This window comes from Nicotiana tomentosiformis, chromosome 2 (assembly GCF_000390325.3).
Source record: "Nicotiana tomentosiformis chromosome 2, ASM39032v3, whole genome shotgun sequence".
Taxonomy (NCBI): domain Eukaryota; kingdom Viridiplantae; phylum Streptophyta; class Magnoliopsida; order Solanales; family Solanaceae; genus Nicotiana; species Nicotiana tomentosiformis.
The window spans coordinates 134,995,073-135,067,161 of NC_090813.1; the positions used below are offsets into that span (position 1 = coordinate 134,995,073).

General features: G+C 39.7%; 2 protein-coding genes across 2 annotated transcripts; both read left to right on the plus strand.

The window, feature by feature from the left end:
- Positions 1–11,352: 11,352 nt before the first annotated feature.
- Positions 11,353–11,703, plus strand: LOC138905649 (uncharacterized mitochondrial protein AtMg00240-like). The gene has a single exon (XM_070194172.1). The coding sequence runs from the start codon at positions 11,353–11,355 to the stop codon at positions 11,701–11,703; it is 351 nt and encodes a 116-aa protein (XP_070050273.1).
- A 6,571-nt stretch (positions 11,704–18,274) lies between these two features.
- On the plus strand, positions 18,275–31,695 carry LOC104100771 (GTPase activating protein 1-like). Its single transcript, XM_009608085.4, has 3 exons — positions 18,275–18,569; positions 18,953–19,048; positions 31,254–31,695. Exons 1-3 carry the CDS (start codon positions 18,459–18,461, stop codon positions 31,545–31,547), a joined length of 501 nt encoding a protein of 166 aa, XP_009606380.1. The 5' UTR covers positions 18,275–18,458; the 3' UTR covers positions 31,548–31,695.
- The last annotated feature ends 40,394 nt before the right edge of the window (positions 31,696–72,089 follow it).

Genomic DNA, 72,089 nt, shown 5'->3' on the forward strand with positions numbered 1-72,089 from the left:
GACCTCTTTGGTCCAACTAGAACTGCTAGCATTGGTGGTAGAAAATATGATTTTGTTATAGTAAATGATTTTTCTCGATTCACCGGGGTTATTTTTCTGAGCCATAAAGTGAAGCATTCAAGAATTTTGAAGTCTACTGTAAGAAGGTACAACGTGAAAAGGGATATTGCATCTCTTCCATAAGGAGTGACCATGGAGGAGAACTTGAAAGCAGAGCCTTTGAAAACTTCTACAGTGATCAAGGAATTTCTCACAACTTCTCTTCCCCAAGATCACCTCAACAAAATTGCCATGACCCAAGTCTCAATATAGGTCGTGATGACGCCTAACATCACCATTAGGCAAGACACCGGTGAACTACCAACTTAATTATTTATTTAATTATTTTTGAAATCATGAATCTTGTTAGATAGAGAGATCAATGCATTAAAAATAATCGTAGATACGTACAATTTAAAAAATATATTGTAATAGTGTGTAAATGTAAAATAAACCATAAACAAATTCTAGAACACCCCAAAACCCGGTGTCACAAGTGCATGAGCATCTACTAGGAAGTACAATAACAATACAACATCTGTTTGGAATACAAGATAGACAACATAAAGTAAATAATTATGATGGAAACTCTATGTGCTGTGAATCATAGCATGGAATGTAACTCACCATAAAGTCCCTTTAGCAGAAGCGCCTACGCGCCCAAATGACCACCAAATGAACCTGTCAGATCCTGCACATTTAGTGCAGAAGTGCAATATGAGTACGTAAATAAACACGTACCTAGTAAGTATCTAGCCTACACTCGAAGAGGTAGTGATGAAAGGTCAATATTGACATTTACTAGTGGTCCAGTAAATCAAATATAACAAAGTAAATAAGTATGATACATGGTAAGTACACAATGAGTACAGATATAGGCATATAATATGGTCTATAGCTGTACAATGAACACAAAAGTCCTCAATTATCGGATACTTCCACAAATAGAATACGTAATTGTCAATACCAAATCAACGGTCACATCTCAAGTAAGGAAAATCATGAGTACGCGAACTCCTTATCAAGTATTTTTCACGATTCTGCCGAGGCGAGCGGCCCGATCCCTTAAGAGTGTTTCATAGAACTGCCGAGACGAACGACCCGATCCCATAAGAGTGTGTTACAATATCCTTCCGAGGCGAATGACCCGATCCCACAAGTGTGTGTTACAATATGCCGTCGAGGCGAACGACCCGACCCCATAAGAGTGTATTACAATATCCTTCCGAGGCGAACGACCCGATCCCAAAAGAGTGTGAAGCTTTTATGAGTCTATGACCCTACTCACGAATATACGTGTGAGTTATGGAATTCAAGAGATACTCTACGATGAATATGCACAACGCGGAAGAAATTCGAAAGAGAAGTACAATTCTTACAGCTAATCAAGTAGCTCGTCAAATATCTAAAATAGCGAGTCTAGTCGCAGGTCATAATGCGAATTAAAGTAATTAAACATATAAGAATAACTCAATTAGTATAATTAAAGCATGGCGTGAATCTAAGTCTACCCGGACATAATCACGAACTCTAGCATACACACGGACACATGTCACCTCATACATGCGTAGCTCCCATAATATGTAGCATGTAATAAGTATACCACCTACTTGGTAAATTCCTCCTCACAAGGTTAGACATGAGACTTACCTCGCTCTGAAGTTCCATAACTGGCTCCAACGCCTCTCTAACACACCAAACCGATGCCAATCGATTCGAAACTTATGATATATGGCGAAAATGATCTTCCAAAACCACCCCAAATCGCCCCCACATTAGCTCCAAGATCATAAAAATGAAGAAATGAGCTCAAAATCCCAAAATTAGATGTTTAATACACCTACCAGACCTCCTTCTTTGCGATTGCATTTAACAAATGTTCCAGTATCATTTCCTTCATCGCGATCGCGACCAAAATATCGCAATCGCGATATACAAATTATGTTTTATACAAATGAGAAAAGGTTTAATTTTCTGAAAACTAGATTCAAAGATCTATAACATTCATTTTTGGATCATTCCTAAATTCCTTATAGATTGCAAGATATAAGCTCTTGAAGTCAGACTACTAATAGTAGAAAATTGTTCTACGCGATCGCGACCTTCCCTCCGCGATCACGATTCACAAAGGACTGGAATGCACTTTGCTCTTCGCGATCGTGTCTCAGACCTCCGTGATAGCGAATAACACCCCTAGCATCAGATAATAGCAGTTCAGAATTGTCTAAAAGTGGTCCAAAATCACTCCAAAACTAACCCAAGGTCCCAGGAACCCGGCCCAATGATTCTAACAAGTTTATATATCCTATGTAAATTTGTTCAAAGGCTCGGAACATAAATTACAAAATCAAAACCAAGAATTAAAGATCAAACCCAATTTCTTAAACTCTCTTAACTTTCAAACCTTCATCCTTCACCGAACGCGTCTGAATCACACTTAAACATTTCGGAATGACACCAAATTTTGTGCAAGTCACAAATCACAATACGAACCAATTTCAATGCTCAGAATCCCAAACGGACATCAATAACACCTAAGTCCACTTCAACTCGAACTTAGAAAATTCTAAAACCTTCAAAATGCTAGCTTTCCACAAAAAGAGCTGAAATACTCTTGGACCATCCGATATTAAACCTGAACATTCACCCAAGTCCAAAATAATCATACGAATGTATTGGAACATTAAATCTTGATTCTTAGGTCATTTACTAAAAAGTCAAACCTTGGTCAACTTTTTCAACTTAAAGCTTCCGGATTGAGAATTTTCCTTCCAAATCAACTCCGAACTTCCCAAGAATCGAAACCGACTCCACGTACAAGTCATATACATTAAGTGGAGCTACTCAAGGCCTCAAACCACCAAACGATGCGCTAGAGCTCAAAATGACCGGTCAGGTCGTTACATTCTCCCCTACTTAAACATACGTTCATCCTCGAACGTGCCAAGAATCATTTCGGAGTTCACTATTTAACACATCGTTTACCTACCCATGCCACCACAACCCCTGTGGGCACAGTAGCTCGAGCCAGACTGAAGATCCTTCATGCTACCTTAGCCCACCTGCCTTAGAACAAAATTCCAACAATTGGAATTCTCTATGAGACCTGATTCTAGCATACGAACACCGTATCAATCTCAACCCGTTGTACCAAATATGATCATGCGCCCATGCTGAAACCACACAATGCACCACATAATTCATATGCCTATAATAACATCCTCCAACCGTAGAAGCAGCAAACCCACTAACATGATGCCCTTAGCACACCTCATAACCCATATAAGTTGTGTTATAACCCTCACAATACTGCGACGATGCAAGAGACGTGTAGAATCTCATAACCACCCGTCAAGTCAAAAATCCATGGAGTTTATCCGCTCAACGAGAGCCCTTGCCCTTCTGAACTGAATAGTAACATTTTCCCTCTAATATACCTTATATAAATGTGATTGCACTAACTTCGGGTCCAACCACCTCGTCACACCCAGTACAAGCTTCTCGACCGACAAGCCACATAAAAAACCACCCACAATCTCCTACGATGAAATCAATGCGACAATAAAATACAACTCGAATATGACTTATAAGGAAGAATGAACTCTGGCAAAGAACTACCCAGCCTGCATAACAAATAAAACGGCCAAATAGATGCTATGAGCCTATCTCAGAGATGCGATACGAGGCACACAAAATAGGTATAAGGAACCGTACTTAACATCTCACTGTTGTGGCATGAAACTCGATCCATACATGATACCTATGGCGACGTGCCACCCAATTCACACAACCATCAGTAGGGAGATACCCATCAAGCCATAATACTCAAACTCACGAAATGCCCGAATATCGACCACGAGCACGCTAAGTGCATAAATACAACCTTGTGGAGACGGATAGTGCCATGCGCTACAAAACTCGAGCTTGACTAAGGTGCAATAAATGACAAGCTACATAGTATCACAACACACGTGTGAATAATCAATTCGTATCACAACCCATGTGGCATAAAAGAGTAGCACTTGAAATAGACGATGCCAGGAATACCATCCACTACTCCCGAAGACCCGTCCATAAGCGATGCTATGCCGAATAAGCATATTTGATCTGGTATAAAATATACATTCATATTAGGCCTACCAACGGACCGCAACCCGATTCCGATCATCTCCATATTGGTCTATAACCTCCCAAAGATCCACAATGACCATATCCATGATACATACAATCAACCGTCAAATTAGGAATAAACTTCCACAGTACGCAACTAGAGAAATAGAGCGTCTCTCACACATAAACTCTCTCTTAAGTGACATTACTAGAATCTCCATACCTGATTTCAACCTCCACCACATAAATGGCTGACAAGTCACCCTTATACAATCATCCAGCGGAAGTTACTCCACGACCTCCCACACCAGCTAGAAAGGTCAGCACATCCATACCACCAACCATATAAATGTTGTAATGCAAATCAAGAATTTGCAAATCAATTCACCATGCCTCTTACACAGAACACCGTTCTCAGGCGACATTAAGATAGCGCCATCATACTTTGAACATCTGAAATATCTCTCTCCTCCCTGCTCTTCCGACCTCGTGACATTCTTATCAAAACTAAACCGCAACCCTGATCCTCAACGTTCAATATCCATATTGCTCACTGCACATATCATGCTTTACTCTAGAGCACAAGAATTTCATCATAATCTCCTGAACCATCAGTAGAGTTAACACTTCATCGACTCAAAACCTTTCATTTAACTTATCTCAGAAGAAGAATCGCCACCCATAACCAACTTCCCATAACCACAGAAAATGCAAACCTCAAGTCGCGGTCTAAACCGTCATAACTCTTTCGGGATCCATTCACACATAACCAAGCCATCAGAATGAAATACTTCCAAATCAATCGAACCACGACAGTTGTCAAGACCGCACATACAACCACAAACCACTGGTATATCCTTACCACACTGAAGAAACTGATCATTTCCACAACTCTGCTGATTTAAACCATTACTAACTAACTACTTCTCCTAACTAATAGTTCTATTCAAACACATAACGGTCCCCAAACTACACTCATCCCCAAATCTCAATACCACATCATCTCAATACCCATAATCCAGCTTATACCATCCTCATGCACTCAATAATATCTCCCGATGATACTCTCGTCTGGAATCCCTCCTGTGAATCCGAAGTTGTTTCTCCTATTTCTCTAACATTGCATCGTAGACTCGATGATAACATAGAAATTTCCCAAGTATTCTTCACACTCTGCTGCAAAACCCAGTCCTCAGCCACATAACGAACCCAAAATTCTTAAACACTGCACTTTAATTCTTGAACCCACTAGAACCATTGTTGAGAGTCACCCATTCTGACCTAGTCCCGAATATATAACCAAACTCTAGTGCTCTGCTAGCACATGAACACTTCCAAAGAAGCAACCGGATGAATCATTTTCCTTGCATCACATCCACAAGAAACATAAATTCTAAGTCATCTCCAACATCTGCACATGAATCAATAAGGTGAAATGTAGCACATATACGTCAAATTCCTTGCCCAAAATACCCTTGATGTTTTTTCTTCTCTTGGTCATAAATAATCCACCAATGAACTGATGATCAGAAACTACACATGCACACAACCATGTGACCCAATCATAGATGGTGGGCTCCCCCATTTAGCTTCACGCTACAATCACATAGATCCAGACCCCACAACGACTTCTTCTTCCCAATTACCATGATCGTGCACCGTAACTCGGCCAACTTCTCGCAAGATCTTATTGCAACAATCATAACACATCCAGAATTATCATCCACCATCGCACGCTCAACCTCCTAGGGGTCATACCATATTCTTCAAGCGACCCAAGCTTGCATCACAATACATGCATCCCATGTTGGACAGAAAGTAGAACTCTTCGTAGGAACCTTCCCAAACCACGTAACCGCTAACCTGCTCGCAGGAGATAGACCACCTACCTAACCTCATATAGACCTCCTCCAACATCAATGATATAGTTACCTTCATCATGCAATCAATTAATCTCCTTGGGTCCACACTGATCCACTAGCCGTAATAATCCCTTCATTCATTAAGACCACCCGAAGGTCCAACAACATGTTTGAAACTTGAAGTCGTATTACATCCAAAAGAATAATTGAATACTTATATTTTCCTACACTCCAATCAAACCCTTCTCGTCATATTCAAAATTCCTAAGCACAGAGACCACCTTAAGGATCATCTCCCTTGAACCATCAACACTAAAAATGCTGATTCGATCCTGAAGTCTCAACACACAACCATATCTGATAACTTCCTCATAGGTTCTAGCTCACAACACCATGCCCAAAGGCAAACAAATGAAGGCCAACATGCCGATGAGCCTCAATGCATTCAATTAAGGACCGCAACACCGCAATATTAACAAGAATTCCACTGAATTAGGAAATATCAAATCTTGACCGTAAGAAACTCCAACACTGGGATGAAATGACTGAACACTCCTCCACAAGGCGACGATAATGGTCCACCTACAGTCACATAGAAATGCATCCCGCACCGTATCTGTAGCATCTTCACAACTCGTCGTTGCTCAAGTGATAACAAATAGGAAGGAACCGAAGGCACAAGCTTCAACGAAATCAAATCGCACGATGAGGAATCAAGGAAGGGAAGTTCTCTTAACAGCCATGTAGCCTCTCAAAGATAAGTATAGACGTGTTCGTACTGATTCACAAGACTCTACTAGACTTGCTCAGGACTCATGAGGCCTAAGTAAACTCATCAATGCTCAACTGATAACAAATAGGAAGGAACCGAAAGCACAAGGTTCAACGAAATAAAATCGCACAATGAGTAATCAAGGAAGAGAAGTTCTCCCAACATCCATGTAGCCTCTCGAAGATAAGTATAAATGTCTTCGTATTGATTCGGAAGAATCTACTAGACTTTCTCATGACTCGTGAGGCCTAAGTGAACCTAGTGCTCTGATGCCAAGTTGTCACGACCCAAATCTCAATATAGGTCGTGATGCGACCTACGTCGCCTTCAGGCAAGCCAACAATGAACTACCAACTTAATTATTCATTTTATTATTTCTGAAAATCATGAATCTTATTATATAGAGAGATCAATGCATTGAAAAAATCATAAATACGTAAAATTTTATTATAATATAAAGTAATAGTGTGTCAATATAAAGCAAACCATAAACAAATTCTAGAACATCCCAATATCTGGTGTAATAGTTGCATGAACATCTACTAGGAAGTACAATAACAATACAACATCTATCTGGAATACAAGATAGACAAGATAAATTAAATAATTATGATGGAAACTCTATGTGTTCTCAATCATAGCATGGAATGTAGCTCACCATAATGTCGCTTTAGCAGAAGCGCCTACGCGCCCAAATGACCACCAAATGAACCTGTCAGATCCTGCATATTTAGTGTAAAAATGCAGCATGAGTACATAAATCAACGCATACCCAGTAAGTATCTAGCCTAACATCGAAGAGGTAGTGAAGAGGGGTCGATATTGACACTTATTAGTGGTCCAGTAAATCAAATATAACAAAGTAGACAAGTATGAAACATGGTAAGTAAACAATGAGTATAAATATAGGTAAATAATACGGTCTACAGCTGAACAATGAACACAAAAGTTCTCAATTATCGGATACCTCCTCAAATGGAATAAGTAATGGTCAATACCAAATCAACGGTCACATCTCAAGTCAGTAAACTCATGAGTACGCGGACTCCTCATCAAGTGCTTCGCATGATTCTACCTATGTGAGTGGCCTGATCCCATAAAAGTGTTTCATAGAACTGTCAAGGCGAACGGCCCAATCCCATATGAGTGTGATACATAATTATGCCGAGGCGAATGGCCCGATCCCATAAGAATACGATACTTGATAATGCCGAGGCTAACAAACCGATCCCATAAGAGTGTTATAATATCCTACCGAGGCAAATGATCCGACCCCATAAGAGTGTTATAATATTCTGCCGAGGAGAACGACCTGATCTCATAAGAGTGTGTTACAATATCCTGTTGAGGCAAACGACCCGATCCCATAAGAGTGTGAAGATTTGATGGGTCTATGACTCCCTCACGAATATACGTGTGAGTTATGGAATTCAAGAGAAACTCTCTGATGAATATGCACAACGCGGGAGAAATCCGAAAGAGAAGTACAATTCTTACGACTAATCAAGTAGCTCGTCAAATATCTAAATAGAGAGTCTAGTCTTAGGTCATAATATGAATTAAAGTAATTAAACATGAAAGAATGATCTAATTAGTACAATAAAAGCATGGCATGAATCTAAATCTACCCGGACATAATCAGGAACTCTAGCATACGCACAAACACTCGTCACCTCATACGTGCGTAGTTCCTATAACATGTAGCATGTATTAAATATAATACCTACGGGGTAGATTCCCCCTCACAAGGATTGTCAGGAGACTTACCTCGCTCCGAAGTTCCATAACTGATTCTAATGCCTCTCTAACACCCCAAACTGATGCCCATCAATCCGAAACTTATGATACATTGCGAAAATGAGCTCCAAGAACTTAAAAGTGAAGAAATGAGCTCACACTGCCGAAATTAGATGTTTAATACACCCGCCGGGCCTTTTTCTTTGCGACCGGGGTCATTATACATGCAATCATGGTTAACCAAAGTTCCAACATCGTTTTCTTCATCGCGATCGCGGCCATAATACCGCGATCGCAATGTATAAATTATGTTTTCTTCTTCACAGATACCCTTCAGTATAATGGTCACAACATTTTATAAAAAAATCCAAATGACAAACGATTTGATTTTCGAAAATCAAGATTCAAAGGGCTACAACTTTCTTTTTTGAGATCATTCCCAAATTCCTTATAGATTACAAGATATACGCTCGCGAATTCAGACTACTGACAGCAGAAAATCCTTCTACGCGATCGCGACCTTCCCTCCGCGATCGTGATTCACAAAGTCCTAGAATGCACTTTGCTCTTTGCGATCGTGTCCCAGACCTTCGCGATCACGAAGAGCACCCCGGTATCAGATAACAACAATTCAAAATGGTCTAAAAGTGGTCCGAAACCACTCCAAAACTCACCCGAGGTCCGAGGAACCCCGTCCAATCATTCTAACAAGTTTATATATCCTAAGTAAACTTGTTCAAAAGCTAGAAACATAAATTACAACATCTAAACCAATAATTAAAGATCAAACTCAATTTCTTAAACTCTCTAAACTTTCAAAACCTTCATCCTTCGTCGAACGCGTCCGAATCACACTTAAATATTTCAGAATGATGCCAAATTTTGCGTACAAGTCACAAATCACAATACAAACTTATTAAAAGGCTCACAATCCTAAACAGACATCAATAATACCAAAGTCCACTTCAACTCGAACTTAGAAAATTCTAAAACCTTCAAAATGCCAACTTTCCGCAATAAGCGTCGAATTGCTCCTCGACTATCCGATACTTAACCCGAACCCAAGTCCAAAATCATCATACCAATCTATTGGAATCTTCAAATCCCGATTCCTAGGTGGTTTAATCAAAAGTCAAACCTTAGTAAACTCTTTCAACTTAAACCTTCCGGACTGAGAATTTTACTTCCAAATCAACTCTGAATTTCCAGAAAATCAAAATCGACCACACGTACAAGTCATAATACATGAAGGGAAGATACTCAAGGCTTCAAACCACCGTGCGACATGCTAGAGAGCAAAACAGTCGGTCGGGTCATTACAAAAATGGAGCAGTAGAACGCAAAAATAGAACCTTGCAAGATATGACAAGAACCATGAGTATGGAAAACTCTCTTCCACACCACTTATGGGAATAAGCTGTAACCACCACATGTCATATTATTAACAGATGCCTAATTCGACATATTCTAAAAAAGACTCCATATGAGCTACAGAATGGTAAAAGTCCCAACATCAGTTACTTTCATCCATTTGGCTGCAAATGTTTTATCCACAACAATGGAAAGGACAACCTTAGTAAGTTTGATCTAAAAAGTGTCAAAGGTATTTTTCTTGGATACTCTCCCTCAAGTAGAGCATATAAAGTGTTTAATAAAAGAACCTTATCTATTGAGGAATCCATTCATGTTATTTTTGTGGATACTAACCCTCGCTTAAGGAATGAAAAACTTCCTGAAGATGAGAAAATTTCCATTGTCCCAAAGTTTGTTCTTACAGGGAAGGACTATCACGATAAGGTGACTAATCAGCAACATTAGTCGACTGAGAGCCACATGGAAAACCAGGAACCACCTTCTGCTGAATAATCAACTCTCATGGAAAATGAGTCTATCTCAGCTATCCCAAATGAATGGAAAAGTGAACTTGGATATCCTCATAAGTTCATCATTGAAAATCCACATGAAGGTATTACCACCAGAAAATCTCAAAACCTCAACACTCACGTGGACTTAATATCACAACTTGAGCCCAAAAAAGGTTGATGAAGCTCTCAAAGATGACTATTGGGTCAAATCCATGAAAGATGAACTTGATCAATTTGAAAGGAATAAAGGATGGAACTTAGTTCTAAAACCTTCTGATGTATCTATCGTAGGAACTAAATGGGTTTTCATAAATAAGCTGAACAAATATGGCCAAATAGTTCACAACAAAGCAAGGCTAGTCGCCCAAGGTTATTTACAGCAAGAAGGAATTGACTACGATGAAACCTTTGCTCCTATGGCAAGATTAGAATCCATTCGAATACTACTTGCCTTTGTTGCTCGTAAAGGGTTCAGAATATATCAAATGGATGTAAAAGGCATCTTAGTAAATGGATATATTTCTAAAGAAATGTATGTGAAATAACCTCCTGGGTTTGTAAACAAAAGTCTCCCAAATTATGTCTTCAAGTTCTCAAAAGCCTTACATGGACTCAAACAAGCCCCGTAGCCTAGTATGAAAGACTAAGATCGTTTCTATTAAATCATGGCTTCAAACGAGGTAATATCGATACAACTCTATTTATTAAGCGTTCAAATTCAGGTAATCTTATTACTCAAATTTATGTACATGATATTATTTTTGGAAGTTCTAACTCTGCGTTATGTGAAGAATTTTCTCATATTATGAAAGGAGAATTCGAAATGAGCATGATGGGAGAGCTAACTTTCTTTCTTGGATTACAAATCAAGCAATCTTCTAAAGGAATATTCAGTATCCAAACCAAGCACACCAAGGAATTCATAAAAAAGTTTTGAACGGAGGATGCAAAACCCAGTGGAACTCCAATGAGTCCGTCAACAACTCTTGAAGAAGACAAAAACAGGAAAAGTCTCGATGAAACTATGTACAAGGGAATGATTGGATCCCTACTATATCTCACGGCTAGTCGACCAGATATAATGTTCAGTGTTTGTAAGTGTACTAGATTTCAGTCAGCTCCAAAGGAATCTCATTTGACTGCAGTAAAGCGTATCATCAGATACCTCATTGGGACCACTGAATTAGGTTTATGGTATTCCCACTCTAAATATTTTGATCTAAAAGGCTTACTAGGTGAAGATTTTACAAGTTATAGGACTGATATGAAAAGCACTAGTGGTACTTGCCAACTACTGGGAAATGTACTAATTTACTGACATAACAAGAAATAAAATTGTGTTGCCTTGTCAACTACTGAAGTAGAGTATTTAGCTGTTGTAATCTGTTGCACTAAATTTCTCTGTATTATACATCAACTTCTTGATTATGTTAGCACTCGTGGTAACACGAGTGCTATATTTCTATCAAAAAACTATGTGCATCATTCCAGGGCAAAGCATATAAAAATCAAGCGTTATTTTATTCGTGATCATATTGCTAATATAATGTTAGAATTTATTAGTATTGACTCTCAACTTGCTAATATTTTTATAAGACCTCTTTTGGAAGAACATTTTTGCCTATTATGTAGTAAGATTAGTATTCTGCCTATTGCGTAAAAATATTTTGTATATTTGCAAAATATTTTACTTCCTTTTTGAGTTTGCTTAATTGATGGGTTTTATTAATTTGATGTGAGTGAAATTATTACCCTCCATTGGTGCCGCGAAGCAACTCCTTAGAAGTGTCACTTTAGTTTGTACCCAACCCTTCTTCTGACCGATGCAACTTTTTGATTTTTCAAGCGCCTAAATAAGTACTCCATCTTCTCCCATTCTTCATCACTTTTCACCAAACTCCACTACCATGTCTAAGAGAAATATCTCATCCTCTACTTTCACAAGACAAAGTATATGGTTCCAAAAATCCTAAAACCCTGAAAAGATTGTGGACCTTAAGTCATCCCTTGACTTAGACCCTCTCAAAACTAATAATGAGAGTACTGATTCGTCGGAAGATCAAATTCTAAGCTAGAAAAAAGCTGGAAAGAGACCCATGGATCAAACCCCTAAAAAACCTTCATGCAAGAAAGGGATAGTGGAAAGCACTGATTTTGGGCCAAAGGATAAATTGAACTTCTACGGTCCAACTGAGAAATCGAGGTTTGAATCTTATAAGTCAAAATCTATGGCTTATGAGCCATTTGTAAGTCTCTCTCTTATGAAAGATAGTCATTGTGAATGTTCTATGAAGAACCTATCAGAATGTTCTATGCAAATATTTTTGTAAATGACAAAGATGACTTGTAGTCAATGGTCCTAGGTCCTCACAATGTTCTTGATAGTTATCAATTTGAGAAGATTTTTTCTGCTAAGTTTCATGGGTATGATGTTTTTGTTCAAAATTCCTGGCCAAAAGATTTTGAAGTGTCCCTAGACGAAGCAAAGGCTTTTCTGTCTGAACCCCCCTGACATTGGCCCTAAAAATCTTAAGTTTGAACATTGTGTGTTAGCTCACATGATTGCTACTAATATTCTTTCCAAGACTAGGTCTTTTAGCACTTTAACCGCTAGAGATATTTTTGTCCTATACTGTCTTGTGAACAATAAAAGACTTGACTGGTTTATGTGAATTCGTAAGTATATGCTTGAAAATATCAGGGATATATCCTCATATGCCGCTTGTTTACCTTATGCTCGGCTTATCTCACATATTCTTGAAGTAATGAAGGTTGATATGACACCTTTCTCTCTCAAGTATATCTCAAGCACATATGATAAGACAACTGTTGCTATGATGGGCTACACTTTAAGTGAAGATGGATGGGTTAGACGTGCCAAGATTGGAAGCACTCCAGTATAGGTTGACCCAACCACTAAATTAGAGCCTCAGTTGACTGCTACCATCAATTTATAGCAAATTCAGTAAGGACTATATGGGGTAAAAATCATGCTCATTGCCATGAAAGAACATGTGGACAAGATCAGGGAGGTCACTAAACAAACAGCTACAAATGTAGCTAAGCTTAGGATGGACATGAGAGCCACAAAGAGGCAAGGGATCAGGGCATTCAACTCCATGACAGAGAAGATGGACAAACTCACCAAATAAGTTGAAACGTCATATGACTCTTTCTGCACCAAAGTAATCAATACCCTGAAATACTTTCTCCGGATGAACTAAGGCCTATGTGTGTGTGTGTGTTTAAAATAATTTCTTTTCGTACTATTTTTTGTTTGCTTTTGCCTTGGTCTGTAAGAACCATCACTATGTGCCTCAACTGAAGGCATAATATCTGCTACCCTAATTGTTATGTTCATTATCTGATTACATATTACTTTCTGCCTGTACTTTCTTCCTTCTTTTTGATTGATGTCAAAGGGGAAGAAACATTAGAGTAAAGCAAAGCAGAGTAACAACTGAGGAGGGGGGAGCAATAGTGGCATGTGTCATCAAAATTCAAGTGTGTGTACAAAATCAGGGGGAGCCCTCACATAAAAGAGAAGTGTGCTCTGTTTTCTCTTTTTGATTGTCATCATAAAAAATGGGAGATTGTTATACCTATATTTCAATGATGACAATAGTGCAAATCTAATCTAATCTACTTGATTGCAGGAAATCACGATGACAATGCTAAATTAGAGGGAGCCAAAGGAAATCAAGATGTCAATGCTATAAAAAGGAAACAAGATTAAGTGTAGCCGTTATGGGAAGCCAGTTCGTAATTCAAGGATAAGTTTGGTAAAAGAAATCGGAAGATTCTGGTGATTGATCAATCAAGTCAAGTCGCAAATCACTCCCTTAGTCAGAAATGCGGAAAGGAAGTAGATTATTGAATACAACCCATCTCTTGAGCAGGATTCAGAGGCAACCCTTGGGTCAAAACTCTTAGAATATTATTGCCTCAATCAATGGTCAATCTGTAATGGTTTGCTCAAAAAGAAAATTGCAAGATCTCAAGACTCTCATATAAGAAGACTGAAAGTCAGAAGAAAAAGTTATGCAACTTACCATTGTTTCTATACCTTTCTAGTTCTTAGTACAAACACTATATTCATGAGTTTACAAGTATCACAAAAAATAGGAAGAGTTAGAAAATAAAACAAGAGTTGTCTCAAGTTTAGACAAATATTGTTGCTGAAAATCATTGGTGGTGAACGATCCAAAACCACTACTGTTGTAATGAAGAAGATCTAAGAGAACCTTTCTGACCCAAGGAAACTGGATGTAGGTACCACACCGGTACTGAACCGATATAAAATTCCAGTGTCTTTACTTTTTAAATCTACGCCACTCACTTCTGTTGCAAATCAAACCTGCTGAAAAAGTTTATTCGACTGACTCCTCTTTAAGTCGACTAAGATTTTAATTTGGCTACAATTCACCCCTCCCCCTCCCCTCTTGTACTTTCATATTGTAGTAGGTAATTTTTCTTATTTTCAAAATTTCAAATTCCACACTTAAAAAGAGATTTAGATATAAATATCCTTTGAATAACCGATGGTATAAAAAATTATATACACTAACTGTTTATATTAGTTAACTCTTTTGAAAATAAGATAGACTACATGCTGCAGTATGTAAAAGTGATATAAGGGTATACAATTTTATTACACTAAGGTTGTACATTACTTAAACTCAATTTTATAAACCGAATGAAAAGAGAAGACACCCATTTCCCCATCATTTACCCTCAGTTTCTCCTCCTCGGGTAATGATTCTTTTCGCGGGCCTTTAATTTGTATCTTTAAGAGAATCAAAAGGATTCCCAATTCACATTGTTTTGAACTTCTAGCCATATTCTAAAAAGCCTCAACAATTCCATCTCTTATTTGTATGTTTAAGAGAATCAAAAGGATTCCCAATTCACATTGGTTTGTACTTCTAGCCAGATTCTGCTAAGCCTCAGCAATTCCATCTCTTATTTGTATCTTTAATTTGTATCTTTAAAAGAATCAAAAGGATTCCAAGTTCACATTGTTTTGTACTTCTAGCCATATTCTGCAAAGCCTCAACAATTCCATCTCTTATCCCTTTTCATTCCTTTTGTAGTTATAGATGCATCATATATTTCTCATGCTCACACGGGAACTCATTAACATTTTCGTACATATCTTTGAGAAAAGGACCACGAAATTGGTTCTGTTCTTTCCGAATACGAAATAAACAACGCATTTGACAGCAATTCAAGTTGTGAAAGAAGAAGAGGAAGAAACTGGCGATAGAAGTATGGGAATTCACAAAGTAATGACAACTATAGTACTCCAGAATATGACCATTTCATGGATTCACGTTTCTTATTGTTTAAATTGATTCCTTGTCTTTTCCCCTAGACTAAGACGAAATAATTTGTTATCTTCGAGTAAATTTTATGGGTGGTTATTCAACTTTGTGTTTATTACCCAAAAGTTAATTTTTTTTTTTTATTACGTAAAAGTCATTCAACTTTATGTTCATTATCCAAAAATTATTTTTCTTTCTTTTGTGACACAAATATTATTTTACTATGCTCTAGTTATTACAATAATCATTTTGACCAGATTTTACAAATTATTCACCTGAAAAGTCTATTATGCCCTTGACATTACAAATCATCACATTTGTGTAATATCTTCTATATTATATACTATATAATATACTTTTACCCAGGTATTTTACTTATAATTAAAATAACTTTATATTATTTTATTTATTATTTTTATAATATATTTGTACATTTAATTTTTTCTTAACGTTAATTTTTAAGATACATAAGTAGCATTATTAAATTTGTCAGTAATATTACCGTGAACAAAACTCAAGTCCATGTTCTTAACCAAGCTTAATAAAATATTTTTAATAAAAATTGTAAAATTAAAGTTTACTGATTTATCAGCCAAGCCATACTCATTAATTCAATAAATAAAATAATCACATTTAGCATAATGACACATCTGATTAATACTTTCAAATAAATAATATTAACATATAAAGCTTTAAAAATCTTAATATTAAACACAAATATCTTTGAATTGTTTTTAAAAATCATTATTGACTATAAAAAACTATCATTTGTTAAACAAATCTGTTTGTTATTATTTCAAATAAATATTAAAAAATAATTTATTTTATTGTTTTTATATTTAAAATATGTTCATGTTTAAATATGATTAAACAAAGTGAGTGCCATGAAAATATTAAATGTATGAATATATTATAAAAATAATAAATAAAATAATTTAAAGTTATTTTAATTATAAGTGAAATACCTAAGTAAAAATATATTATGTAGTATATCATATAGAAGGTATCATATAAATGAGAAGATTTATAATGTCAAGGGCATAATAGATTTTTCAAGTAAAAGTATTATAAAATCTGGCCAATATGACTTTTGTGATAAATAGAGCAAATTAAAGTAAAATAATTTTTATGTAACAAAAGAAAGAAAAATGACTTTTAGGTAATGAACACAGTTGAATGATTTTTACGTAACAAAAAGATGAAAAATGACTTTTGCGTAATGAACACAAAGTTGAATGACCACCCATAAAATTTACTCTAATATGTTTTTCAATATGTGCACGTATATAATTTAGTGTTTTCCCAGCACAGGAAACACTGTCTTTGTAGTAATTAAAGAACTGAGCTGTTTTTGCTTATGAATTAGCATTCAAAGGATGCCAATAAAAAATTAGATAATGTCAAAGGTTTACAAGCAACAAAATTAGAATCTCGATCAACAAACTTTTCGTCAATTTGTAAAGTATTTCAGTAAAAAGGTTTCTAGGAATTGGGTATACGACGATAGGTCATGACTTTTTTAACCTGCCTAAATTATTTGAGATAGAGTTATCTAATAGTTATGCTAATGAAAATAATAAATATTTGGTGAAATAGATTATCTAAAGCATTATCTTTATAAAAAGGTTAATTTTCAAGTTCTAATGGCAAATATACTGTTTAGAAACTGCTTCCAAAGGTAAAAGACCCCATGGAATCCTAACCGTTAAGTTCGATCTCACTAGCTAGAACAGAAATCTTGTTAGTTTCAATGTGTATAAACAATATAGATGACAGATATTTTTGTTGACGAAATATTATATGTTGTTAAAGTGTCACACGTCGATTGACACGATTGTAATTGCCTCTTTAAATGATCTTCAATGAGTTAGTTTTTAAAGTTGTTATATGCATTGTCTATTTATTTAACATGATAGCAATGTTAGTTTGCCCAATATCTAGGGCCCGTTTGGTCTTAAAAAAAGTTTCATATCTTTTGAATTTTTTTTACTTTTTTCGGAATTAGTTTTGTCCATGAAAATTTCAAATTTCACTTGAAGTTGAATTTTGGAATTTTTCAGAAATTTGAAAAACTCCAAAATGCTATTATTCAAAATTTTCACTTCAAATCACTCACAAAAATTCAAAAACAGTTCCAAATTGTATTTAGGTCCAAACACAACTCTAATATTCAAATACCATTTTTACTTGAAAAACATTTCACTTTTTTTCGGAATTTTATAATTCTTATGTTCAAACGCCCACTAGATCTCCAAGCTATGTTATTCTTATTCTAGAATCTAGATGTTTAGGCCTTAGCAAGTGAAAAACATATTTAAGCGTCACAAATTGATGGAGAAAATGAATATTGTTATGTCTTTACATTATTTTGGACAACTCTCATAAGTTAATTTTTGAGTTGTGTTCGAAGTTCTACTTTAACATACGCAAAACAAACCAAAGATCAAATCAATATATTATAGTGAGATAGCTAATAAAATGGAGTAATACTAGCTCTACCAAACTGACTTTAACATTCTAGATGCCTCTTAACGTTATATAAGTAGTCATTTCTTTCTTGTTATAACACCTTTGAGACCTGCAATTCTGTAGACCCCTTACCCATACCCCACGACAACTTTAACTACTCCATAAAGCTACTTACTATACCCTTTTGGAGAGCCAATCACACCTCTCTCTCTCTCTCTCTCACACACACACACACACAAAAAAAAAATTGTATGTAGAAGTAAGGTTGTTTAGAGTTTGAATGGAGAATCAGTTGGGTCTTCTGAGAATCCGTATCCTTAGAGGCATAAATTTGGCCATTAGAGACTTCAGAAGCAGCGATCCTTATGTTGTTGTTAGGATGGGCAGACAGGTAAATTTGATTCTAACTTTTCCAAAGTACCCTTCTTTAATTTGGCCATTTTGAAAATCGCGTATTCCATACGCTGACCATGTACTAACAGTGAGATAATTTCATACTAATATCTTCTTGCAACGCTCAAAAGTTGTAATTATTTTCATGGTTTTGTTAATCACACCAAAGTTATGTAATTTTCAGGATTTCCATTCTGACGAGAAAACCAAAGTAGCTTATTTTATCTTATCTCTATGTGTGTGCGTGCGTATGTGTCATTGTTGACCATTTTTCAGTCTGTACGAATGCCAATGATGAAGGCGGAAATGTATTGACTAAATGGAGTTTCAAATGGTGTTAACTATCTTGTTATGTTAAGCTTGTGTTTATTATTGGAGCAGAAATTGAGGACTAGAGTGGTGAAGAAGAATGTCAATCCCGAATGGAATGATGACTTGACACTATGTATTGCTGAGCCAATTCTGCCAATCAAGCTGGTAATTTCCTTCATTTTGTTGTCTTCTGTTTGATCAAGAAATTATACAGCTTATTGCATACTTTGCTTTACCTAGAGGAGATTAAAGAATAGCACACGCCAACAAAGCAGAAAATATCACGCTTACTGTTTCAATTCAGTCTTTGAAGGCAGCTTAATATTGGAGTACAAACAACAACAACAGCTTAAAATTAGAGTAAATGTTTTCTTAGACATGCTCAGTGTCCTGCATAACTTTTAAACTTTTGTAGCACTTTATTGGTGCTTCTTGATTAACAAAAGAAAATTCAGTCTTTGAAGGTTAAACTATGCCTTTTAATTTCATCTAGATTTACTGCATATTCTTCTAAGTTCCGTCCAAGAATCTGATGAAGATGAAATTCTAGGGGCAATGGATAACAATTGAATTTGTACGCGGCTCTAAGAATACGTGATATGATTTGGTACAAATCGAAAAATTATATATATATATATATATATATATATATATATCAGTACTAAAATTAACTATAAAAGAGATAAATGCAAGTCAAATGGATCAATTAGCTTTGGCCCTTGAGTTTGGTCACCCTTGAAACAAGTAAGGAATCAACTGATGTAAGAACAGAGTAACAAGATAATCAAGCTTTTAAAGAGGGTAATGTGTTGTTTTTAATTTCCTCAGAATGTGCTCTATAAATGATCAAACCCTTCTTTATATAGTGGGAAAGTCCTACTTTATTTATAATTCTAAATATAGAAGGAATTCCATGATAGATTAATTAATTGGCTTTTTCTTGATATGCGTCGAGATTGCCGCCGAGATTCTCGCCCTAATTACGGATATACCGGCTTTATTATTTTCTGGTTCGGTCTTGATCTTGGCCGATCATGCACTTGATCGGTCTCTATTTTGCTCGGTCTCAATCTTGGCTGATCTCGACCGGTCTCTATTCTGCTCGGTCTCAATCTTGGCCGATCTCGACCGATCTCTATTCTGCTCAGTCTTAGTCTTGACCGATCTTGATCTTGGTCAGTCTCTGGGTCACGAGCTCGGCAACCTAACTTCGCATCATAGCTCGATATTACACGAAGTTGAACCTTGATCTATCGTGGTCCAGGCTCGATTAGTCATATGAATGGCAAGTCCGGTTTTGACCGTATACAGATAGTCCCCTCGTTTCTCGGAAAGAAGATAGCGAGAAACGATATGAATTTCCGAACTCTGACTTGATGGGTAATGACGTCAGCGATGAGCCCGATTATGACGTATGTGATGAAACATCCCGTTAGTCCAGTTACCAAGGCATTAAATACCTGTCAGTTGTTGGTCGGTCATTACCGATTCCGAACTGTCACCAGCCACCTATAAGAGCCCAATCGTTTCTCATTCAAACTTTACACTCAAAGCTTCTTCTCTATTCTTGCATCTTCTTTAGAAAAATCCCTTTGCTTCATAATTTTTAGACCCAAATTTCTAGAACTCCAATTAAACCGCATATCATCCTAATTCTCTCTTTTCTTGTTCATCAATGGCGAAAACCTCCAAAACAGTGCCGCAAAAAGAAACCGCTTCTTCACCACGACATGCCGGTGGTGAGGATGCGGCGGAGCTCCACCCTGAGGAATTCATTCCGGTAGGGTGCTCTACCGTCGTCGACTTTAAGGTCGAAAAAGCCTCCTCGATAGCGAGACGATGTGAGCCGATCTCGAGGTACATGTGTTCAATCACCGAGAAAATCCTCGACAAAGTGAAAAAGGAATGCAACTGGCGCGAAAGGCATGTGGTGATCCCATCGCCTGAAGAGCCGATTACTACCCATGTGGAGGGGTTCTTAGGTGTTTACACTTACCCCTTCACGTTGGGTCCCTTAGACCCCGTCATTGTCGCCTTCTGCAAGAGATACGACGTGACCCTAGGCCAGATCCATCCTTCATTTTGGAGAATAGTGATTCTCCTCCGATTCTTCTCGAGCAAAATTGAGGGGTGTCTTTTCACCCTCGATCACCTTATGCGCCTCTACAGTCCCCGACTCTATCGAGGAAGGCTAATCAAGCTTGCTCACCGAGCTACCAAAGCACCATTCTCGAGCATAGACGAGACTCGTGACCGATGTTGGATGGGCCGTTTTGTTCGAATCAAGACTTCGTACCTGATCCCTGTCGAGGACATGTCGTTTCCTGAGAAATGGAATATCAATCGTGAGTAGTATTCCCTTTTCAATTTTGTGGCTGTGCTTTTCATTTTCTTTATCCACTTTTTTCTATGTTGTTATAGTTGTGGCCCAGATGTCGGAACCGATTCTGGAACGTAAGCAATGGGTTGAAGGTCTTGTGTTGTAGAGTCCATACTCCGAGCGTTCTTGGATGGAATTGTCAAAGGATCGATGGGAGGCCCGTAGTCATGGTAAGTTTCTTTCTTAGAACGGTTATCATTTGATCTTCTTCTCTGGCTTATTCCCCCATTTTCCTTTGTAGGCCTCGGGAAGAGCGTTGCCATGAGGCCCCTATCTGGTGACGAAGAAGTCCCTGCTCAGAATCATGCCAAAGAGAAGAAGAGAAAAGAGGCTCTGAGTTCCCCGGTCTCGAAAAAGAAAAAACCGGCGAGGAAGTCTCGCAAGCCCAAGGGGGGCTCCGGTATTATGCCTTCGGATTTGATCCGTCGATTAAGGGGCAAGCCCGAAGAAGGAAAAGAGGAAGTATCCTGTGTACGGGCTAATGTTCTGATACAAAAATCCTCCGAATCGGCGGAGGTTGGTGAGGGAACTCTGGCGATAATTCCTGAACCAGAAGAAGTTGAGGCCACTCCATCTCGAGCAGAGATGATCGAAGGAGAGACCGGGGGCGAGGCTTCTCGAGCAGTGGCAGATGTCTCGGGGGACGAGCTCAGGATGGTTGATATTTCTGGATCCTCTCAGATTTCGGATGCTATGATCCGTGAGGCCAACATGTTGGAAAGTCGATCATACGAGGGTATTCACGGGAGGACCGATATCCATGGTTTTTTGGATGGGCACGAGTCTGCTGCCTCGAAGGATATTACCGGGTTTAGTGGATTACCGGTACCAAGTAAAGTATCATGGTCGGTAGTGTCGGGTCTTCATCGAGCCCTGGTGGAACGATTCCCGGCCTCGAGTGTTAACCCCGATCGTAGGCGGAAGATAGTGCTTTCCGTCCCGAAGGATGCCTGAGTTTTCTCTCCCCCTATGGGGATTGCTAGTTATCTTAGATCCTTGGTGATCGAGGAGGATCAAGCTGTGATGAACGCGGTAGAAGCCGCATGCCTTTTCAACAAGGCCCAACATGCTCCAAATCAGGTAATTTCGAGGGTACCTCTATTGTTTCTTTTATACTTAGAGTTGTAGATAATTCTAACATCTTCTCCCTGGTTTACAGGCTTTGGTGTTGCATCATGAGGCTTTCCTCCGAATCCGGGAGGAGCATGAAGCTGAGGTTCGAAACCTCACCGAGAAGAGTGACACCTACAAGCTTCTTAGTGAGAAGCTTCAGACAGATTTGGTAACAGATCGGGATGAGCACGCCGAGATGGCTGAGCAGGTATTTCAAGTGATTCACGATAGTGAAGATGAATTGGGGATAACTACTAATGATCCGATTCTACAGGTCCGATAGAGGGTCGAACATTTTGGCCTAAAAAAAGGAGATCGTCCAAGCTCAATTGGAGTCGGCCAAGGTCCAGCTTCAAGCTGCAAAAGAGAAGGCCTCGGTGCAGGTTGATAAGATCAAGGAGCTTCAGTATCGGTTGGATTTGGCCGTTTTTGATAAGGCAAGCTTGACCGATGAACTTGAAGTGGCCAGATCCGAGGCGACCGTATCTAGGTCTGAGTTAGCCGTGGCCAACAAAAGAGCTGATGTTAAAGTAGCCCAGTTTAGGGATGATGTCAAAGTCAACCAGGCCAAGGGCATGGTTGAACATGCGAAGTGGCGGGCTCGAAGGGAATCCCTCGAGGGGCCTCAGGCCCAGGGCTTCGATATCATGTCTGAGATCGAAAAGGCTAAAGCAGAGGAAGCTAGGGCCCGGAATCTGGCCTTCCCTGAGGAAGACTTCCGAGAGTTCGAGTGAATCTGAAGATGGAGAAGATCCCGAGGATGGGAGTGCGACCTCCGATGAAAACCAAGCCTCTTAGGACTTTTTCTTTTGTATTTTTCCCGAGGCCATTTTTTGGCCGTTGTAAATTTAGGCCGATTTGGCCTTTGTAAAAAACTATTGTGTTTAAATATAAGGCTTTTCTTTTCCCTTTCTTCTTTCGTATTTTTCCTTTGCTTTATTTGTATTTACAAAGGTTGGAAATGCCTTAGCATAAAATAATAAAGTTGTGTTCGAAGGTTCGAACAAACCTTGCCTTTATTTCCTTTCTGGGTTAAGGCGTCATTGGGATTCGATGTTACCAAAGTTTTTCCTGGAAAACATCTTAAGTTTGAGATTTTTGCCGAGGGTAGCCCTTAGAACCGGTTGTGAAAGAATTTTTTATTTTTTTTGAAGGCCTATTTTTGTAGTGGATTTCGGATGTCTTCGAGCCGTGTTCAATTGGCCGTAGACTTTTAATTCGGGAGCCACCCATTAGGCTTGTTTTCCCGTTTTATCTGGGCTTGCCCGAGATAATAGTTCCCAAGTGGGGTAACCGTGATTTTTAGAAATCGGGGCGTTGCCTATAAGGTCTTTTGCTCCCGAGGCCCGATGACTCAGGCTATTTTGAGTCGGATGGCAGTCCCCAAATTAGGGAGAGATTGTTCGTATTTCGGTTAAGTATTGCCCTTGGGCTTGTTTTTGTATTCGGAAGTACGAAGCTCTTTGTAAAGAGAGAAGATAAATAAGAAAAGATTTTTAAAGCATAAGATGTTTGTAAGGAACATACTTCTCTTTATTCTCGATCGAAACATGGTTCGAGTAATCTATATGGGCACGGTTCGATTCGACCGTTTGACCCTTACAATAAATCCTATCTATCGAGATCCTCCCTTTACGAAGTAGTTTCCTTTCTGGAGTTTATATTTGAAGATAACACATATCCGAGGGTGGCCCCAGTATTCGAGGTTGATTGCAAAGGAACCTTGGATAATGTCGAATGGATCTCCGATGTCGATTCATAATCGGGCTTGATTCTAAGTTAGCACGATTCATCGTTGCCTCATTAAAAACTTTGCCGAAAAAACCCATTTGGGACAAAATTCGATCTGAGAGAAAAAGAGTGCAACACGTGCTTTCAGACCTAAAGACTTCGTGTCGTTTGCTAAAAAATCCATCGTCGTTTCTTGTCGACCACTTGCAAGCGTTAATCTGAAAATAGAAAAGAAAATGGAAAAAAGGGCGTACCTCAGCAGTAGTACCGCTTTAGGTGAGATATGTTCCAATTGCTAGGCAGTTGCTCCTCATTCATCGTACCGAGCTTGTAGGACCCTTTCCAAGTGACTCTGAAAATTTGGTATGGTCCTTCCCAATTCGGACTTAATTTTCCTTCATTGGGATTCCGGGTGTTAAGGGTGACTTTTCTCAGCACTAAGTCCCCAATGTTAAAATATCAAAGGTTGGCTCTTCGATTGTAGTATCTCTCGATCCGTTGCTTTTGGACGGCTAGCTGGATGAGGGATGTTTCGTGCCTTTCATCCAATAGTTCTACGCTTGTGTTCATTGCCTCGTCATTTGATTCCTTTGTTGCGTATCAAGACCGGATACTTGGCTCTCCGACTTCGACCGGTATTAGATCTTCAGAGCCATAAACTAATGAAAATGGGGTAGCTGCGGTACTGGACTTCGAGGTTGTGCGGTATGCCCAGAGAATTTCGGGTAGAATTTCTTTCCACTTTCCTTTAGCGTCAGTTAGCCTCTTCTTAAGATTTCGGATGATGGTTTTGTTGGTCGATTCGGCTTGCCCGTTTTCACTGGGATGATTAGGTGTTGATATGATTCTTTTAATCTTGTAATCTTCGAGAAATTTGGTTACTTTGTTGCCGATAAACTATTTTCCGTTATCACACACAATTTCGGACGGCAATCCAAATCGACATATGATGTGATCCCAAATGAAGTCGATAACTTCTTTCTTCTAACTTTCTCGAAGGCCCGTGCTTCAAACCATTTAGAAAAATAGTCAGTCATAAATAAAATAAATTGAGCTTTAGCTGGTGCCCGTGGAAGAGGGCTAACAATGTCCATTCCCCACTTTATAAATGGCCATGGTGACAAGACCGAATAGAGTGGTTCCCTGGGTTGGTGAATCATTGGTGCATGCCTTTGGCATTTGTCACATTTTCGAACAAACTCTTTTGCGTCTTTTTCCATGCTGATCCAGTAATAACCGGCTCTGATTACCTTCCGAATCAATGATTCGGCACCGGAGTGATTCCCGCAAGTGCCCTTGTGAACTTCTCTCAGAACATACTCGGTGTCTCTTGGTCCTAGACATATTGCTAATGGACCATAGGACATTCTTCTGAACAAGGTTCCATCTTCGGACATGGTGAATCGTGTTGTCTTTGTGCGCAGGGCCCTCGATTCTTTCGGATATGGCGGAAGCTTTTCGGTTTTCAAATATTCTATGTATTTATTTCTCCAATCCCAGGTCAAGCTGGTGGAATTTATCTCGGCGTGGCCTTCTTCGACTACTGACCTCATGAGTTACACGACGGCCCCCGAATCGAGCTCGTTGTCTTCGATCGATGATCCTAAGTTTGCGAGGGCATCAACCTCATTATACTGATCTCGAGATACATGTTGCAAAGTCCACTCCTTAAACCGGTGCAAAGTTCCCTGCAACTTATCTAGGTATCTTTGCATTCGGTCTTTCCTAACTTCAAAGGTTCCGTTAACCTGATTCACTACGATGAGGGAGTCGCATTTGGCTTCGATCACCTCCGCTCCCAAGCTTTTGGCTAGTTCGAGACATTCAATCATGGCCTCATATTCGGCCTCATTGTTAGTCAATTTTACAGTTTTAACAGATTGTCTAACCACATTACATATGGGTGGTTTTAGTACGATGTCGAGCCCGGACCCTTTCGCGTTCGAAGCACCGTCCATGAAGAGGATCCATATTCCCGAGGACGTACCCGAATTTATCAACAGTTCTCTTTCGACCTCGGGTACTAAGGCCGACGTGAAGTCAGCTACGAAATCTGCCAAACTTTGAGACTTAGTTGCTGTTCGGGGTCGATATTCAATATCATACCCGCTGATTTCTATGGCCCATTTGGCCAACCGTCCAGAAAGCTCGGGTTTGTGCAAAATATTTCGAAGTGGATAAGTTGTTACAATACATATGGTGAAAGTATGGTTTTTTATTTCCTAGAGGCGCTTATTAAAGCGAGCGCCAATTTTTCTAGGATGGGATATCTAGTTTCGGCCTCACCTAAGGTCCGACTGACATAATAAATGGGAAATTGTGTACCTCGTTCTTCTCGGACTAGGACTCCATTTACCGCCACCTCCGATACTGCCAAATATAAGTTAAGTTGTTCGTTTGCCCTTAGCGTGTGAAGTAGCGGCGGGCTCGATAAGTACCGTTTAAGCACTTCCAAGGCTTGCTGGTATTTCAAGGTCCATATGAAATTATTTTTCTTTTTTAGCAACAAGAAAAATCGGTGGCCTTTATCGGAGGACCTCGAGATGAGTCTCCCCAGGGCGGTCATGCGCCTGGTTAACCTCTGCAAGACCTTTATGCTGTCTACCACCATGATGCCATCGATAACTTTGATCTTATCGAAATTTATCTCGATTCCTCGGTTGGATACCATGAACCCGAGAAATTTGAGTGACCCGACCCCGAATGCGCTTTTTTCGGGTTCAGCTTCATGTTGTATTTCTTAAATTTACTGAGAGTTTCCTGCAAGTACTTTAAATGGTCCTCTGCTTGCAGGGACTTAACTAGCATGTCATCAATGTAAACTTCCATAGATTTCCCTATTTGTTCTACGAACATTCGATTTACTAGGCGTTGATAAATAGCACCAGCATTTTTTAATCGAAATGGCATTACATTGTAGCAGTAGGTACCATATTTAGTGATGAACGAAGTCTTTTCCTGATCATCTGGGTTCATTTATATTTGGTTGTACCCGGAATAGGCATCGAGAAAACTGAGGATCTCGTGGCCGGCCGTGGCATCGATCATTCGATCGATATTAGGCAAAGGAAAAGAATTCTTGGGGCATGCTTTATTTAGATCCTTGTAATCTACACACATTCTAAATTTGTTTCCTTTTTTAGGGACTACTATCACGTTTGCTAACTATTTGGGGTATTTTACCTCACGGGTGGACCCTATTTTAAGAAGCTTGGTTACCTCATCTTTGACAAAAGCATGTTTAACCTCGGACTGGGGTCTTTCTTTTTTCTTCACCGGATGGAACTTCGGATCGAAGCTTAGTTTATGGGTGGTGATTTTTGGAGGGATCCCTATCATGTCAAGATGGAACCAAGCGAAACAATCTATGTTAGCTATAAGAAATTGAATAAGCTTTTTTCTGAGCTCGGATTTAACCTCGTGCCTAGGTATACCTTTCGTTCGGGCAGATATTCGATTAGTATGATTTGCTCCAGCTCTTCGACAGTTGATTTGGTAGCGTTAGAATCATCAAGGACTATGAAAGATCGAGGGACCTATAATAATCATCTTCATCAGTCCCCTGCTTCTCTAGTTGGGTCGAGGCCAGCATTTGTGATTGCTATTTGGTCTCCTGTTTTCCCTTCGAATTTGACCCCTTTATCGATGAGGGTGTTGATATCGGAATTACTTCGTCAATGGCAAAATTTCTTTTGCAGCATGTTGCTTCCCGTAGACCATTTTAATTCCCAATATGTTGGGAATTTCAGGACCTGGTGAAGAGCCGAGGGCACTGCTCTCATGTTGTGGATCCATGGTCTCCCGAACAGGGCGTTATACCTCATGTCGCCCTCGATCACATGGAACTTCATCTCTTGGATGGTCCGGCCACGTTTACTAGCAAAGTTGTCTTGCCCTTAGTATTTTCACATGCCATGTTGAATCCGTTTAGCACTAGGGCCGCGAGCACGACCTGGTCCTGTAAACCGAGTTGCTTTACGACCCTCGATCGAATGATATTGGCGGAACTACCTGAATCAATTAACACACGCTTAACTTGAGTCTTTTTCATGAGTACAGATATTACCAGTGCATCATTATGTTGCCGCATGATTCCTTCTTCGTCATTGAAGGATAAGGTTCCTTTCGGTATGTAATGCTGAGCCCGAGATCACTTCTCCTTTGTGATAGGTACCTTAGTGCATTTCAACACTAGCCCTTGGGGAACATCGATTCCTCCAATAATCATGTGAATAATGTGTTGCAGTTCTTCTTGCTCGTTTTGTCGGTTGAACTCTCTATTTTTTAAGTGATTCTTGGCCCGATCACTTAAGAACTCCCGAAGGTGCCCTTCATTGAATAACCGGGCTACTTCTTCTCTCAGCTGCCTGCAATCTTTAGTTCTGTGGCCATGGGTACCATGATACTTGCATACTTGATTAGGATTTCTGTGGGCTGGATCGGTCTGCTGAGATCAAGGCCATTTAGTATCTTTGATGCATCTGATAGCTGATACGATGGCGGATGCATCCATATTGAAGCTATATTCTGATAATCGTGGTGCTTCCTTAGGTCCGGTATGCATGTCAAAATCATTCTTGCTCATCAGCCCTCGAGAGCCTTGGCCTCGGTCACTTCTCCTTTCACTTCGTACGGAGTTGTGCCCAGGTCTGTTGCCCCTACGATATCTATTATACGGCTGGTATCGCTCCCTCTTCAACTTTGGTTCTCGATCGACATCCCTTTTGATAATGGATCCAGAAGGAGCCCTTATCTGGTCGTCTTCGACTCTAATCTTTGATTGATATCGATTATGTATATCGGCCCAGGTAACAGCCGGGTACTCAATCAAGTTCTGCTTCAATTGTTGTGAAGCCACTGAGCTCTGTTCATTTAGTCTTTGGGTGAAAGCTTGAACGACCTAATTTTCGGTGATCGGTGGTAGATCCATTCGTTCTATTTGGAAATGAGATACAAACTCTCTGAGCATCTCGTTATCGTTCTGCTTTACCTTGAAAAGGTCCGACTTCCTAGTCTTGACCTTTATGGCTCCGACGTGTGCTTTTACAAAAAAATATGCAAGCATGTCAAAAGAATCGATAGAGTTAGGTGGTAAATTATGATACCATATCATTGTTTCCTTTGATAGGGTTTCCCCGAATTTCTTTAGTAACACGGATCCGATCTCGTCATCCTCTAGATCATTTTCTTTAATGACACACGTGTAAGAGGTGACATGCTCGTTGGGGTCAGTCGTTCCATTATACTTAGGAATCTCGGGCATGCAGAACTTCTTGGGGATCGGTTTGGGAGCCGCGCTCGGGGGGAAGGGCTTCTGTACGAACTTTTTGGAATCCAAACCCTTCAATATTGGTGGTGCCCCCGGGATCTGATCAACCTTGGAGTTATAAGTTTTCACTTTCTTGTCGTTTGTTTCGATTATCTTTTCTCCTGACTCTACCCGCTTTGTCAGTTCCTCGAGCATTTTTATAATTTCGGGGTTAGGCCCCGATTCTTGTTCATTTGACCTTAGCACAGTTGGCCCCGTTCTGTGGGTGACTTCTTGGGGTGGACCAGGCTCGGCCCTACTCGGTGCCTGGGTTTGGCTCTGCAACTGAGTTATCGCCACCTGTTGGGCTTGCAGCATTTCGAAGATCATACGCAGGCTGATCCCGTCTTCCCCAATATTTTGGGTATTTCGAACCGCAGATCGGGTTCCACTATGGATGCTGTTTTCGGGACCGGAATGTTGGTTCGCTTCGATGTCCACATGCGAATTAACGTCAATCGGATCCATGGCCCGAGTCCTAACGGGGTCAGCGGGTGCCCTCTCATCCCCGGGCGTCACGTTGTTATTCTTACCTTGATGACCAGATTCGTTGTCGATATATAGGGGCATTAATTGAGAGTTCGTCATTTTTAGCCTGAAATCAAAGATACTTCCAAGAGCAAGTGTAAAATAGTGTGTTTCACAGAGATTTGTATCAAATAACCACTATTATCCTTAGCCCCACGGTGGGCGCCAAACTGTTTACCCGAAAAATAGATAACAATTGAATTTGTACGCAGCTCTAAGGATACGTGATTTAACTTGGTACAAACCGAGAAATTGTATATATATATATATATATATATATATATATATATATATATATATATATATATATAATTAACTATAAAAGAGATAAATGCAAACCAAATTGATCAATTAGCTTTGGCCCTTGAGTTCGGTCATCCTTGAAACAAGTAAGGATTCAGCTGGTGTAAGAACAGAGTAACAAGATAATCAAGCTTTTAAAGAAGGTAATGTGTTGTTTTTATTGCCTCAGAATGTGCTCTACAAATGATCAAAAGTAATGTGTTGTTTTTATTGCCTCAGAATGTGCTCTACAAATGATCAAAAATCTCTTTATATAGTGGGGAAAGTCCTACTTTGTTTATAATTCTAAATACAGAAAGAATTTCATGATAGATTAATTAATTGGCTTTTCCTTAGAATTTCATGATAGATTAATTAATTGGCTTTTCCTTGATATGCGCCGGGATTTTCGCCGAGATTCTCACCCCAATTACGGATATACCGGCTTTTTATTTTCTGGTTCAGTCTTGATCTTGGCCGATCATGCACTTGCTCGGTCTCAATCTTGGCTGATCTCGACCGGTCTTTATTCTGCTCGGTCTCAATCTTGGCTGATCTCAACCGGCCTCTATTCTGCTCGGTCTCAATCTTGGCCGATCTCGACCGGTCTCTATTCTACTCGGTCTCAGTCTTGACCGATCTTGATCTTGGTCGGTATCTGGGTCACGAGGTCGGCAACCTAACTTCGCATCATAGCTCGATATTACACGAAGTTAAAACTTGATCTATCATGTTCCAGCCTCGATTAGTCATATGAAGGGCAAGTCCGATTTTAACCGTATACAAATAACTTCTTTATCCGTGCTCCATTGAGTGAAAAAATAGTTGAAACTGTCATTTGCAAAATGCATTAGGAGCAAACCTTGTTCAAGTTTCAAACTTTTAAAGATCTTAGCAATTAACAGTTTAAAGTGCTAGCCGACCTCTACAATTTCAGTAGCTTGGATCCAATTAATTAGCTTATGGATTTATTTCAATCACACAAACCCAAAGTGATCCTTATTGCCTTTATAACCCTGTCATTGCAGATAGTCTACGACAAAGATACATTCTCTCGCGATGATAAAATGGGCGATGCAGAACTTGATATTGTACCATTTATAAATGCAGCAAGGACGAAGCGCGTTAAGAACATCCCCAATGGAACCATAATTGCCAAAATAATTCCGAACAGGCAGAATTGCTATTCTGAAGAAAGCTGTATTGCTTCTGAAAATGGCAAGGTTGTCCAAAATGTGTTTCTTAGGTTGAGAAATGTTGAGTGTGGTGAAATAGAGCTGCGTTTGCAATGGATAGACATTCCTGGTTCCAAGTGTCTGTAGGTAGCTACTTCCATCCCAACTATTGTGGACACCAATGTACACTATGCTTGCTGGTTTTCAAAAAATTTAGTGGCCTTGTAAAAAAAAGCTAGATGAAATTGTCTATATGAATATTGACATTCAACTAAATGGAGCTTGTCCTTTTTTATCCCTTGCTGCTTACATGCTGACAAATTTGTCTGATATAGTTGCACTTTTTAGACCTGATTGGATCTAGGAAACATAAATTACATTAACATAGGCGAGTGTAGAATATGGATTCAAACTGACTGTGATTATGTTCTTGTATACATTTCATTTTTTTATTTTTATTTTTCAAATGCATACATAGTTCGAATAAAAAACAATAGGTTTATTTGAATAGAATTGGAGGATTTCGATAGGTGCCACAATGCAATACAAGAGGCGAAGGCTTTACTCCATTTGCAAGAAGTTCTATAACAATCTTAAATGGCATTAAATACAAAAGCTGGTGACAGATATTCAAATCCTTTTATTTTAGTAGGATGTTTCGAAAAATTTGCAATTTGTTAAGCATGTAATCCGTGGACTAGAGTTTCTACATTTTATATTTCAAACAACTATCCACCCCAAATTGAATATATCCGATGAGGAATTTTTTTTTAAAAATATGATAGCGTGTGTTTTGTGTATATATATGTATGTAACTTATATACATATACTATACTCACACGCAGTGGCGGAGGTAGGATTTTCGCGAAGAGAGTTAAAAAAAAAATTAAAAAGATTGTAGCTAGTGGTATTGAACAAATGACCTTACAAAGGTTTTGAACCCCCTTAACTAGGGGTGTCAATGGATATCTAAAAACCGACTAAACTGACCGAACCGTACCGTACCGAAGCGATTTTTAGGCTTCTTTTAATAAAACCGTAGGTTTTTATATAAATATATAACCGTACCGATAATTAGGGTATGTTTTTTATTTTACAAAAATAAACCGAAAAATTATTGAACCGTACCGAATAAATTTACATGTGAAAAATATATCTATATATTAAGTTTTAAAATAATAAAATATTAATTTTTTCCTTGGGCGTTGGAATTATGAAAACAGTTACAAGCCACAAGTAATTAAACTCAAAATCCTAATTCTCAAACCTATTATGCTACTCCTATTGAAACTAAATTATTACCAGCATATTCACTAGTAAGATACAAGGTATTCTAGCGATTATGAGTAGCAGACTGCAATATGTTGAATATGTTTCCTTTCATATGATTTAGATTTATCTTTTTGAATATTAATCTTCTATAAACTTTATTCTTGAGTCCCAACTTGGTTAATATCTTTTTACCCATGTAATGTATATATAATTTTTTGTATTTGCTTAATTTCTTTTACAATGTTGTAGAATAGTTGATGGATCTATACTCTGGTCATCTTTCATATTTTCTTAATTTATCACTTTTTAAACAGTAAAAATATTTAGAGAGTTTTGCTAAATCCTCTAAAAGTACGTGTTTGATTGCATTCTACTTTTAATAGTGACTTTTATATGACATTTAAAAAAAATATCAAAAATTAACCGAACCGTACCGAAGCTGGCATGATTGAGACGGTTTCGAAAAATCTAATTTTGGTTATACATAATAGAATAACCGAAAAATTGGTATTGTACACAATTTATAAAATAACCGGCCGAACCGAATCATTGACACCCCTACCCTTAACCACTAAACTATGCTTTTGGGTTGTGTCAAGGGAATTCAAAACATAATATATAAAGGTAAAACACAGATTTTGTTATATATACAGTGTAATTATTCGGCGAAGGGGGTTCGGTTGAACCCCTTCCGCCCCCCTAAGCGGATTTACAAATAACAATTGGGTGCTCGAGCACCCATTAACGTCGACTCGAAGTATGTTTAGTTATATAGAGAATTTAATCAAAAATATATATTATCGATAGGTGCCATTAATGCTTTATTGTTAAAAAAACATAAATTGTACGTTTAGTTATATTATCGAGCAAAGCATGTGTTTAACCCAAAAAATAATTTTCAAGGTTAAAATAATAAATTTTATATGACGGGCCACAAGCAACCGATTTGATCCGAAAGATTTAAATTTTCGTTAATACAACGTGATAGAGAAGTGAAAAATAAATTCAATCACAGATAATATAAAAATAAAGCAGAGAAGAAATAGTTCTTATTGAATGATCCTTGGTAGGATGGTGAGCTGAACAGAGCTTGAAAGGCCTAACTATGACTAACTTGGGAGCAAGATGCAATAAATTACAATGTATAGAATTGTAGTGAAGAAAATTAGATTCTCCTCATTGTGATAAAAGTGTGTCTATTTATAGGGCTAAATCTAAGTAACCATTCTCCTTGAATTACGGGTCCATTATGAGCATTTACTCAATCTATCTGTTACTTTGGAAGACTTGTAACAGCCGTGTAAATGCTGAAATTCCGTAACGGATGAGTTAATTCCATAAATGATGAGTTAATTCCGTAAATGATGAGTCAATCTCATGCCTTTTGAGTCAATCTCATGCATGTTGAGTCAATCCCGTACCTATTGAGTCAATCTCATAATTCATTGCCTTGTTATGACCGCTACAATTATTTATTGCATTTATTGTACGTTACATAATTGATTTATAACTGATGGCGTAATGATGATAAATCCCATATAATCCGGGATTAATCGATTCTTTCCTTATTTGTAAATATGAACTATTCTCCCGTACCTGATCCGGGCTATTATGTGATGATCAATTCCGAGATTAACAGGTACGGTACGAGTATGTTCGGTCCCGAGGGTGTTTCACATATCACCTTTACATGTCATTCTTCACCTTTCTCATAACTTTGTTAACACGTATCGCCATTTAATAGATCCATGTGGCGGGTTTATTTTTCACTAATACAGATATTCCCCCACTTTTCGGTTACTCACTATGATGTGATCGTGAAGTGGAGGATTTTATCTTTTTCACTCTTGCCTCTGTCTCATTAAAAATCTTGTCGGAAAAAACCTAATAGGGACAAAAATCAGGCGAAGGGAAAAAGAGTCTAGAGCTTAGGGATTCAGATGACAACTTCGCCACTTATTTTCCTTTTGTCAATGATCGGTTGGTGCTGAAAAGTACTACTACCACAGAAAGCTTGATCTCGGATTTTTAGTGTTTATCCGGAACTTTTAATCTTTGAGTTTTAACTCTTGGGTTTTTAGTTTTACCTGAAAGATTTATAACCTCACATCCTTAGAGACCCAGGATGTTAATGACAGGGAATTTTTTACTTCTGATTTTGATAAAGTCCAGAAATTTAATACATCCGGTTAACTTTACGATCGAAAAACAAAGCATCCGATCATTAGCCATTTGATTGGATGATTTTAGAAGACGAGTACTATGGGTACTAATCTGGAGAGTGTCTTTCCACGTCTTCCAAAGAAATGATTTGACAATGGGAGAAAAGAGCTTTCCGAGGATAGTCAGAGTAATCCCCGAAACAATTCCCAGCCTACTCAGTTTCGTCTCCAAGCTAGATGATATTTTCATTATCATGGCGGATGATAGAGAGAGTTCTCTGATTTGTGAAATATATAAGTATTACAAATTTAAGTACTGTAATCACATTTATCTAGATTTCATTTGGTACTTTAGGGAATTTATACGACTACTAATTTTTCTTAGCACTTTAAGTATTTATTTGAGTGCTCATATTTAGTCTTATAGACTTGAAATATATATGTCACGCCCCGAACCTGGGGGAGAGACCGGCACCCGGTGCCTTACCTATCCTTGCGTACCAACTTGTGACTAAGGGACTCTGAACACATAATGTCATACCTTGACCATGGGCCACATTGCAAGACAATTGCAAATGCTGACTAAACATCAATATAATGCTGGACCAACAAAGTCGTCATAACTACTACAGCTGGAAAACCAACAAAATATACATAAAAGGCCTACTAGTCCAAAATACTGCACTAACTGACAGGATATGTCTACAAGTCTCTACTGATGGATATACTATGATCAGAACAGGGCCCCGACCTACTCATATCATATATATATATATACACAAGATGTACATAAAGCTCTAGACCCGGCAACTCCGAAAGGTATGGAGCTTACCGATCAAGTTGAACTCGGGCAACACCTAATAAGGAGGTCTACCCGTCTGTCTGTCTGAACCTGCATGCATGAAATGCAGTGCCCCCAGAAAAGAGACGTTAGTACGAAATAATGTACCGAGTATGTAAGGCAATATACTGAAAACTAAAACTGAACTGATAATATAATAACTGAAAGATAATCTGAAGATATGCTCATCTGCTGATACTGATTCAACTCTCTCACTATAGTAAGTAAAATAGTTGTCCGGCCTTATAAGGCTCGATATATATAACTGTTCTGCCGTAGTAGGCTCGCTAATAGGCACTCGACCATACTAGGCTCTGTATCTCAGCCAACTGGGCTCGCTCATAGGCGCTCGGCCGCAGTAGACTCGGTATATAACTTACCATCTGATCAGAGGTTGCCCAATAGGGGCCTGCCCATTGATTATAACTCGATGGTAATGAAAATACTGTAATACTATATATATATATATGGTATTGAAAATACTGTAATACTATATATATATATATATATAGGCTCTCTGCTCTCTTGACTGGAAGAAGACAATACTCAATTAAATATGAAGTCCCGATAAGGAGAATACTGTAATTTATGAGACTAGGATAATGTATATAAATTCGGGAGTATGAACTTCTCTTTATGCCTCGTTATCAAACACATGTAATTACGAGATCATGCCAACATGAAGGAATGGCTTAGCTTTAACATACCTGAGCCAGTTCTCTTGACAATTCCTCTAATACACGTCAATTACGACAATATGTAATCGGCAAGATCGGAGTAGGGAAGAATCCGTATGATATTTCTGAGAAAGATCGTATCGTACTCCCTTAGAATTAAAATCTCACGTTGTGATAACATTAGGCAGACTTCATATGAAATCTTTGAATCAATTTCGTTGCCATTTATACATTAGTTTCGCTGAAGCTTTAAGAATGAGAATTCCATCCGTTAGCTAACTTGGCATCCAATTTGCTGGTCTAATTCTAAAGTGGCAAGCATGCCATAACTCATCATCCAAATCAAGTTATATTACCACTAAACTCCAAGTTATGCCATAATGTCGCTGGTCTAATTTTCCAAGTTATATTACCACTAAAGAAACCAAAATCCAAGGAACATTTCACATGTAAACACGGCATGTTGTGTATTATGACTCATCATTTATATTGGTGCCACTCTGGCTTAGCTTAATTCCAAGTGGCAGCCCTAACAAGGATCTTTATCCACTTATTTTCTTAATTAACTAGTTAATTCCCCACTAATCTAATAATTAACTAATTATCCACATAATTAAAAATTATCTCAAATTACTTAAAATACTACTCATTTTTAACACACTTTGTACACCTTACTATTATGGTCATGTGGTACCTTGTATGGCACTAGTCTATAAATACCGGGTATTATAGCTTGGATCATATTTTATCCCAAATTATCAAATTTGAACAAAACTCATTTTTTTCGATTTGCTTACCCTCTCACCTTTACGAATTTACTTATCCCTTATTTGAAATAGCATAGTACTTATAATCCCAAAATAATCTCATTCCCGAGCTTACGTCGATAAACTTACGACGAAACTTTAACGTACAAAAATGTGGGATGTAACATCTCATTTCCGAGCTTTCATCAATTTATTTATGGCGTACTTTCACGTACAAAAAATATGGGGTGTAACATTATTCCCCCCTTTTGAACATTCGTCCTCGAATGTTGACTGTTGCACTTATCATTATCATAACCCATAGCTCTTGCGAATACTTTAATATTCTCCTTGCTATTTAGGCAACTGTTATTTGAATAAATCCAAAGGCCAGGGCATTCTCCCTTTAGTCCTCTTTCTCATACCACGACTTTCCTCCAGCTCTTAGCCAATCTATAGGCCTCACTTTGTGAACATATACAAAATTATGTCAAGCTGTCTTTCTAGGTGTCATTAGCTTTACTACATTTAAGTAGGCCATACTATATCATAACTCTTACTTCGATTTATTGTTACTGAGGTCTGCGATCAAACTCCAGGTTACTCTTGTTTCTTATCCTATATGCATAAAGCTAAGTCTTTTAATGCTTATTTATTACTGTTCATCTTAAGAATGACGACCTAATCTCAGCTCATACTTTGTGACTTTTGTCCATCCATTATGATTCACCTCAATATTGATCTACAATATACAACTGATAACTTGAAACTTCTTACGTAATACATTGCCACTAGGGCTTATGTTCCATCGAGGAATATTTGAAGTGATTTTCCTGATCCCCTTAGGGGCGATACTGTACTTCAATAATAGTATTTTATAGCATCCCAATGTGATTTATCTTACGTGGGTATTTTAATTCCGTACAATCCATGAAATTCTCTTCAAATCATTACTCAATCGAAGGCTCAACCATCATCCTTTATCTATCACAATTACACCTCTATTCTACTACCAGGGCAGCATTCCATCTCTTCCAAATGCTACTAGTTTTAGATTCTTTTGAGTTCATTCAGGCTATACTGAGCTTTCTATAACTTAGAGAAGCCATCAACTATCTTGTTTTCATGGGCTTAATCACGAGGACTCATCCGTTTTTCGTTACCTTCTCAATCACCCTTTTTTTGTCCTTACTCTTGTCTTCCTAAAACCTTGTTGCTCTATCATACTTTAGCTTGCGACCCATACATATCCATTTATACTACTCGCAGCCTTCCTTCAACTTCCTTGCACCATAGATTTTCTTGTGTTATTCTGGAACATCAAGCGAGACATCATATTGTCTTCAACTCTTCTTTACTCTCTTGAATATATCTCTCGGTGCCTAGAAACCATAGGCTGGAATATATTCCACTAATGACTAGGGGTAGGAATATTTCGGTCCAAACCGAAGAAACCGACCGAACGAAAAATATTTTTATTTCGGTTTCGGTTATTCGGTTTTTTCGGTCGGTTTCAGTTTAAAATTTTAAAATTTCAGTTTTTCGGTTCGATTTTCGGTTATTAATTTATTTGGTTCGGTTAACCGAAAAACCGAATTATTAGCATATAGATTCTTTAAGTTATATATAGGCTAAGCCCATAGGTAATAATATAGGCCCAATTTTGAAGTCCATCAAAGACCCAATCCAAACTTACCATTTTATTCTAACTTACTGAAATTTTGAAAGAAAACCAACAAATTTGTCAGTCCAATTATTATATAGAGAGAGCCCAATATGATAATATTCAAACCGAAAATTGATTAGAAATAAACTGAACCGAAATTAGAAAATCGAACTAAACCGAACTTATTTCAGTTCGATTTCGGTTACTACTTTTACAAAGCCGAAAACCAAATAACCGAACCGAATTTTTTCAAATCGAACCGAACCGACCGAACGCCCACCCCTACTAATGATACCGCTATCATTCCTGGATACTGAATCCTAACGCTACTAGCCCTCTATCTGAAGCATGGATTATTCACAACCTTATGCACTTGAGTATCTCGTACGTTGTTCATCTTTACCTTGCTTACCTTAAAATCTCGCATCGTATCTTCTATATTTTTCATAACCCCACTTCCACATAGGTATGATTTACATCCACAACTTGAAACTTTATTATAATACTTGCACCTCTGGCGCATACACAATCCGGTGGGAGCTTCATACTGACTTCTTATGAGGCTGGTACTTTTCTAATTGGCTTTATCGTAGATCCGTTATAGAATATGGTTGTTATACTATCTCTCTTGCACCTCTGATATTAAGATTGATTCTACTATGTTCTCAATCATGATTTCTATATTTCTCTAGGTCCAATAGTTAGACTCCTAATTTACTTAGTTGATTAAACTCATAAGTTTCTTCTTCCTTCTGATCAGCCTTGATGTAGGCTTAAGCTATCTTTCGATCTACGGCTCCTGGTATTAGTTATTACTTTAGCCTTTCATGGGCGCTATGCAATATCCATGATAAAATCTTCTAACAATTCAATCATTTGTCTATGCCCTGGGCTCAATTCTTTCTTTTAACTTATACCGGAGTCTTCTACGGATGTATGAATGTCAACATATATGCTGCATGGATAATACTCCAAACTCTTAAGTATGTTCATAACGTAACTAACTCTGGATCATTAATCGAATAATTCTTTTCATTCCTTCTCAAATTTCTTTAAATGCAAGCAATTGCTTTTCCTGGTTGTTCTGCCACTTGTTGCGTGCAGACTTAACTTATCTTAGTGCCCATACATATTGGAATTCCATACAACTCATATAATCTTGAATATCACTTCTGATTTTTACTTCCCGTCCATTAGCCACGGTAGGTGCCACTTTTTTATGGAGTGCATATAACGTTGTTGTGACACTATTGTTATAAGATCGGTTCCTCTTTAGGTCACTAAGCTTAGGTTGAAGCCTTCCTCCTTACTTCCTCAGCTAGTCTTTCATTGTAGTACTTAGGGAGGACCCTCTGACTCTTGTAATATTGCGAGCTTGTTATATTGTATACCCAAAGAAGTTTTCGATGTTCTTACTCATCTATAAATATCCGTAGTTACATACCTCTGTGCACTTGTGCTCGTGCGATTGCTTCTAAACTGAAGTTTTGACTGTCTTTCTAGTGGAATTCTCTTTTATTTCCGTAATACTCAAACGATACCTTTAACTACCCCAACTCCTATCTGAATATTTCTCAAGGGTTCTGATGTCATATCTGCGAAACTGAATTCCCCATGTTGGGCTTCACTATGTTCATCTTGCATGATCTGGTGATTTGTTAGTAACCTCTTGTCTAGCCATGACTAGGCTCTTCCTGAATCATCTACTAATTACTCATTGACCCATTCTCATATCAATATCCAGCAAAATCTTTCTTGGTTTATTTCCTTTGTCTTAACTTACCTCTAGCACTGACTCCTTATTTATCAATAACATCCCAGGAAGGAACCCTTACTTCCTTTCCTTGACGTCGTGTTTGCATAATGTTCTGCAATCGTAGCATATCTGTAGGATTTGAATAAGTGCAATTTCATCCCTTTCTCATTTTTATCGTATTCTTTTTTTACCATTCCATACTGATTTCTATTACTCTGGGGTTTAACTTTTTCTTTTGGTAATCACGTTAGAGTCACGAACTTATTTCTCGAACTGAGGATATGACTTTACGGCCTATACTTTTTTGTTGTCTTAAGGCCTATCACCTCTCGTCTCTTCCTTCACCTGACTATGGACCTTGTAATACCGTCATCTTTTTGATCTACCGTTGTCACCCATGTATCACATCTTACTCATAATTATTCCTTTTCTCTCTTATCATTTCCTTGCTAATATTTCTGCCTATCCCTTTCTTGTGAAAACTTCAACAAGACATTCTTTTGCTTTTACCTCCCCTTGCTTCATTCATCGGCTCTTCAAGTTGCTCAACGTCCTCACTCTACTAGGGACGGGAGCCACACTAAGGTAATATATATCCCCTCCAGGCTTTCATTGCCTATATTCTGATTTATTTTTTATCATGCTAGTATTCACATCTAATTGTAATATTCTAGAGTGCACCATCTGGGTGTCTCACAAAGAGATCTATTAACACATTTTTAATATCCTTTGGAAATGTCAACTAACACAAACAATCCATTCACCATTTTGGATTACTCTAACCCCAGCCGGATCCTGATGTCCCGTCCTTTTCTTAAACTACACCTGTTAGCCCCCATAGGGCATAACTGAGATGGGTGTGGCCAATTATATATACCTCTGTTACAATTGAAGGTAACTCAAAGTACTTATATTTCTCTGCTTGAATTATAAATACTGATAATCTTCATTAACTGGGCGCCTCGTATCCTTCTTCATCTTGCTTCTTTTACTTATTCAAACTTGTACCTATCTTCTGAATCTCTCATTACTTTTTTTTTTACCATAAGAGCGGATATTCTTACCTTAAGGCTCCTTATCAAGAAGCTTACACAAATGTTCGGCTGAAAACTTTACATTTACTCATCATAAGTATGATACAAAATCGAGTTCCTCTGACTCAATTCTTCCACAACTATTTCTCTTACCAACCATCTTTTTAGATATAGGTATCCTTTTATTACGAATAAGATAGAGTTTAGGAAATTGAGTTCTTACAACTAAGCTCTACCACATGATCTAAAGTAAGAAGAAAGAGTGACAGTCCTAAATGCCCTGTAGCTTCCTGCTTATAAGTGTGGTGCACAACACACCCATAAACAAGACTCTACTAGACACGGCTTGTAGACTCCCTAGGATAGAATTGCTATGATATAACTTTTTGTCACGTCCCGAACCTGGGGGCGAGACCGGCACCCGGTGTCTCACATATCCTTGCGTACCAACTTGCGACTAAGGGACTCTGAACATATAATGTCATACTTTGGCCATGGGCCACATTGCAAGACAATTGTGAATGCTGACTAAACATCAATATAATGCTGGGCCGACAAGGCCGTCATAACTACTACAGCTGAAAAACCAACAAAATATACATAAAAGGACTACAAGCCCAAAATACTGCACTAACTGACAGGATATGTCTACAAGCCTCTATTGATGGATATATTGTGATCGAAATAGGGCCTCGACCTAATCATATCATATATACATATGTACACAAGTTGTACATCAAGCTCTAGACCCGGCAACTCCGAAGGGCATGGAGCTTACCGATCAAGCTGAACTCGGGCAACACCAAATGAGGAGGTCTACCCGTCTTTCTGTCTGAACCTGCACGCATAAAATGCAGCGCCTCCAGAAAAGGACGTCAGTACGAAATAATGTACCGAGTATGTAAGGTAATATACTGAAAGCTGAAACTGAATTGATAATATAATAACTGAAAGTAACTGGGAGTCAAAGATAATCTGAAGATATGCTCACTTGCTGATACTGACTCAACTCTCTCACTATAGTAAGTAAAATAGTTGTCCGGCCTTATAAGGCTCGGTATATATAACTGCTCTGCCGTAGTAGGCTTGCTCATAGGCGTTCGACCATACTAGGCTATGTATCTCGACCAACTAGGCTCACTCATAGGCGCTCGGCCACAATAGGCTCGGTATATAACTTATCATCTGATCAGAGGTTGCCCAATAGGTCAATGGTAATGAAAATAATGTAATACTGTTTATATAGGCTCTTTGCTCTCTTGACTGGAAGAAGACAATACTCAATTAAATATGAAGTCCCGATAAGGAGAATACTGTAATTTATGAGACTAGGATAATGTATATAAATTCGGGAGTATGAACTTATCTTTATGCCTCGTTATCAAAGACATGTAATTATGAGATCATGCCAACATGAAGGAAGGGCTTAGCCTTAACATACCTGAGCCGGTTCTCTTGACAATCCCTCTAATACACGTCAATTACGACAATATGTAATCGGCAAGATCGGAGTAGGGAAGAATCCGTATAATATTCGTGAGAAAGATTGTACAGTACTCCCTTAGAATCAAAATCTAACGTTACGATAATATTAGGTAGACTTCGTATGAAATCTTTGAATCAATTTCATTGCTATTGCAACATTAGCTTTGTTGAAGCTTTAAAAATGAGAATTCCATATGTTAGCTAACTTGGCATCCAACTTGCTGGTCTAATTCTAAAGTGGCAAGCATGCCATAACTCATCACCCAAACCAAGTTATATTACCACTAAATCTCCAAGTTATGCCATAATGTGGCTGGTCTAATTTTCCAAGTTATATTACCACTAAAGAAACCAAAATCCAAGGAACATTTCACGTGTAAACAAGGCATGTTGTGTCTTATGACTCATCATTCATATTGGTGCCACTTTGGCTTAGCTTTATGCCAAGTGGCAGCCCCAACAAGGATCCTTATCCACTCATTTTCTTAATTAACTAGTTAATTCACCACTAATCTAATAATTACCCAATTATTCATATAATTAAGAATTATCTTAAATTACTTAAAATACTACTCACTTTTAACACACTTTGTACACCTTACTATTATGGTCATGTGGTACCTTGTATGGCACTAGTCAATAAATAACGGGTATTATTGCTCGGACCGTATTTTATCCCAAATTGTCAAATTTTAACGAAACTCATTTTCTTCGATTTGCTTACCCTCTCACATTTACGAATTTACTTATCCCTTGTTTGAAATAGCATAGTACTTATAATCCCAAAATAGTCTCATTACCGAGCTTATGTCGATTAAATTACGACGAAACTTTAACTTACAAAAATGCGGGATGTAACATCTCATTTCCGAGATTTCATCAATTTATTTATGGCGTACTTTCACGTACAAAAAATATGGGGTGTAACAATATATATTTGAATGCATCGTTTCATGTGCGATGTCTTAAAGTTGAACCTTTGGGTGTCTAACTTTTAAATAAAAGATGCCCCTTTTATATATTTTAAACGCTATTGTCATGACCCAAAATTCTAACCTATCGTGATGGCGCCTATCTCAATACTAGGCAAGCCGACAACATCAATAACCCACGATTTCCTTTAAGTTTGAAAATATAATGTATAAACACAATCCAAAAGTCTTGTAAATACCGATACAAACACTCCCAAAACCTAGTCTCACTGAGTACATGAGCATCTAATATGAATACAAAGTTTGACAGATAAAACAATGTTTGAAAGTATAGAACAGTACAATAACTAAAAGAAGAGAGTCAAAGTCAGCGGACTCCAGGAAGCTACCTTGATTTTCTTCAACTAATAGTACTCTAAGATCTAACGGTCGCCATGTCCGAAAGCACCTGGATCTGCACACGAGGTGCAGAGTGTAGTATGAGTACAACAAACTCAATAAGTAACAAGACTAACTTCTTGCCTAAAATTCTTCGCAGGTACAATCCAGTATAAATAATGGTATAGAAATGTAGGCATGCTTTCAAGTTAAACTCATTACAAGTGAAATAGAGTAATACTGCATGATATGAGGAATACAACATCTCAGTGGAAAGACCTCATGTAATACTGGTCACAAATCATTCGGTCACTTGGTACTGTTTATGGTCAATCCAGACCAGGGATATTCCATCCCATATATATATACACATCGACTGACAATCAGTCACTCAGTACCATATAAGGCCAATCCAGCCCTGGGGTAATTTATCTCCAAATGTAAATGATACGGACAAGATCCATGTCCAGGAAAATTCATCACAATATAATTAAGTAAGGCAAATCCATGCTTTGGGAAGTCCATCCCGAATATATAATCATCTACGTTCACTAGGGGTGTGTACAGACTCCGGAGGGGCCTACTGCAGGCGGTCAGTCCTGATCCGTATAATAATAAAGTCTTTAAGGCATGCTGCAGGCGGGAAACCCCGATCCATATAATAGTAAAGCCTATAAGGTCTGTTGCAGGCGGGCAGCCCTGATCCATATAATAATAATATATATAAAGCTAATATGGCCTGCTGCGGCGCACAGCTCGATCCCATAAATATCCTCACAATGGATGAATATGACTGAGTGTGAAATGTATATTTTTAAAATAATTAATTTAACAGCAACACGACCCCATAGGTCCCAAAATATCGGCACGTAACCTAAACATGATCTTTAATAAGAGCCTTAGGTCAATTCCTCTAACACGTGAGAAATATTCATATAATAATATGATTCTTTAATTTTTACAACTTCACAGAATTTATTCAAGTCACCATTTCAATGGTGCACGTCCACACGGTCATCAACTATCGTATGCGTCACCTCCAAATAATTTATATAACACCAATTCGGGAATTCATACCCTCAGAACCAAGTTTAGAAGTGTTACTTACCTCAAACCGTATAATTTTCTTACTCCACTATGTCCTTGACCCGTGAATTGTTCTCCGAAAGCCTAGTATCTAGCCACAATTAATTCGATTCAGTCAATACAAATTATTGGAATTAATTCCCAAAGAAAATACTAATTTTCCAATAAAATCCGAAATTTAACTCCAAAAATCACGCCTCGGAACCAGACAAAATTTACAAAATCCGAAAGCCCATTCAACCACGAGTCTAACCATACCAATCTTACCAAAATCCGAGCTCAACTCGACCTCCAAATCCTCAAATCTTATTTTTAAATCCTAGGTTCAAATCCCCGATTTACACCTCAAAAACATGTAATCTAGCCGGATTATTCGATGATAATTCAATATTATGGAGTAGAAATGATCACAAGTGACTTACCTCAAGATTCCCAGTGATTTCTCGCTCAAAAATTGCCTCAACCCGTGTTTGGAATGTCCAAAAATGAGAAAATCACGGACCCATCTGTTTTTGTACACTGTCCAGAGGTTTCGCACCTGCGGAAATTTAACCGCTTCTGTAGATTTTCCCCCGCTTCTACGCACATTATTGCTTCTGTGATCCCTCACGCGCAGGTGCGTGACCACACCTACGAGATGCCTTCTGCATCTGCGCTTCACAGTCACCAGCCCAACCTCCGCTTCTGCACATCCCACCTCGCATCTGCGAGCTCTTTTCTGTCCGCTTCTGCGGACCTTGCGCATCTGTGATGCCCATTGCGCTTCTACGTGCTCGCACCTGCGAGCCACATTTCGCAGGTGCGATTGCACCAGAAGACAGAAACTTCAGCAGTCTTCCAAATTCAAAAATTGATCTGTTAACCATCCGAAACTTACCCGAGACCCTCGGGACTTCAGCTAAATTCACCAACAAGTCCTAAAACGTCATACGAACTTAGTCGAGCCTTCAAATCACATCAAACAATGCTAAAACCATGAATCATACCCCAATCCAAGCCTAATGAACTTTGAAATTTCTAAATTCTAGAAATAACGCCGGAACCTATCAAATTATGTCCGATTGATCTCAAATTTTGCATAGACGTCATAAATGACATAACAGACCTATTCAAATTTCCAGAATCGGATTCCTACCCCGACATCAAAAAGTCAACCCCTCGGTCAAACTTCCCCAAAATTCAACTTTCGCCATTTCAAGCCTTATTCCACTACGAACCTCCAAATAATTTTTCGGACACGCTCCTAAGTCCAAAATTACCATACTGAGCTATTGGAATCATCAGAATCCAAATATGAGTTCGTTTACACATAAGTTAAAATTCGGTCAACTTTTCCAACTTAAGTTTTCAATTATGAGACTAAGTATCTCATTTCACTCCGAAATCTTTCCAGACCCGAACCAACTAACTTAGTAAGTCATAAAATAATTGTAAAGCATAACTCGAGCAGTAAATGGGGGAACGGGGTTAGAATACATAAAACGACCGGTCGGGTAGTTACATTCTCCCCCTCTTAAACAAACGTTCGTCCTCGAACCGGTTTAGAATCATACCTGGAGTCTCAAATAGGTGTGGATATTTGCTCTGCAACTCCCGCTCAATCTCCCAGGTAGCTTCTCCGACTGGCTGGCCTCTCCATTGTATCTTCACTGATGCTATATTCTTTGACCTTAGCTTTCAAACCTGTCGGTCTAAAATAGCCATCGGCTCCACATCATAAGTCAAATTACCGTCTAGGTGCACTGTACTGAAATCCAAAACATGAGACGGTTCCCCAACATACTTTCGGAGCATGGATACATGGAACACTGGATGAATACCTGATAGACTAGGTGGCAAAGCAAGTTCATAAGCCACCTCTCCAATCTTCTTAAGTATCTTAAAAGGCCTAAAATACCATGGACTCAACTTGCCATTCTTTCCGAACCTCAACACACCGTTCATGGGTGAAATCTTGAGAAGAACCTTCTCCCCAACCATGTAAGCAACATCACGAACCTTCTGGTCGGCATAACTCTTCTGTCTAGACTGCGCCGTGCGAAGCAGCTCCTGAATCAATTTAAACTTCTCCAAAGCATCCTGAACCAAGTCAGTACCTAATAGCCTAGCCTCACCTGGCTCAAACCAACCCACCGGAGACTGACACCATATCCCATATAAAGTCTCATACGGAGCCATCTGAATGCTCGATTAGTAGCTGTTATTGTAAGAAAACTCCGCGAGTGGAAGAAATTGATCCCAAGAACCCCCAAAATCAATGACACAAATGCGTAGCATATCCTCCAATATCTGAATAGTGCGCTCGGAATGTCCATCCATCTGAGGGTGATATGCTATACTCAACTGAACCTGTGTGCCCAATTCTCGCTGCACTGCTCTCCAAAACTGTGAGGTAAACTGCGTGCCCCAATCTAAAATGATGGACATTGGCATACCGTGTAGGCGAACAATCTCACGGATATAAATCTCAGCCAACCGCTCCGAAGAATAATAAGTTCCAACTGGAATAAAATGCGCAAATTTGGTCAACCGATCCACAATCACCCAAACAGCATCAAACTTCCTCAAGGTCCGTGGAAGCCCAACTACGAAATCCATGGTAATACGCTCCCATTTCCACTCCAGAATTTCAAGTCCCTGAAATAATCCTCCCGGTCTCTGATGTTCGTACTTTACCTGTTGACTATTTAAACACCGAGCTACAAACCCAACTATATCTTTATTCATTCGCCTCCACTAATAGTGCTGCCTCAAATCCTGATACATATTTGCGGCACCTGGATGAATGGAGTATCACGAACTGTGAGCTTCTTAGAGAATTAACTCACGCATCCCATCTACATTAGGCACACATAGTATGCCCTGCATCCGTAATACGCTGTAATCCCCAATAGTGACTTCCTTGGCATTATCGTGATCAACTGTGTCCTTAAGGACAAGCAAATGGGGGTTATCATACTGACGTTCTCTGATACGATCACAAAGAGAAGACTGAGAAACCACACAAGCCAAAACTCGGTTCGGCTCTGAAACATCTTATCTAACAAACTGGCAAGACAAGGCTTGAACATCCAAGGCTAAAGGCCTCTCAACTACCGGTAAGTATGCTAAGCTGCCAAAATTCTCCATCCTACGACTCAAGGCATCGGCCACCATATTGGCCTTTTCGGGATGATAGAGAATAGTGATGGCATAATCCTTAAGCAGCCCCAACCACCTCCGCTACCGCAAATTAAGATCCTTCTGTTTAAACATTTGTTGTAGACTCCGGTGATCGGTATAAACCTCACAATGGACACCGTACATATAATGCCGCCAAATTTTCAAGGCATAAACAATAGCTTCTAACTTAAGGTTATGGACCGGATAATTCTTCTCATGTACCTTTAACTGTCTGGACGCATAGGCAATCACCCGGTCGTCTTGAATCAGCACTGTGCCGAGACTAATATGTAATGCATCACAATACACAGTATGAGACTTTGAACCTGTAGGCAACACCAATATTGGGGCTGTAGTCAAAGCTGTCTTGAGCTTCTGAAAGCTCTCTTCACACTCATCCGACCACCTGAACGGAGCACCCTTCTGGGTCAATTTAGTCAGAGGCGATACAATAGACGAGAAACACTCCACAAAGCAACGATAGTAACCAGCCAAGCCGAGAAAACACTGAATCTCAGTAGCTGAAGATGGCCTAGGCCAACTCTGAACTGCTCTATTTTCTTCGGATCCACCTTAATCCCTTCACTGGACACTATATGTCCCACGAATGCCACCGAACTAAGCCAGAACTCACACTTAGAGAATTTGGCATAAAGTCTCTCATCTCTCAGCCTCTATAATACAATACCCAAGTATTGTGCATGCTCTTCCTGGCTACGTGAGTACACCCGGATATCATCAATAAATACTACAACAAATAAATTAAGATATGGCTGGAATACACTATTCATCAAGTGCATAAATGTTGTTGGGGCGTTGGTGACACCCTGGTGCACCCCAAGGTGACACCCTAGGCCTAATAAACCCCTTATCAAGAAGTTCTTGAAGTTGTTCTTTCAATTCTTTTAACTCAGTTGGTTCCACATGATACGGAGGAATAGAAATGGGCTGAGTGCCCGGCACCAAGTCAATACCGAAATCAATATCCCTGTCGGGTGGCATACCCGGCAGGTCTGCAGGAAATACATCCGGAAAGTCTCACACGACCAGTACTGAATCAATAGTAGGAGTGTCTACATCAACATCTCTCACAAAGGTCAAATATGAAAACACCCCTTCCCAACCATACGATGGGCTTTCAAATAAGAAATTACCATGCTGGGAACATAATCTAGAGAACTTCTCCATTCGACCTTCGGCAACCCCGGCTTCCCCAACGTCACAGTTTTTACGTGACAGTCCAGAATAGCATGACATAGAGAAAACCAATACATACCCAGAATTACATTGAAATCAACCATATTGAGAAAGAAAAGATCAACTCTAGTCTCCAGTCCCCCAATAGTTACCACACACGACTGGTACACATGGTCCACAATAATAGTATCGCTCACCGGCGTAGATAAACAAACAGGTGAAACTAAGGACTCGCGGGGCATATCGAGATAATGAACAAAATATGATGAAACATACGAATATGTGGAACCATGGTCAAATAATATAGAAGCCTCCATGTGGCACACTAAGATAATACTTGTGATCACTGCATCCAAAGCAACAGCATCCGGTCTAGCAGGAAAAGCATAGAATCGGGCCTGACCGCCACCTGATCGGTCTCCCCCTCTTGGGCAACCCCTAGCTGGCTGGGTGGGTGGTGGAGAAATTGGTGCAGAAGTAGTAGCCTGACTCCTCTGCTGAACTGGACCTCGAGTAAGACGGGGACAATATTTCCTCACATGACCGAGCTCTCCACACTCATAGCACTCCCTCTCGAAGAATGGTGGGGAGTTCTAAGGCGAACCTCGAGAACCAGAATAACTACTAGAAGAACCAGGTAGAGATGATCCCTGAACTGAAGGAGCACGGAGCGTACTCTGGGTTGGAAGTGCACTGAGAGATGACTGACCCTGATGAGAACTGTATGAACCATGGCTAGATGATGCACCACGGTGAACTAGACGACCCGTCTGAGCGTGTCTGTAAGGACGAACCCTGCTGTGGTAGGACTGCCCTCCAGAAGGTACCCCCACCAGAACCGCCCGAACCTTGAGGCCTCTTGGCCTCCCTCTCACCACGCTCCTGGCTACAAATAACCTCGATCTGCAGAGCAATGACAACCACCTCCTCAAAAGTGGCACCAGATACCCTCTCCCTAGTCATAAGTAACCGCGGCTGATATATGAGGCCATCAATGAACCTCCTAATCCTCTCCCTATCAGTGGAAACCAAACAAACTGCGTGACAGGCCAACTCAGAAAATCACATCTCGTACTGTGTCACAGACATGCCATCCTGACGTAACTTCTCAAACTGCCTGCGCAACTCCTCTCTGGGAGACTGCAGCACAAACTTCTCCAAAAAGAGAATGGAGAACTCCTACAATGTAAGTGGTGTTGCACCGACAGGTCTGCGCCTCTCATAAAGCCTCCCACCATCTGAAGGCAGTCCTAGAAAACTGAGAAGTAGTGAACGATACCCCACTGGTCTCCAGAATTCTCGCTATCTGAAGCATCCACTGACACTTATCCAGAAAATCCTGAGCATCCTCTGACTCAACACCGCTAAATGATGGAGGTCGAAGCCTCCCAAATTTCTCAAGTCTCCTCTGCTCATCATCTCCCATAACGGGGACTACCGGGGCTTGAGCAGCTACAGCCAGCTGGGCAGGTATTTCCCCCGGTATCTGAAGTCCCTGCACTACCTGATCTGGAGTACGGGAAACGGGGGTATGATTACCTCCCCCGGCCTGGGAAGTAGCAGGTGCGGCCTGAGCCGAAACCACAGGAGCAAGGCCATTGAAAACTGTCAATATCTAGGCCAGAGCTTCCTGAAGGCCTGGAATCACAATAGGCACAGCTGGTGCCTGAGTTGGTCCTGTCGGCTCAGCTATATCCGGAATCTACTCCTGAGCTGGAGCAACTGGTGGTGCTACAGGTGCTGCTCCAACTGTTGTACGAGCTGCACCTCGACCTCTACCTCGACCTCTACCTCGACCCCGGCCTCTACCTCGGCCTCGGCCCCGGCCTCCCGCGGCCCTAACTAGTGGCACTGGTGGCTGACCATCCAATCCGGTAGTACGTTTCCTCACCATATGTGAGAGAATAGAATAACAAAAATTTAGTTTCCAGAATAAATAATTTCGCACAATAGAATGCAAGAAGGTGAAATTTCCAAAGGGTTCGGCAATCTCTCGAAGATAAGTACAGACGTCTCTGCACTAATCTCCAAGACTCTACTAAACCTGCTCATGACTCGTGAGACCTATGTAACCTAGGCTCAGATGCCAACTTGTCATGACCTAAAAGCCTAACCTGTTGTGATGGTGCCTATCTCAATACTAGGCAATCCTACACCATCAATAACCCACTATTTCCTTTAAGTTTGAAAATATAATGTTTAAACACAATCCAAAAATTTTGCATCTAATATGTCACTGAGTACATGAGCATCTAATATGAATATAAAGTCTGACTGATAAAACACTATCTGAATGTATAGAACAGTACAATAACTGAAAGAAGAGAGTCAAGGTCAGCGGACTCCAGGCAGCTACCTTGATTGTTTCCAACTGATAGCACTCTGAGATCTAATGGTCGCCGTGTCCGAAAGCAACTCAATAAGTAACAAGACTAACCTCTGGCCTGTTTATGGCCAATCTGGCTCAGCGATATTCCATCCCGTATATATATACACATCGACTGACAGTCAGTCACTCAGTACCGTATAAGGCCAATCCAGCCCTGGGTAATTTATCCCCAAATGTAAATGATACGGACAAGATCCATGTCCAGAAAAATTTATCACAATATAATTAAGTAAGGCAAGTCCATGCCCTGGGAAGTCCATCCCGAATATATAATCATCTACGCTCACAGGGGGTGTGTACAGACTCCGGAGGGGCTCCTTCAGCCCAAGCGTGATATAAAGCCGATATGGCCTACTGCAGGCGGGCAGTCCCGATCCGTATAATAATAAAGTCTATAAGGCATGCTGCAGGCGGGCAACCCTGACCCATATAATAGTAAAGCCTATAGGGTCTGCTGCAGGCGGGCAGCCCTGATCCATATAATAATAATATATATAAAGCCAATATGGCATGCTACGACGCGCAACTCGATCCCATAAATATTCTTACAATGGATGAATATGACTGAGTGTGAAATGTACATTTTGGAAATAATTAATTTAACAGCAACACGACCCCATAGGTCCCAAAATATCGGCACATAACCTAAACATGATCTTTAATAAGAGCCTTAGGTCAATTCCTCTAACACGTGAGAAATATTCAGATAAAAATATGATTCTTTAATTTTTACAACTTCACAGAATTTATTCAAGTCACCATTTCAATGGTGCACGTCCACACGCTCGTCAACTATCGTGTGTGTCACCTCCAAACAATTTATATAACACTAATTCGGGGATTCATACCCTCAGAACCAAGTTTAGAAGTATTACTTACGTCAAACCGTGTAATTTCCTTACTCCGTTATGCCCTTGCCTGAATTGTTCTCCGAAAGCCTTATATCTAGCCACAATTAATTTGATTCAGTCAATATAACTTATTGGAATTTATTCCATAAAAAAATACTAATTTTCCAATAAAATCCGAAATATAACTCTAAAAATTGCCAGAAAACATAATCCTAAAGCCCATTCAACCATGAGTCTAACCATACCAAATTTACAAAAATCCGACCTCAACTCGACCTCCAAATCCTTAAATCTTATTTTCAAATCCCTAATTTATACCTCAAAAATATGTAATCTAGCCGGATTATTCAATGATAATTCAATATTATGGAGTAGAAATGATTACAAGTGACTTACCTCAAGATTCCCCGTGATTTCTTGCTCAAACCTCGCCTCAACCCGTGTTTGGAATGTCCAAAAATGATAAAATCACGGACCCCTCTGTTTTTGTACACTGTCGAGAGGTTCCGCACCTGCTGAATTTTAACCGCTTCTGTGCAACCGCTTATGCGGATTTTCCCCCGCTTCTGCGCACATTATCGCTTCTGCAATCCCTCACATGCAGGTGCGTGATCGCACCTGCGAGATGCCTTTCGCATCTGCGCTCCACAGTCACCAGCCCAGCCCCCGCTTCTGCACATCCCAGCTCGCACTTGCGAGATCGCTTGTGCGAGTTTTCTGTCTGCTTCTACGGACCTTGCGCACCTGCGATGCCCATTGCGTTTCTGCATGCTCGCACCTGCGAGCCAAGTTCCGCAGGTGCGATTGCACCAAAAGGCAGAAACCTCACCAGTCTTCCAAATTCAAAAATCGATTTGTTAACCATCCGAAACTCACCCGAGACCCTCGGAACTTCAACTAAATTTACCAACAAGTCCTAAAACGTCATACGAACTTAGTCGAGCCTTCAAATCACATCAAACAATGCTAAAACAACGAATCATACCCCAATTCAAGCCTAATGAACTTTGAAATTTCCAAATTCTACAAACTACGCCGAAACCTATCAAATTATGTCCAATTAATCTCAAATTTTGAATACAATTCATAAATGACATAACTGACCTATTTAAATTACTAGAATCGGATTTCAACTCCGATATCAAAAAGTCAACCCCCCGATCAAACTTTTCAAAAATTCAACTTTTGCTATTTCAAGCCTAATTCTACTACGGGCCTCCAAATAATTTTTTGGACACACTCCTAATTCCAAAATCACCATACGGAGATATTGGAATCATCATAATTCAAATCCGAGATCGTTTACATATCAGTCAAAATCCGATCAACTTTTTCAACTTAAGTTTTCAATTATGAGATTAAGTGTGTCATTTCACTCCGAAATCCTTCGGGACTCGAACCAGCTAACACGGTAAGTCATAAAATAACTGTAAAGTATAACTCGAGCAGTAAATGGGGGAACAGGGTTATAATACTCAAAACGACCGACGAGTCGTTACATCTATGAAGAGGACGTCTCCTTTTCACTCAGGCGTAAAATAGGATCGATTGATCCGAGTAGACTTTTGGTTCGGGGAAGTATTAATCCTAGTAGGATTTACGTGAGTATTGATCCCGGTAAGACATTGAGTCTGAGGGAATATTGATCCTAAATAAATGTATATCTTAGTAGATTTGTCCCGAAGAGATATTTAAGCTGATCGGATGCTGAATCCAAATTGGAGTATATGAACATACTTCCAAGTAGAGAGGGACACATGTCCGGAATAATATTTGATATTTTCATTAATATATATAGGATAATCGATCTAAGTCATAATACAATTAGCCGTTAAGAAAGGCTTATACATTTAACTTGAATGGTCGTTGTTGGACCGAATATAAGTCACGTGTTTGTTCAAAGTAAACTTTATTCTGTTATCTTGACTTGGATACAAACTCATTTTTTATCGTGGGATTCTTGATTCTGACATAGAGTTCTCGATCCTTTTTGTGTATGTGTATGTGTAGTATATGTATTTTTAAAGAACAAATTCAACACTATTTGAAGTGTTTATGCTTGATATGAGCAAGACAACTAACTGAGTTGAGAGAGTTGAGAGGTGGTAAATAATATCGGACTACTCTTAGGAATTCTATCTCCCAAGGCAATCGATTGTTTGTATCACTTCTTATAATGTTTGGTCAAATTGACTAATCTTCAAGTATAAGTAATCTCGCTAGTGTTCGAGTTTTGAGGTATGAGAACTCAAATACTGGAATCATAATTTGCCAGTCCCCAGTTTAATAGTCTCCAGTAGGATAGCTAGTTTCGATGTTGATGGACTTTCAAATGGTCCAATTCCAACATAGGGATGATACCAGAGCTCTTTTTATCAATTATTTTTTACTCTGGCCGGGAACTATGGAGGTTCTAAAATGTTGTCGAGGATCATGCCATATATTTATTTGAGTTAGTCATATAGGATTTGATGAATTCTCTTTTTAAAGCCTTATTACCGGAGTAATTTTTACTGCTCTCTTTATAAATTTCTCGCATCATATATTTTGGTTGTCTGGGTCCTTGTGGCATTTTAGCTTTGGAACCCTTGAATATTCTCAAATATAATTCTCCTTCAACAAGACAGTACGAGATGAGACGCACTCAGAGTTATCGAAATACGTGTTTGTCTTTAGGAAAGTCTCATTCTGCAAGTAATTAATGAATTTATTATGCCAATTCCAAATTAAATTAGTCGAGCTTACCTCATTTTTATTCTAATTGATGATAGATTGGGGATCGCCCGAATAAATAATGACCCGATCCCGAGACTGTTTGACCCGAAAATGATATTTCTCAACAAGAGCCCGAAGTTATTTCCGGAGTCATTCATATCAAGAGTAGATTCGAGACTAGCACATCTGGCTCGATTTTCTCGGGCTGCATAGATTTCTTTGATTTGATCAATCGTTACAACATTTTTGCTCTGAGTCGCCAAGCTAATTCGTGCCTTGTAACATATGCTTCATAAGCGATTTCATTATTATTAATAATACAACTTCTATGAATTGTCTAACTAATTTCCCCATAGGTGCATTAAGCATTGTCCCTAATTTGAGACTTTTAATACTTGTGGACCTAATTGTGTAGAAGGTCCATATCCGATAATTATCCCAGAAGCAACATGTACTTCTTTTTCAGCTTCTGGTAATATGTTCGAGCTAAGATTAACCATAAAATCTACTAAAATTGTGAATTTATAGTCGTACATGGCTGATAAATAGAATCATATTCACTAAGTTCGACTATACATTTAGCTAGCCTTCCTAATAGTTCGTGTTTATGCAAAATATTGCGTAATAAAAATATAGTGACTATGAAAATTAGATGAGTAGTTATGTAGTTTCCGTTTCTAAAAGCATTTTATAATAGATATGAGATTGTGTACCTTTATCTGCTTGAATTAAGATTGCATTTACTGAGACATCCGAGACAATGTGGTATACTAGCAAAAATCTTTCTCCTCGGAATTTTGAAAGTAATGATGGGTTGATATTTGCTAGCGAGTCCGGATGATTCGACTTTTCGAACTAAACCGACCTTTCGAAATTTTGTAACTTTACCTTTTATTATTTGACTCCAGTTTCTTATTTTTCATGATCGGATTATACCGCGGGGTCAATATTGAGCGTATAAACCATTACTTCTGGTGGTATACCTGTTATGTTAGCATAGGGGCAAGCAAAGAAATTTGTGTTAGTACGTAAAAGTGTAATCAACTTACCTTTAAATTCGGTGTCGAGTCTCGACCAATGTAAACCTTCTTATTTGGGATGTCAATGATAGTTTCTAGTTTTTCAGTATTTGACCTCGTAGCTTCTGATTCTTTCGATTCTATGATTGTTTCTGAAAATATTTATCTAATTGTCCATGGCTATTAATGAACCTTCTTCCTCGTATTCTTTAATTATCCATCCCGCACCTATCTTTTATTTTCTAGTTGTCAGGTGCGGTATCTTTGTGAGCAATCTCGTGGGTATTTTGCCCATACTTTTCCTAGCCTTCATTCTTCTCCTGTGAAATTTTACAATTTAGCAAGGTGATTCCTTACTTGCTCGAAGAAAATCTCGTATCTCTTTGCTCGAACCTTTTTTTTTTGGATTTCTACGTGTAGATCCGAATCACCCAAGAACCACTCCGTTTGGTCTTTTAACCTAGTTTTGACTTTCAATTGAACCTCTGTGCCTTCATCTATTTGAAGCTCAGTGCTGTAACAATTTTGCATATCATTCTCGCGATATAGTTGGATATTCCTGGAGGTATTCTATCCGCTCGTTCTGTTCCTTGATCTGCTTCTGTAAAGTTAGAACTAAAATTTTGCAAATTAAAATTACCTGATGTATCTGAACCTCATGTTTTGGTACTGTTTGGCGCAGATTCTTTTTAATCAGTTCCGATACTAATAGTTGCGGTACCAATATACCGATGTACATTCTCTATTTTATCTGCTTGTTACTTACTTATCATTATCATGGCTATTATTCCCTTTTTGTTTTTCATGGTAAATCCATCTCCAGCTTGGTTGTCCTCAACTGTGTTGATTGACAAATTTCGGCCATGATGAAGGTTTAAACAGAAAACAAGCGAATATTAACAAAAATTATTAGTATCTTTGGATGAATAGCAAATTTGCTTGAGTTCCCGGGAACGAAACCAAACATGCTCATCATCCTATGAAGGATCATTCAATAAGAATTATCTCTTCTCTACTTTATTTTTATATTATCTGCCATTGAGTTTATTTTTCACTTCTCTATCACGTTGTATTAACAAAATTTTATATCTTTCGGACCGAATCGATTGCTTGTAGTCCGTCATTGAAAATTATTTTTTGGGTTAAACAGCAGGGATGTTAACTTCTCTATATTATCGAACAAAGACATTGAATAGTTCACATCTATCCTTTTTGGATCCTTTCCCCAGTTTTGAGCGGTTTTACTGCAAGCATTCATGGTTGAAGTCCTACAACTCTAATAGTTGCACTTTTTAGCTTGATATCTCTGCTGAAGGTTCAAAAAATGATTGAGCTTCTCATATTTCTCCATCTGAATCTTTTGTTTCAATAGGAAGGAAATGTTCTAGAAAGAAGAGGAAATTTTCATCGTCTTAATTGAAAATTAAATTGATGAGAATGAATAAAGGAAATAATGAGACTACCATTTAAAATGTTTGCAAAAATTAGAAGTAGTTGGATGAAAGAACCATCAAATAGTGCAATTGTTAGTTACTCCGTGAAGATGATATCTTTAGGAAAGCATGGATGAAATGACAGAGGTCGACTAACTAATGGGTTAAGGCCATTTGAAATATTGAGAATATTTTCTTTTTGGTTTTGCTAATTAGCTAGAATATATATGTCACGACCCAAAATCCTAACATGTCGTGATGGCACCTATCTCGATACTAGGCAAACTGAAAACCTCAATAAACTATATTTTCTTTTAAGTTTAAAAATATAATATTTAAATTCAATACAAAAATCTCATTAATATCGACATAAAACACTCCCAAAACCCGATGTCACTGAGTGCATAAGTATTTAAATGATAACAAAGTCTGGCTGATAAAAACACTGTTTGAAAATGTAGAACTCTACAACAAGTGAAAAGAAGAGAGTCAAGGTCTGTGGACGTCAAGCATCTATCTCGATAGTCTCCAACAGATAAAGCTCCGAAAAACTAGCAACCGCCGTGTTTGAAGGTACCTAGATCTGTACACGAGGTACAAGGTGTATTATGAGTACAACCAACTCAGCAAGTAACAATACTAAATAAAGAGCTGAAGATAGTGACGAGTTTCACGACTAAGTCCAATTACAGTAATTTCCAACATAAGAAGATAGGCATGGTTTCATGTTCAATATTTAAAACTCAACAGTAGTTTCATATCAAGTTCGACTGAAAAAGAAGATAATATCTTTCATAAATTTCCAAAACAGTGATATATGACAGCTGAAGTGTAACAATAATAAAATTAATGCATCCTCTCAGAGCAACAGTCACTTAGTCCTCCCATTCACTCCAACCTCACAATCACTCTTTCCTCACAGTCACACATTCCTCACAATCACTCAACACTCTACACTCGGCACTCCGCACTCCACACTTGCACTCAGTAGGTACCTGTGCTCACTAGGGGTGTGTACAGACTCCGGAGGGGCTCATTCAGCCCAAGCGCTATAACAAGTCAATCATGGCATAAATAAATAAAACATGCTGCGGCGTGCAGCCCGATCCCATAAATATCCTCATAATCAGGCCCTCGGCCTCACTCAGTCATCAACCTCTCCAGTCTCTCGGGCTCAAGATGTCATGAAAATCAGCCCAAAAATGATAATACGATGTATCAATAAATAGCAACAGAGACTGAGAAATGATATGAAATGAATTAACATGACTGAGTGTAACATTACAATTTGAACATATAATTCAACCGCAGAAATGACCCAGTGGGTACCAATAATAAGAACATATACCTAAGCATGATTTTTAATATGAGTCTCAGCTCAATTTCTCTAACACGTGAAAAATATATGGATATCAACAGATTATTCGACTACACAGTTCTATGGAATTGACCAAGTCACAATTCCTACGGTGCACGCCCACACACCCATCACCTAGCATGTGCGTCACCTCAAAACCAATCACATATCACAAAATCCGGGGTTTCATACCCTCAGAATCAAATTTAGAACTGTTACTTATCTCAATCCGAGCAAATCTCTAATCCAACACACCCTTGCCTCGCGAAACGGCCTCCGAATGCCCCGAATCTAGCCATAAACAATTCAATTCAGTCAAAATAAATTATATAAATTAATTCCATATGAAAATACTTATTTTCCAACAAAACCCGAAATTGCACTCAAAAATTGCTCGTGGGGATCATGTATCGGAACTTGACAAAAATTACAAACTATGAACGCCCATCCAACCACGAGTTCCGCCATACAAATTTCATCAAATTCCGACATCAACTCAACCCTCAAATCTTCAATTACAATCTTTGAAGATTTCTACCATTTTCAACCCAATCTTTACCCATTTGAACTCAACAATCTTTCCACAAACCTTATTGGTACATGTATGTATAAATAATACTCTCATGCCCAAGAATCATACTCTGAATCCCTCATCTTTTACCTCAAACTCGAAATTGTAGAATTGGGGGAAGAAATTCTTACCTCTATGAAGCCCTAGCAAGATCCTTGTGAAATCTTCCAACCTTGAACAAGAATTGATGGACAAATGACTAGGTCTTCTCTTTCTCTCTCTAAGATACTCTCACCTCTCTAAAAATATCAGATTTTTGCTCCAAAAGAGTCCCTTTGCCTCAATATATCGAAATAGGGTCGGGTCAAAATTAGAAAAATTAAAGCCCCGACGCAAATTTGTGGTCGCATATGCGACCGCATAATATGTTTGCAGTCCGCAAATCGATTGCATAACTGAAGCTCCAAAACGGGGGTCGCTTGGTTGGGTCTCCGGTGATTATGCGGCCCGCAGACCTATTTTGTGGTCGCATAATGCAGTCTGCGGTCGCATAATGTACCGCAGAATTCCTCCAATCTCCCCACTTAGGATCATTCATCCTCGAATGAGGATCAAAATCTGTCATTAGCATTCAATGTGACCCAACTGTTAATTCACACACACCAGTAGCTTAAAAATTTGGCTAACTCCCTAAATTTCCAAAAATTTTGCGAGAGTCGCCCCTGTAACTGGGCCTATTCACCTGTCAGAGAATCTCAGAAACCAATCCTAACAACATATACATAATCCGATGATGCAATATAACATAAGAACAACACCAATCGTGGCATCAGAAGCAATATAGTACCATAAAGGGAATACCCTAAACATCAGCTGTACAAATGATGCATAATTCATAGAAGGTAACTATTAGAATGTCATAGAACATAAATTTATAAATACGTGGCTATTCAAACAAATAAGGATACTTTTTATTCATTTCTTCCTCGGCCTCCCAAGTAGCCTCTTCAACCTGTTGGTTTCGCCATAGCACTTTCACGGAGGCAATTTCTTTATTTCTCAACTTTTGGACTTGCCGATCAATAATAGAAACTGGAATCTCTTCATAAGTCAATTTCTCATTAACCTCAATAGTTTCGACCGGAACAAAATGAGTGTCGGGTCTCCAACTACTTTCTTCAGCATAGACACATAAAACATCGGGTGCACTAATGACATCTCTGGTGGTAGCTCAAGCTTGTACGCTACCTCACCGATTCTCTGAATGATTTTGTACGGTCCGACATAGCTTGGACTCAATTTCCCTTTCTTATCAAATAGAATTACACCCTTCATGGGAGAAACCTTCAAGAATACCCAATCATCTTCTTTGAACTCTAAATCCCTAAGACGAACATCCAAATAGTACTTCTGACAACTCTGAGCAGTCTTCAATCGCTCCATAATGATCTTAACTTTTTCTATCGCCTGATACACGAGGTCTGGCCCTATCAACTCTGCTTCCCCAATCTCGAACCACCCAATGGGAGATCTATATCTCCTACCATATAAAGCCTCAAACGGTGCCATCAGAATAATTGCATGATAACTATTGTTGTAGGCAAATTCTATGAGTGGAAAATGATCATCCCAGCTACCTTTGAAGTCTATAACACAAGCGCGCAACATATCCTCAAGCATTTGAATAGTTCGCTCTGCCTGCCCGTCAGTCTACGGGTGAAAGGGTGTACTAAGATTCACCTGAGTACCCAAACCTTGCTGAAATTTCTTCCAAAATTTAGCAGTGAATTGTGCTTCCCGATTAGAAATAATGGAAACTGGAGTGCCATGCAACCTGACTATTCTTTTATTATACAACTGAGCATACTATTCCGCTGTATCGGTAGCCTTAACCGACAAAACGTGTGCTGATTTTGTGAGTCGATCTACAATCACCCAAATCGAGTCAAACTTACGAGGAGTGCAAGGTAATCCTACCACAAAGTCCATATTAATCATTTCCCACTTCCACATTGGAATTTCTATGTTCTGTGCCAATCCACCGGGCCTTTGGTGTTCAGCCTTCACTTACTAAAAATTTAAACACTGAGCTACAAACCCAACTACATCTTTCTTCATTCGCCTCCACCAATAGCGCTACCTCAAATACTGATACATCTTCGTGGCACCTAGATGAATGGAGTACCACGAACTGTGACCTCCTGGAGAATCAACTCACGCAACTCATCTACATTAGGTACACATAGCCTGCCTTCTGTTCGTAATACACCATCATCCCTAATAGTGACTTCCTTGGCATCACTGTGCTGAACCGTGTCCTTAAGGACAAGCAGATGGGGGTTATCGTATTGACGTTCTCTGATACGATCATAAAGAGAAGACTGAGAAAGCTCACTATCCAAAACTCGGCTCAGCTCAGTAATATCCAATCTGACAAACTAGTTGGCCAAGGCCTGAACATCCAAGGCTAAAGGCCTCTCTGCTACCGGCAAGTATGCTAAGCTACCCAAACTCTTCGCCTTACGACTCAAGGCATCGACCACCACATTGGCCTTTCCGGGATGATAGAGAATGGTGATATCATAATCCTTTAGCAACTCCAACCACCTCTGTTGCCGCAGATTAAGATCCTTCTGTTTAAAAAGATGTTGTAGACTCCATTGATCGGTATAAACCTCACAATTGACACCGTACAAATAATGTCACCAAATCTTCAAGGCATGAATAATAGCTGCTAACTCAAGGTCGTGGATCGGATAATTATTCTTGTAACTATCTGGATGCATAGGCAATCACCCTACCTTCTTGTATTAGCACTGCACCAAGATCAATACGCGATGCATCACAATACACAGTATAAGACTCTGAACCTGTAGGCAACACCAATACTGGGGCTGTAGTCAAAGTTGTCTGGAGCTTCTGGAAGCTCTCTTCACACTCATCCGACCACCTGAACGGAGCACCTTTCTGGGTCAATTTAGTTATAGGCGCCGCAATAGACGAGAAACCCTCTACGAAGCGATGATAATAATCGGCCAAGTCGAGAAAACTTCGAATCTCAGTAGCTGAAGATGGCCTGGGCCAACTCTGAATAGCCTCTATCTTTTTCGGATCCACCTTAATTCCTTCCCTAGACACTATGTGTCCCAAGAATGCCACTGAACTAAGCAAGAACTCACACTTAGAGAATTTGACATACAATCTCTTCTCTCCCAGCCTCTATAATACAATACCCAAGTGTTGTGCATGCTCCTCTTGGCTACGTGAGTACACCAGGATATCATCAATAAATACTACGACAAATGAATCAAGATATGGCTGGAATACACTATTCATGAAGTGCATAAATGCTCCTAGGGTGTTGGTCAGCCCAAAAGACATCACAAGAAATTCATAGTGACCGTAACGGGTCCTGAATGCCATCGTTAGAATATCTGAATCCCGAATTTTCAATTGGTGATACCCAGACCTCAAATCAATTTTGGAGAACACCCTCGCCCCCTGAAGCTGGTCAAATAAATCATCGATGCGCGACAAATGATACTTGTTTTTAATTGTAACTATGTCCAGCTGCCTGTAATCAATCGACATCCACATAGTACCATCTTTCTTTTTCACAAACAGAACCGGCGCACCACAAGGTGACACACTAGGCCTAATAAAACCCTTATCAAGAAGTTCCTAAAGTTGCTCTTTTAATTCTTTCAATTTCGCTGGTGCCATACGATACGGAGGAATAGTAATGGGCTGAGTGTACGGCACCAAGTCAATACCGATATCAATATCCCTGTCGGGTGGCATACCCGGTGGGTCTGTAGGAAATACATCCGGAAAGTCTCGCACTACCGGTACTGAATCAATGGAAGGAGTATCTGCATCAACATCTCTCACAAAGGCCAAATATGACAAACACCCCTTCCCAACCATAAGTTGGGCCTTCAAATAAGAAATTACCCTACTAGGAACATAATCTAGAGAACTTCTCCATTCGACCTTCTGCAAACCCGGCATTGCTAACGTCACGGTTTTTGCATGACAGTCCAGAATAGTATGACATGGAGACAACCAATCCATACCCAAGATTACATCGAAATCAACCATACTAACCATACCACACGTGGCCGATACACACGGTCAACAATAATAGTATCGCCCACCGGCGTAGATACACGAACATGTAAAACTAAGGACTCACGAGGCATATCCAGATAATGAGTAAAGTATGATGATACATACAAATAGGTAGAACCAGGGTCAAATAATATAGAAGCCTCCCTATGGCACACTGACATAATACCTGTGATCACTGCATCTGAGGCAACGGCATCTGGCCTGGCAGGAAAAGCATAGAATCGGGCCTGACTGCCACCTGATCGGCCTCCCTCTCTTGGGCAACCCCTAGTTGTCTGACCCCCACCCCGAGCTGGCTGGGTGGATGGCGAAGTAACTAGTGCTGAAGTCGTAGTCTGATTCCTCTGCTGCACTATACCTCCCAGGCGACGAGGACACTACCTCCACATATGCCCAAACTCCCCATACTAAAAGCAACTCCCTGGTACTGTGATGGTAAGGACTGAATCGGGCCCCAAGAACTTGAATAACCGCTAGAAACACTCGGTGCAAATGAACCCTAAACTGAAAGAGCACCGAACGAACTCTGGGCTGGAAGGGAACTAAGAGATGACTGACCCTGATGAGAACTGTATGAACCATGGCTGGATGATGCACCACGGTGAACTAGACGACCCGCCTGAGCGTGTCCGTAAGGACGACCCCTGTCGTGGTAAAGCTGACCCCCTGAAGGAACACCGCTGAAACCACTTGATCCATGAGGCCTCTTGGCCTCCCTATCTTTTCGCTCCTGTCTATGAACCGTCTCTATCTGTCGAGCAATGTCAACTACCTCATCAAAAGTAGCACAAGGCACCCTCTCCCGAGTGATAAGTAACTGCATCTAATATATGAGGCCATCAATGAACCTTCTAATCCTCTCCCTATCAGTGGGAAACACCAAACTACATGACGAGCCAACTCAATAAACTTCATCTCGTACTAGGTCACAGACATACCATCCTGCCGAAGCTTCTCAAACTGTCTGCGTAACTCCTCCCTATGAGACTGTGGCATGAACTTATCCAAAAATAGAATAGAGAACTCCTTCCATGTAAGTGGTACTGCACCGACCGGCCTGTGCCTCTCATAAGCTTCCCACCATCTGAAGGCAGCCCCAGAAAATTGAAAAGTAGTGAACGAGACCCCACTGGTCTCCAGAATACCCGCTGTCTGAAGCATCTGCTGGTACTTATCCGAAAAACCCTGAGCATCCTCTGACTCAGCACCTCTAAATGATGGAGGTCGAAGCCTCCCAAATCTCTGAAGTCTCCTCTGCTCATCATCTGCCATAACTGGGACTACCGGGGCCTGAGTAGCTGTAACCGGCTAGGTTGGTAGTGCCCCAGGTATCTGAAGTCCCTGCACTACCTGCCCTGGAGTATGGGAAACAGGGGTATGAGTACCTCCCCCGGCCTGAGATGTGGCTGGTGTGGCCTGAGCCGAAACCACCTGAGCAAGTCCAGTACAAACTATCAATATCTGAGCCAAAGCCTCATGTAGGCCTGGAATCTCAATGGGCATAGCTAGTGCCTGAGCTGGTCCCGCCGGCTCAACTACATCTAGAATCTTCTCCTGCGCTGGAGCAACTGGTGGTGCTACAGGTGCTGCTCCAACTGTTGTACGAACGACACCTCAACCTCTACCTCAGCCCCGACCTCTACCATAGCCCCGGCCTCTCGCGGCCCTAACTGGTGGCACTGGTGGCTGACCGTCTGATCCGGTAGTATCTGTTCTCACCATCTGTGAGAGAACAAAATAACAGAATTTTAGTTTCTGGAATCAACAGGTTCGCACGGCCGAATACAAGAAAGCAAAATTTTCCTAAGGGTTCGGCAGCCTCTCAAAGAAAAGTACAGACGTCTCTATACCGATTCGCAAGACTCTACTAAACCTGCTCATGACTCGTGAGACCTATGTAACCTAGGTTCTAATACGAACTTGTCACGATCCAAAATCCTAACCTATCGTGATGGAGCCTATCTCGATACTAGACAAGACGACAACCTCAATAAACCATAATTTCTTTTAAGTTTCAAAATATAATATTTAAAGTCAATACAAAAATCTCATTAATCTCGACATAAAACACTCCCAAAACCCGGTGTCACTGAGTGCATTAGCATGTAAATGATAAAAAAGTCTGACTGATAAAAATACTGTCTGAAAATGTAGAACAGTACAACAACTGAAAAGAAGAGAGTCAAGGTCTGCGGACGTCAAGCAGCTACCTCGATAGTCTCCAACAGATAAAGCTCCGAAAAACTAGCAATGGTCGTGCCCGAAGGTACCTGGATCTGCACACGAGTTGCAGGGTGTAGTATGAGTACAACCAACTCAGCAAGCAATAATACTAAATAAAGAGCTAAAGATAGTGATGAGCTTCACGGCTAAGTCCAATTACAGTAATTTCCAACATATGAAGATATGCATGCTTTCATGTTCAACATTTAAAACTCAATAGTAGTTTCATATCAAGTTCGACTGAAAAAGAAGATAATATCTTTTAGAAATTTCCAAAATAGTGATATATGACAACTGAAGTGCAACAATAATGAAATCAATGCATCCTCTAAGAGCAACAGTCACTCAGTCCTCCCATTCACTCCGACCTCACAATCATGCTTTCCTCACAGTCACACATTCCTCTTAATCACTCAGCACTCTGCACTCTGCACTCGGCACTCGCACTCAGTAGGTACCTGCGCTCACTAGGGGTGTATACAGACTCCGGAGGGGCTCCTTCAGCCCAAGTGCTATAACAAGCCAATCATGGCATAAATCAATGAAACATGCTATGGCGTGCATCCCGATCCCATAAATATCCTCACAATCAGGCCCTCGGCCTCACTCATTCATCAACATTTCTAGTCTCTCCGGCTCAAGATGTCATGAAAATCAGCCCAAAAATGACTGCGCTCACTAGGGGTGTATACAGACTCAGGAGGGGCTCCTTCAGCCCAAGCGCTATAACAAGCCAATCATGGCATAAATCAATGAAACATGCTGCGGCGTGCATCCCGATCCCATAAATATCCTCACAATCAGGCCCTCGGCCTCACTCATTCATCAACATTTCTAGTCTCTCGGGCTCAAGATGTCATGAAAATCAGCCCAAAAATGATAATATGATGTATCAATAAATAGCAACAGAGACTGAGAAATGATATGAAATAAATGAACATGACTGAGTGTTAAATTACAATTTGAACATATAATTCAACCGCAGAAATGACCCCAGTGGGTACCAACAATAACAACATTTGCCTAAGCATGATTTTTAATATGAGTCTCAGCTCAATTTCTTTAACACGTGAAAAATGTACGGATATCAACAGATTATTCAACTACACTGTTCCATGGAATTTACCATGTCACAATTCCTACTGTGCATGCCCACACGCCCGTCACCTAGCATTTGCGTCACCTCAAAACCAATAACATATCATAAAATTCGAGGTTTCATACCCTCAGGACCAAATTTAGAACTGTTACTTACCTCAATCCGAGCAAATCTCTTCTCCAACACACCCTTGCCTTGCGAAACGGCCTCTGAATGCCTCGAATCTAGCCATAAACAATTCGATTCAGTTAAAATATATTATAGGAATTAATTCCATATAAAAATATTAATTTTCCAACAAAATCTGAAATTGTACTCAAAAATCACTCGTGGGGACCACGTATCGGTACCCGACAAAATTTACAAACTATGAACGCCCATCCAACCACGAGTCCAACCATATAAATTTCACCAAATTTCGATATCAACTCGACCCTCAAATCTTCAATTAAAGTCTTTGAAGATTTCTATCATTTTCAATCCAATCTTTACCCATTTGAACTCAACAATCTTTCCACAAACCTTATTGGTACGTGTATGTATAAATAATACTCTCATACCCAAGAATCATACTCTTAATCCCCCATCTTTGTAACGACCCAGCCGGTCATTTTAGAAATAATAACCCCGGTCCCCTATTAACGGCTTTCCCCAAATATTTTTCTGCTATTGTGACTTGCGAGGATGATTGGTTTTGAGTTTCGGAGTGTTTGGGACACTTCATCCCTAAATGAGAGCTTAAGCTTTAGGATTTGGACCGTAGTCAAAACTGTGTGAAGACGACTCCAGAATAATATTTCGTCGGTTTCGTTAGCTCCATTAGGTAATTTTGGGTTTAAGAGCGTATCTGGATTGTGTTTTGGAGGTACGTAGCTCATTTAGCCTTGAAATGGCGAACGTCGAATTTTTGGAGTTTTGGGCCGGTAGTGGAATTTTTTTATATCGGGGTCGTTTTCCAATTTCGGAAGTTGGAGTAGGTCCGTAATGTTGATTATGACTTGTGCGCAAAATTTGAGGTCAATCGGACGTGATTTGATAGGTTTCAGCATCGGTTGTAGAATTTTGAAGTTTCAAGTTCTTTAAGTTTGAATTGGAGGGTGATTCATGATTTTAGCATTGTTTGGTGGGATTTTAGAGCTCGACTAAGTTCGTATGGTGTTTTAGGATTAGTTGGTATGTTTGGTCGAGGTCCCGGGGGCCTCGGGTGTGTTTCGGATGCTCAACGAGTCATCTTTGGACTTAGAGAAGTGGCAGATTTCTGGTGTTTTATTGCAAAAAAATCCTCCATCACATCCGCGAGAGGTGCCTCGCGATCGCGTAGAGCATCTGGGAAAGGCAGCGAAGTTGTTCTTCACGTTCGCAATGTTGTTTACACGCTCGCGAAGGTGTGGGACCTTAAGCCTACGCGTTCGCGATATGGTCCTCGCGTTCGCATAGAGGAACGGGGCAGAGGAAGCTTCGGGCATTAAGCCTACGCATTCGCGAAGAGGTTCCCGCGTTCACGAAGGGTCCGTCAGTGGAAGGTACGCGTTCGCGAGAGTCCCCTCGCATTCGCGAAGGAGGAATTTTGGGCCAGTGGAAGATTGTGCATCGCGTTCGCGATCGTGATGTCTCGTTCGCGAGGAAGAACGCACCTGGGCAGAATTTAAGGTTCAAAAACGAGGGTTGAGTTCATAACACAAAAATTTGATTAAGAGCTCGGTAGAAGGCGAAATTTGGAGAGATTTTCGGAGGAAGTTTTTGGGTAATGATTCCAAACTCCTTTATGGTTATATTTCACTAATCTATGGTTGATTTCATTGTTTAATTTCGGATTTGGGGTGAGAAATTGAGAAAGATTCTTAGGCCAAATTTTGGGGTTTTGATCTAGATTTTGGTATCGGATTTGAGCAATTTTGGTACGAATAAACTCGTGAGTGAATGGGTATTCGTATTTTGCGACCTTTACCCGATTTTGAGACGTGGGCTCGGGGTGACTTTTTGGGCGTTTTTCCTAATTTCATGCTTTAGCTTCGAATTAATTAGCTAAATTAGTTACTCGTACTTATATTTACATTGTGCAATTTATTTGAATAGATTCGGGCCATTTGGAGTCAGATACTCGTGGCAAGAACGTGTTATCAAGGTGATTTGAGCGGTTCGAGGTAAGTGGCTTGCCTAACCTTGTGTTGGAAACTTCTCCCATATGATATCTTGATATTATTTGGTATGTGGGCGTCGTGTACGTGAGGTGACAAGTACGTACACGGGCTATTATTGCAAGAAAAATCTTTTTTAACCTTTATAAATCATAAATTACTTCTCTTACTAAGTTGTACTAATATGTTTAATTGTGTAGTTTAGACTAGAAAATCATGTTTACATGTCTTAACTGCCTAATTGACATTCTGTGCGTCATGTTTAGCTAAGTCCTTATTTGCCTTATTTGTGTCCAGTATAAACTGTATAACTCGATGTCATACCTGTCATTTCATCTTGCGTTGCATATTTATTTTGGGACTACGGACGTATTCCGGGAGATCTCCCTGTACTGCATATTTACATTGGGACAACGGACGTATTCTGGGAGATCACCTAGTACTGCATATTTACTTTGGGACTACAGACGTATTCCGGGAGATCCCCCTTATACTGCATATTTACTTTGGGACTACGGACGTATTCCGGGAGATCCCCCTCTACTGCATATTTATTTTGGGATTACGGACGTATTCCGGAAGATCCCCATGTACTGCATATTTACTTTGGGACTACAGACGTATTCCGGGAGATCCCATGTACTGCATATTTATTTGAAACTACGGGACGGTATCCCGAGAGATTTCCCACTGTGTTTTCTTGTTCTGAGTCGAGGGCTCCCTTAACTGTTAAATTTTTCAAGAATTTCTTTAACCGTATTACCGTAAATTTTACTTATATTATTTACTGTTAAATTTATTATATTTACTCCGGTAGGGCCTTGACCTGATCTCGTCACTGCTCGACCAAGGTTAGACTTGGCACTTACTGGGTACCATTGTGGTGTACTCACGCCCTTTCCTGCACATGTTTTCATGTGCAGATCCAGGTACGAGCTATCAGCCTTGGGGTTAGTGCGTGTTGCTGATTCTAGGAGACTTCAAGGTACTTCTGTTTGCGTCTGCAGATCTTCAGAGTCCCTTTCTACTCCCTCGCCTAGAGACTTTCTTTATTACCTTCAAACTTTTGTATAGAGCTACATAGATTATAGTAGTTTGTGACTTAGTGATATTCCTGGTCTTGGGAGAATTATTTCGTATATGCCGAGAGGTACTACTCTTGGCTATTTATAATATGCAGTTTATCTTTAAAATATTGTGTTTTCTTTATATTTTTCGCAATATTAGGCTTTCCTAGTCGTAAAGACTAGGTGCCATCACGACACCTTACGGAGGGTTAATTTGGGTCGTGACAAGTTGGTATCAGAGCACTAGGTTCATAGGAGTCGCGAGTCACAAGCCAGTTTATTCGAGTCTCGCGGATCGGTGCAGAGACGTCTGTACTTATCTTCGGGAGGCTATGTAACTGCTAAGAACAATCGTATTTCTTTGATTTTCTTGTCGTGCGAGTTTTTGACACCCAAAAAAAAATTCTAAGATTCTATTCTATTCTTTCTCACAGATGGTGAGGACCCGCAATGGGAGGACCGACGATCAAGCACCCGAGCTCCCTGCCAGAGCCGCCAGAGGCCGGGGTCGGGATAGAGGACGATCGCGCGGTGCAGCCCGAGCACCTGCGAGAGCTGCGTCAGAGGAGCCCCCAGCAGCTCCAGCTGGAGGGCTAGCACCGGAGATCCCTATTGCTACACCAGCCCTCCAGCAGACTTTAGCTCAGTTCTTGAGCATGTTCAGCACTCTGGCTCAGGCTGGACTATTTCCGATAGCTCCCGCTACATCTCAGGCTGGGGGAATGGCACAAACTCCCGCAGCCCGCACTACTGAGTAGAGGGTCCAGGTTGATTAGGCCCCAGAGCATATTCCTATGCCCCCAGTGGCTCCAGTTCAGCATGAGATCAGGGTAGCTGCTTCTGAGGAAGAGCAGCTCAGACTTGAGAGGTAGAAGAAATACCACCCACCTACTTTCAGCGGACTAGCTTCAGATGATGCTCTGGGTTTTCTTGAGGAGTGTCATCGTATTCTCCGCACTATGGGCATTGTGGAGACGAGTGGGGTTTCTTTCACCGCTTTCTAGCTGAGGGGAGCAACATATCAGTGGTGGCATGCCTATGAGCTGAGTAGTCCGGTCGAGGCAGCCTCACTCACTTGGACTCAGTTTTCAGAGATGTTCTTGCGTGAGTATGTTCCTCAGAGCCTCAGGGATGCTTGGCGCGCAGAGTTCGAGCAGTTGCGCCAGGGTTCTATGACTGTGTCAGAGTATGCAGTCCGTTTCAGTGGGTTAGCTCGCCATGCACCGGCTCTGGTTGCTACAGTCAAAGAGAGGGTTCGTCGCTTCATTGAGGGACTCCACCCCAGTATTCGGACCAGTATGGCCAGGGAGTTAGAGATGGACATCACTTATCAGCAGGCAGTGAGCATTTCCAGGAGGGTGG

Excerpts from the sequence above, each read along its gene's own strand:
- LOC104100771 (XM_009608085.4), top strand. The coding sequence starts at position 18,459 with ATGGAGAATCAGTTGGGTCTTCTGAGAATCCGTATCCTTAGAGGCATA. Across the intron at positions 18,570-18,952 it reads TTGTTAGGATGGGCAGACAG|AAATTGAGGACTAGAGTGGT; the intron begins GTAAATTTGATT and ends TTATTGGAGCAG. Across the intron at positions 19,049-31,253 it reads CAATTCTGCCAATCAAGCTG|ATAGTCTACGACAAAGATAC; the intron begins GTAATTTCCTTC and ends CTGTCATTGCAG.
- LOC138905649 (XM_070194172.1), top strand. The coding sequence starts at position 11,353 with ATGAGTCCGTCAACAACTCTTGAAGAAGACAAAAACAGGAAAAGTCTC.